The following is a 71,547-nucleotide window of genomic DNA, read 5'->3' on the forward strand; positions in this document are numbered from 1 at the left end:
GCCAATTCATCCTTGGCTTATGAAGTATCTGATATAATTTGCTTTCAGTTTCATATGGAGTAGCGCTTGTCTCATATCAACTCATTTATATTTGTTGAAACTAAAATAACTGAGCTACTTGTTGCTATATTGTGGACATAGAAATATTGTGGTGTTTCTTGATGTACCAAGTACACTACTAATATGACTGGAAAAAACGTTTAGTAATGTAACCACGGTTTGGAAGAATTTGCTCTTGTACCCGCCAGGCTGCTGGAGGATCCACGTTAAGCCTGTCATCCATTGCTCTTGTTGAACTTTGCGTATCATCTGTGTTTTTTAGGGCAATGCTGATATGTTGGTATTTGTAATATCTGATATAATTATGAATATAGGTCTTACTTTGCTTCCTGCTGACAAGACCCAAAGTTTGTCTTAGCAAAATTTCACAACATGGCTTAGATTTAGCCACTCTTTAAATTGACAGTAGGGGAACTGAGGACGTTTCCAATACCGATAGGCCAAAATTTTGGTAAGATAGCCACCTTATTTAACATGGTCCCTTATATTTAAAGCCTAATTTGGCTAAAATATAGGGGTCCGGATCTTGGATTTTTTTTAAACTAGTCATATCTAGCTACAAGAAATCCAGGATCTGAAACTGTAAATGAATTAAGAGTATTTGATTAAATTATTTGCTTTTTATTTTAAACAAAAGATAAATGTTTAAACTATTTTATTTTATTATACAAACTCCAGATCTAATATAGATCTAGGATTTAAAGTAGTGCCAAACAGACTCATAGACAACCAATTTGCATAACTCAATTTTGTCATGCCAACGTACCGTTTAGCCACAACTAAAACAGGCCCATAGCTTGCCAAATACAGGAAAAGAGAGCAACATAAAAGACTTATCTAAAGGGAACTACTTGCGTACCTTATTTGGCTGGTAGGCAGGACCTGGAATTAGATCATATTTAACTCCTAGAAGATATAACACTTCCTGGAAGCAGACCATTAAGGCCAAAGCAAAAACCACCCAAGGGAATGCATACAATGATACAAAGCATACACGACAGCAATTAAGTTCAGGAACTCCATTTCTTCCAATTCCTTTTTTTTTTTTGGTAAAGAATGGTTGTTAGATCTAAATATTTCGCCAAGAGAACAGGAAGATATTCACAAAGGGAGAAGCATATGCAGGTCAATGCCGTTCAAACACCAAGTCAGTTTTGCCACTTTGAAGAGGTTTCATATCTTGACCTCCCTCACGTCATTTTGTCCAAATGGGGTGCCACAGCCAGGACATTTTCGGTGGCGAATCTCAAGGTTCCTCTGGATACATGGCGAGCAGAATAGGTGGAAACATTTGGTAATCACAACCTGTGAATGACCAAGTGAATAAATAGGACACTCATTAGCGTAGGTAATGAAACTGGTGATGCAACACCCAAGAGATTAACAAAGAAACAGGTCATTCAAACACAAGATGTACAATAAATTATACATTACCTCTTTAGGCCGGTCAAAGCAGACACCACACTTGAGAATAGCCTTGCATTCTTTTATTTCATCTTGGAGCTTCTGTATAGTAGTCTCTTCAGTCTCAGAGGTCAGCTCCATGACTTCCTTTTTCACCTCTTCATATTGTTCCTCAAGCTTCCTCCTATCGCTTCTGGAATATCAAAAATGTAATGAGCAACTGGTGGCAGGCCAGCAGCATAGCAAGACCAACTTGGAACAGAAAGTTAAAATAGAGCCTAACCTTTCTTTCTCTAGCAACATTCTCAGCTCAGCTATCTTTTGCTGAGTTTGCTCATATTCTTTCTCGGAGGATCCAACAGAGGACCGAAGCCACTTGAGCTCCTTCTCTGAGTTGGATACCTCCAGCGCAGTCCTTTCCAGGTTAATTGTAAGATTCCTGTTTTCTGCTGATGTTTTTATAGCTTGCACCACGCAAGTCTTCATCTGTAAAAAACGTTCAAGTAAGCCAATTCAAAACTGACTAACTTCCATGTGTAAACACTAAAATAAAATACTTTATTCAAGTTATTTTTTTTTAAATGATGTTTGCCATCCCAAGATTTTCTAGGAATTTGTTGGTACATAGTTAATTTCAGTGACTGCAAATTATAAATAAATTATACTGTATAAAAATAATTACAACAAAAGGAGAAGACTACCTGCTCTTCACCACGGGCAAGTTTTAGTTTAGATGACTCCAGTGAAGTGTTAACTTGCCGGAGTTGCTTCTGTAACATAAGCTTTTCAGAGACAAGGGAACTAGAAGCTTGTTTCATCTTCACACTATCTGATACCAGCTGTTAGATGACAATCGAGTTACTGATAGGAACAAATAAGAAAACCAAAGCTGCTTAGGTTTTGGCAATGCAAAACTGCAAATGCAGTTTTATAAACTTGGTTAACATGCTACAAGTTATAACTTCCAGCAACAAGTGGCTAATAGATCATAAAACCCACAAAACTAGAAAATGATATTCTCATCTAGATCCTTTCATGCATATCTGCACTTCACACTACATTGCACATCAAAATCTGGTTGATGTGCCTATCTGGTGTGCTAAAAAAAGGTAGAGATACCAAGTTTGCCTGCAAATCTACAAGCTTTCAAAATTTTACAAAGCAGGCAGTGTCATATATGAACATTAGCATCAAATACTCCTGGCATCTATCTTCTACTTCTATGATACAGGTAAGTCAAGCCACTACAGTACATTATGGGTTTGCAGTCTTGTCATAAAAAAGATAAAAAGGGAAACTAATAAATACCTTTATGTTAAAGTCATCTCTATCAGCAAGCTGTTGAAGAAGATGCTGGTTTTGTGTTTGCATATCTTCATATGCTTGACCAATTGTCTGTAATGCAAATATCATATGGTTTCACACATACGAACAAAAACTACTGATAAAAAAAATTGAGCTAACCTCGATTTCAGAAATATAGGCATCTCCTTCAGTCTCTTTAATTCTTATTGCTTCCTTGAGTTTCAGAACATCTCTGACAAAACAGGCCATACAGGTAGTGTGGCTTAGACATATAAGATCGAATTCTCATTAAATAATCTAATATTCACTGGTTCACAAATATAACATATAATGCCTGCCACTTTACGTCACAAGTGCATTGAGCAAATATAAGCAAAATTGCTCATATAGACTATACAACACTAAACTGGATATTACATACAACTTTATAAAAGCATGACGATTTTTGAGATAAAGTGAATTATAAGAATGAACAAGCATCGATTGTTCTAGCTTGTAGACATATCAATTGTCCCCAAGAGCAGATAACCAACCTTTCAGATGCATCTACTTTGGCCCTTAACTCTTCTAGTTCTGCTTCAGCAATTGAAAGCCTTTGCTGGCATGCAGCTTCAGCTTCATTTGCTGCTTTTACTCGAAGCTCAAGGCTATGCTCCTCTAGACTATTTCTCAAATATTCAGCCTGACTACGAGCTCGGTTTTCTGATTCTTCAATCTCTGCAATTGTCCTAGATGCACAATGGTGGAGTGAGAAGGATACGATATAATGAATGAAATGAAGTATATGTGCATGTCAAAGACTACGGTACACATGCATGTAATCTTGCACTGTACATACACTTTCTCAATCATCCACTGTTCATCCCAGAAGTGGAAGTGGAAAAAATGTAGCGGAGGGAAAGGTTCAAACAGATTGTAACTAAAGATGCATGTAGCATGCCTGAACCCTTTTATTTATGAATATGTTTGCATTTCAAATCTTCTGAACTATATTTTTCTTTCTGCAGTTACCAACGACATTTAGAGGCCCTTGTCAATTAGCTCACCTGATTGCAAGCCAAATCAACAGTCACCACATTTCCTCAACAATTTGATAGATGTTTGACCAGGTCATAAATAGATAACAAACCAGATAGCTAAAATCAATAGATGCACAAATAAAATTTATTTGCGAATAAGAGTAAATATAGATCTACAGTAACTATTTATTTCAGAAAATATTACTTTGAAGAATTAAATCTAAAAACCATAAAGTAATCACATACCAACTTTTTAATATACTATTTAATCCTGACATTTGGTAGATCTAATTTTAAGGCAGATGGACATCGCCTAAATGTGAGAACAGAAGCTCCAGCAGATAATCAGAAGAAAAGATTAGAACAGAATCTTAAAAAAGAATATGATTATGAGAATAATACAGCAATGCAATTACTAACCATTCTAGAAATATCACATCTTTTAAACATCCGAAATTGATGTAAAAAAATAACAATCAAGTTATACCTTGACTCAGAACATTCTTTCGCGTACATATCTGCAATAAATTGCAACTCCTGTTTTTCCTGCTCCAACTCCTCAACCTGTTAAAATTTCATTGAGAAAATATGGATGAAAAACCTGCAACCTCTATTAGTTGCATCTCCACTTGCAACTTCAAATCACCCATAATTGGAGCTCGAAATTTGCATTACGTGAATGCAAATTACACTCTAGTTTCTTAAAATAGAAAAGGAATATAATTCAAGACCAAGCTATCCAACAGTAAATAGATGGTTGCACCCTTACTTCCTAAGCATAAACGTATTGGTATGCTATTAGTCTCTATGATCATTGCAAAATACAGAGCTCGTGTGTAATTTTACTTTGGATACAAATGAAATACTTGAATATGGGCATATGGCCATGTGGGCCATTGGGAAAGAACAATCTTAGCTAGCTAACTGCAAGCTGAACATATTTTGATGCTTCAAAGACTATATACTATGTTTTTTTTAAAACGAAGACTATGTACTATGTTAATCCATAATATATTCAGTATATTTTCAGAAACTAGAAATCAAGGCTATCACCAAAATACTATGCTAATCAATCAAGCTCTTCAGCATTATAATGTTGTCTATCCTCACTACCACAAAATTTGATATAGTTGCTAGTGGTATATCTTTGATACAAGTTTGACAACCAACCGATACAACAATGAAGTCCACTGACTTTCTCAGGGGATGCAAAATATATGTATCAACTTCTCAGGCTCTCAACACCACCTTAGAGGAAACAGAAGTTTTCAGGATAGCATACCAATGCTTTGAGGGACTTGATTTCAATGACTTGTAAGTTGTATTCATCAGATAGCTCCTTTTGTTCATCAATCTGAAAATTTCAGCATGTTTTCATCAGATGTACTAGACATTTTGCCAGCCATTCACGATTCTGCAGAAGAGGACCACAACCTAAAGGAGTCTAATTCCTATTATAAACTCTACAGAAATATTTTTTTACTGTGCATGATGGCATCAACGTATGCGTGGTCTCACGAATAATTCTGCTTTGGCAAGAACAGTATGACATTCATAATCCAGTGAACTAAATGATTTCAATCCCAGACGCGTTATTTACAAACAGCGTTTGATGCTCAGAAGATATCCTATGATAAGAATATTATGTTCATCTGCTTTAAATGTAATCAATGTGGTCTAACAAAGCATATACTGATGCCAATTCTAATCTGAAAATACAGCTTTGAACCCAGTTGATCATCTTCTGAAATCAGCCAGTTATATGGAAAATCCACAATAATGAACAAATTAAGGGATTGCTACTTGGATTTGTTATATATGTCAGATAGATGAATGAGGAAAATATATCTTAAGGGGAAACCAGGGGAAATCCAAGACCATGAACTGCAGGACGGGATACGATAATAAGAATAGAGATGTGTTTTCAGTGGTGACGTGGGTTGGGCTGGAACACCACCACCCGGGTTAGGCCACCAGTGTGGCAGGGTTGGGAACCACCCATCCCTTTAAAATTAAGGAAAAACGAATTGCATGGAAGAAATATGTATGAATATTTTTCATTAGTGCGTGCGAAGCTAACTTTCAACAGGGTAAGTTTTAAAACAACATCCACAAGTATGACAAAGAACTTAATAAAACAACTCGACATGCAGAATAAGGGTAATGCAAATGCAAGAGGAATGGTTAATCAGATCGAAGACAGACCTTCTTAGCTACCAAGGATCTTAAAGAATTGGCTTCCTCGCGTAATGCAATTGCTTCAGAAGCTGCGTCCTTTGACCTACTCAACTGATTCTCCATCATTTCCATCTCTTTGGAGAGTGCTGCAGCCATAACATGAATCTCATCCTTGAAGTCTTTTTTACCTAAACAGGGAAAACAAGAACAAGGTATATTACATTCTGCAGGTAGAGATGAACCACATATCTCCTACTAAACAAGCTACTGATGTGCCAGGTCCCCTCTACCTGAATCTTGCAAGGTTTCCTCAACCTTGATCTCAAGATCATTCTTTTCAGCGATGAATATCTGAATTTGATGTTCCAATTCTTCAATTTTGGTCTCATAAGTGGTAATGGTTTGTTTAATGTTGTCGACTGAGTCTGCTTTTGCACAAATTTCTTTCTCCTTTTGCATGAGCTGGTCCTTGTCATTCTAAATTCAGAGAAAGAAAAGGCTGATAAAAGAAACAATACAGTCCAAGGCAGTAAAACAGAGGACAAACATCATACCTGTAATACTTCAACTAAACCCCTATAACGCTCTATCTCAGCATTCAGATGCTGTAATTGATCATTAAGAATTGCATATGGTTTAGATACAAAAACATAGTTCTCATCTTTCAATTGTCCCTGCATACATAGCACGAAGAAATAAGAAAACCAGGATCTAACTTGAAATGTACAAAAACATCAGCTCCACTACAAACGAAGGTACCAACCTCAAGATCTCCTAGCTCCTTGGATAGTATTAGATTATCCTCTTGAGTCTCATGCAGTTCAAATAGACGGTTTCCTGCGAGAGTCTGCCCTCAATTGGGCAAATTAGCGGTAAAGATCAAACAGACAACTATAAGATAAAAAAAAAATGAGAAGATGGGATTTTGAAAGAGCATCCATGTCAAGAAAATTGCAGATTGGTCTGGTTACAGTTCACAGGTACCTTAGCCTCATCAACAGCATCTTTAAGGTCTTGCCAGCTCATACTTTTGTCTGGAGATTTATCAGTAGAAACACCACCATTCACAGCATTTGCAGCAGATGCATCCATTAGCGAACCATGCCTCTGCAACTGGAGCACAACCAACTTCCGCCGACTTTCCTCAAGTTCTGCTATGTTTTCCTCTAGCTCACCTGCAATCCAATGTATGCACATGTGTTATTGGTTGATCCGATTTATAGACCAGGTTAGCCAAACTTTGGTAGCTATAACTCCGCTATCCAGACTTAGTAATTTGGTGTGCATTTATTTTGTGCCAATTCATGCGCAACTGAATATTAGTACAAACCGAATGCCAGATTCCGAAATAAACATGCAAAGCGTGACATAAGGTCTATCGCAAAACAAGGATTTATTTCACACATTAGGGCAACTTTTAATTACAGACCATAAAAAATGATATGGTATGTTCCAATTTAGCCACATGCATTCACATATAGCACATGTACACAAGATGAAGAGGTCAAGAACTGTGGATGGCACATCTTAAATGCATATACAGCAAAATTGGGGAAGGATGGAAGGACAGTTTTAATACCTGACAGGTGCTTAATTTCCTGTAGCTCTCTCGAATGGTTGTTTTTAAAAGCCTCAATCTCATCCAGATACCTTTTGTGCTTTTCATTGATAATAGAAATAGCTTGACTGACGTTGTCAACCACCTCTTTCAAGTGATCATTATGGTTTTGAAGGGCAACAATAACATCTAAATAGAACAAATACAATTTAAGAAAATGGGTAATCGGTAAATAATTCAGGTGCAGAGTAAATAAAGAAGGAAAACATACAAGATTCCCATTTTTTCTTTACCTTCATTTGACTTTTGTCCATTTAAAGCTAAAGATAAAAAATCACTTCTAGCCTGCTGTGAAGCAATAGCCTCTTGCAGGGACTTCATCAGAGTAACAGTTGCTGAACGGCGAAAAGCAAGAGCTTCTTCAACAGATTCCAACAAGCTACTGTCATTATTATTTTTGAGATTGCTGGACTTCAAGAGCCTGAAGAGAAATATCTCCTCAGAAGGACAGGACTCAAAAGATTCTGAGGAATAATGAGCACACAATCAGCTAAAGAACATCTCTAGTGAAACAAAAATGGACCTTGTGAAGCAATATTAAACAAATATGCTGCAACCTTCTGATAACTCTTCATGGTCAAGCGCTTGCAAATTGTCCAAATCCCCACCAGCCCGTACCCCAAGCAGGACTAAATCATCAATCAGCTATAATTTACAGAGGCGTAATGAGAAACATGTCTGACTGGAAAAGATCCATATAACAATGCTTATATCAAATCCACAGGAAAGAACCTGATTCCACATTTTATTCAGAGAAATTAGAGTTCTGTCATAAGAACATTGCTCGTCCCTTAGCTCCTTGAACTTGCCCTCCAATGCATGCATTTCAGACTTCTGTGCCTCCAATTGTTGCACCAACTTTTGGTTTTCATATTGAAGAGCTGCAGCATCCATCTGTAAACATAATATAATAAATAAATAAATAATGAGAATGCAAAAAGTCAGGTCCTACAACAGCAACAAGGGAAACTTTAGAGGCCACCTAAAGGATCATATAAAAATCCCCCAACTAAACTTTCACATTTACATTAGTAATTTAATAAGATCAGGTACTCGGTTGTTATGGTTAGCTTGCAATTTTTTTCTAAACAAATTATAACTGAAATTCAAGTTCTACAATAGTGTAGCATTGTTTTTTAGGGTCTGTTTGCTTTTTGACGCTGGTGAACCAATTGGCAATGTCAAAACCCAGGCAATGCCAAAACATGGGCAAGAAAATGATGTTTGGATTGTTAGCTTGTTGCCATACCAATTCGTGGGCAATGGCCAAACATGGAGAATCAAATGGTGTTTGGATTGCACCCATGCCAAAGTTTGCCAAAACTGTGAGTATGACACATGGGCCCACATGTATTTTTTTACCATCAAAACATAGCCAACATGGGTCTTGATTTATTGATTTAATTGTAAGGAATACAACAGTTCAAACTTTAAACACATTGCATCATTACAAATCAGATACATGGTTTAGAAGATATAGTCATTTGAAGCTTGATAATCATAAAGTGACACACTTAAAGCAGCCAACCAGGAGGTGACATCCCAGCACTAGCCTTGCATGCAACCAAGCCAAGACATGAGCATCTCACACAGCTTGTGTACTGTAGATTGACGTTGCCAAATTTTCCCGGGTGTTGCCAAACTTTGGTTCTAAACAAGACCATAGCCCAATTTCAGGGGCATTGCCATATTTTGCTACAAAAGGCTTCCAGCTCAGATCTTACACGCACCAATCACAAACTCCTCGGTCTTCTCTACTAAAGTACTGACTACACGTAGATCAATATGTACTAAAGAATGGTTTAAAATTACCAATTACGAGTAGGAGTTCAGCATGATGCACCGATCAGATCAGGTACTTCCCAGATCATTAGTTAATTTCGATGTTTATTATTATCTTGAGCGGCATTTTATTAACTTCCAGTATCAGAAATAGTGAATACCAAAAATTGGAGGAAAGGAAGGATTCCTATAGGGATATTCAAGCCCATTCCACAGTCCAAAGGGCTACATAGGAAAAATCCGTATGAGAACCCGATCAAATTCCAACAAAAATGGTATGTTCCAACAATACCTCAAACTTCTAATCATAAAAGGTAAAAAATAAGAAAAGAAGGGAGGGGAGAAAAATTGCACTCTAGCATCCTGTACCCAATTCTGCAACTTCCAATTTCACTAATGGCAACTTTAAAACAATATAAGTAGAACTTTCTATCAAGTCCACTTTTCACATAATGTTCAGTGATCTGAGCCTTCAGATGTCCAGAAGTGTCAAGTGGTAAAATAAAATGCACACTCTCTATGTTATTTCATGAGGAGTCATAGTATTGCTGGGTACTGTGGAAGTTCAGGATTAATTATTTGGAACTCAATGGCATTAATTTTTATTCACCTCTAATGTAAAACCCCTAGTGATTTTTGAGAAAAAAAAAGGGGGTAAAGACCTTTAATCGATGGAAGTAGTTGAAACTAACTTTCCTCGTAAATAAACGGATGTCATGGTAATGAAACAAGCCAATAAATAAAGCACCCCTCATTATAAAGCATAGTCGCCTATTCAGCTACATTAATTTAGAACAACTAGCATTTTGTCCAGAGCCTATTTCCATCCCCAATCATAGCTAAGATTGTAAGTATGCTACAGCTCAGCTCCTACATGAAATTTAACCTGAGAATTTTGCACAGGGGATGTTAAATCACATATTTTAGTGTCAATATCCAGTCCAGCTTCTGTTACAGAATCTTCAAAACCACTGGATTCCATAATAAAAGAAAATCACCGTAGCCAAGACGCAACAAAGCAACCAAGCTACTTCCAAGGCTCAATTCCTGTCTCGAAAGATCAATCGATCAGTCAATCAATTGAACGAACACAACATAGGGTTTTTGGAAAATAAGCAGAACCCACAACTTGGCTTCGTATTCATTGGCTCCTAATCAGACATAACCAGAACCATGGATGGATGGATCATTGGATTGGTACTATAACATGCAGCAAAGCAATCCGCTACGAACATATGGAGAGCAGGAGATATTAGGGTTCGATTGCTCACGGCTCCAGAAAAAAAAAAAAACACAACCTGAGGAAATTACACCCAAGCAAGTTAGGGTTCCTTACCAACACAAGAATTCAATCCCAAGTCCAGATGAATCAACCAATCCACGCCAACCAAACACCAGTAGCAGGGTTACGAGGAGGAGTGAGTCGACGGTGAGGGCGACTGCGAGAGTGGAGCTCCTCCGCGGGCGCCGCGCTGCAAAGGAGGCGGCAGAGGAGGAGGGCAGTGTGCGGGGAGCTGATCGTGCCGGGTTGCCTTGTCTGGCTGTTCTATTCTATTAAATCTCCGATTGTTACAAGGTTGGGTTTATATTTCACCACGACTCCAGCAGCATTCTATATCTCTATATAGGGAATGTCTAAACAGATTCAAATCATATATCTCTCCAGTCTTTAGCAAATTTTCTAAAACTCATCTTCTATTTTTCAGAATCCTCTATTTCATTTGTATACAATATTTATAATTCAAATAGCAAAAATTCAAATGGCTATAATTCAAACAACTATTTGTCTAACGGCTACATTTCAAACGACTCCTTTTCCAACAGCTATATTTTGAACTTCTATATATTGCCTGTTCTTGGTGTCTCTTCTTCACCACACCGTAATGAGTCGTCGTAGCTTCCTCATGCAACATACTTTGGAGTCGTCGTCTGATGATGACGATGACGAACTCATTATTGCTGTCGCACGCACAACACACAATCAATATAAACTTTTGAATGCCCCACGCCATGGCGGTTCTGTGCCTGACCGTCAAGAAGTTCATCGCAATAGGGAAGCAGGGCATTCGAGACTACACAACGACTACTTTTCAGATACTCCTACCTACGGTCCAACTGTCTTTAAGCGCAGGTTTACAATTAGGTCATATGTTTTCTTCACCTTTGTTGATGATCTCTTATTTATAAATTATTCTTCTTTTCTGCACGGGTTTAGAATGTCGCGTTATTTATTTTTGCGCATAGTGAATGATGTAGAAGCCCATGATTACTATTTTGTTCAGAAACGAAATGTTGTTGGATATCTTGGACTATCTTCTATGCAGAAGATTACCACAGTATTTAGAATGATAGCTTATGGAGTACCAGCGGATGCTACTGATGATTATGTTCGTATTAGAGAAAACACTGTCATAGAGAGTCTCAGAAGGTTTGTGAAAGCTATTGTTGAAGTTTTTGGAGATGAATATTTGAGACAACCAAATAAGAATGATACTGCTAGGTTACTTGCAATTAGGGAGGCAAAAGATTTTTCAGGAATGCTAGGGTCCATAGATTGCATGCATTGGAAGTGAAAAAATTATCCTGCGGCATGGCACGGTCAGTACAGTGGCCATGTGCATGAGCCCACAATCATTCTGGAAGCTGTTGTTTCACACGATCTTTGGATTTGGCATGCCTCATTTGGTCTACCAGGGTCTCACAATGGTATAAATGTTCTTCAACGCTCCCCAGTCTTTGCCAGACTTGCTGAAGGGCAAGTTCCACAAGTAAATTATACCATCAATGATCATAATTATATAATGGGGTATTACCTTGCAGATGGTATATATTCGCTATGGACCACATTAGTGAAGACGATACAATCTCCACGAGGGAAAAAGCAAAAAATGTTCACACAGGCTCAAGAGGTGGCTAGAAAGGATGTTGAACGAGCCTTTGGAGTTCTCCGATCTCGTTTCGTCATTATTCGTGGACTAGCTAGATTTTAGGATAAGGACACACTGTAGGAAATCATGACCGCTTGTGTCATCATGCACAACATGATAATTGAAGATGAGCGAGATGATGCTGAAGACTTCTAGTACGAAGCTGTGGGAGACACTGTCAGGCCCTCCCATGCTCCTACTCCTGAACAGGAAGAGTTTATTCAAATTCATCATAGTATTGGAAACAAACAGACTCACTGTCAGCTACAAGATGATTTAGTCGAGCACTTGTGGCAATATCATGGTGGGATGTAGTCAAGATCTTGTATGCCGCATATGTAATAATGGGAACTATCCTTAATATGATTGTTTCTGTTGGTTTCAGAAAAGCTAATATATGAGTGCCACACATAATAGTTTACAAAATATAACAAACATTACAACAAGTGTTCCTTCCACTTTCACATAAGCTAGTAGATAAATGTCAAACATAATAGTTCGCAAAATATTAGATTACAACAACTACTCAACTAGAGGTACAGGCTCGTCAAGTCAAGATCTCATTATGCAGGCTCATGTAGTATTGTTTTTGTGCCTCGGTCATGCCACTAAGATCCATAAACATAATTCTCTCTTCCTCCTTAATTTTCTTGAGTTCTATCGCTTGGCTTTTTACCTCAAGCTTTTTTTTGCCTCAATTGCAACCTTCTCTTTGTCAAGTTCATAGGCTCTCCCCTCAATTGCCAACCTCTCTTGTTCTAGCGCATATGCTCATTCATAGCGCTCTTTTTTTTTTCTTCTCTTTCACGGTCTCTGCCTCTTCCTTCTTTGCCCACAAATTATCTAGAGCTTCCTTGTACAAGTTATCACCACCTCGCCGTAATTTTTCTTTCTCAGCTTTCCTGCCAGTTGGTCTTCTCATAGTCACAGTCTCATTCTCAAGATCTAGTGCATCATAATGGCCTTCACAGCTATTTGAGTTGTTACTAGGAGAAGATGTACCAGGAGATGACTTTTCAAATGCCTTTTGTTTCTTTGCATTCATCTCAGATGCCCTACTAATCCACTTTTCATTGTGCTTCAACAAATTCCAACAATGCAGCATCTGGAAGGACCTATGTTGCTTGTCTTTTCCCTTGTACAAAGCACATGCCTGCACAATCTGTATAAGTGAATAAATTTTGTTAAACATATTGCCAACATATAAATTTACCGGATATAAAAATTTACAAGCAAAATACAGAGGTATGGACTAACCTTATCTTGCAATGTCACCCCGCTTTGTCTCCTACGATCAATTTGCTCATAGCATCCAACGAACTTGTTAATGCATTCTTGAATGGAAGACCAACGATGGATGAGAGAACTTACATTACGGTCAGACTCACACTCCTTGTGCTCGTGGAAGTAAGCATGAATTCTCTTCTAATAAGTTGTACAAGATTGCTCGTTGCCATGGACTGCATCTAGACTAATATTTTGCCATGCCAACACCAACGCCTCATCTCCTTCTCACTGTAATTGGATGATCTTTTTTGACTCTTTCTGACAGGGGAAGATGCATTGTCAATCGGGAACTCTTGCTCCCCAATTGGAGTACACAGTTCAAGGTCATCAACATTGTTGCTCTCATTCATCAAGTTCACAAAATAGTTCTCCCTATTTTCCATTCTTCACAAGCTACAAATTTACTGCATTCAGCAATTGAAGAATTCTAGTGTCAAATTAGGGACGAACTGCACGGGCTCAGCATGAAACAAGGCTACTTTTACAATGAACAAAGTAAGCAAGACAAACACACAAGTGCAAGAGGATTTGACGACGCAGGAACTGCTGATATGTGGATGATAACCAAGTGCAACAGGTTTAACAACTGTGATTCATCGATGCAGAAATGCAATCAACTCGATTGCATTTCTGCCCTTCTCTTATCTAGTTCTGCATCGGACTGCTCATACAAACATAGATAGCATAAAACATCGAAGTATCGGTATCTCTAATGTAACAGGACAGGGTAATATCACAAATTCACAGCACACACAAGCAATTTAATAGGACATCGTAATTTAACATAGTGATAATCTATAACTTTTTTACTTGGGGAACAAAGGATATATGCACTTGCTTGTGCTAACCGGATTTATCATGTGTTTGGTTTTCAGTTAACAGTTTACTAATTTTCCATCAGCATCTTTATTCTACAATATCTTAGCTGACAAATTTGATATGCAAATTCCTACCATACTTGGCATCAACCAGGCAGGTTGGGACCTAGCCAAGTGAAATACTACTCGTTGCAGGGTTAGGGCATGGCGTGATGGGCATGTCAAGCAAGCAAGCTGTGAAGAACTCACCAATCAATGGACCAATCATGTATGTGTAAATGAAAAAAGCTGACCCTTCAACACCGTGAAATTGCGTTCTCTGATGCTATCTTCTAATTACGGTGTGGAGGAGAATGAGTTGGGTAGTGTGGAGCGGGAGGGGAGCAGAGGGGGGAGGAGACGTTACCACTGACGAAGAGCTTGGGGGTGGTGAGCTACGGCACATTGGCAACCTCGGTGTTGTCGCTGAATATGGAGGACGGAGGTGGCGGGGTGCGCGATGGGCTGGAGGAGGAGGAACAGAAGGTCGCGCGAAGTACGGAGAGGGAGGATGCTGGGGTGGAGCTGCCGAGTAGGCGGCGGAGCCGTGCACCGCTGATGGGGGAGGCAGGGGAGGTAGCACGATGCGCGGGAGCTCGAGGACGCGAGATAGGGAACCAGAAGGGTATGCTACCTTTGGGGAACGAGAGGAGGAGGATGGGGAAGGGGATATGATAGGGAAGGGGATGAGGAAGCTGCTGGAGATTATTTTTTTTGCTATATTTCCTACTTTTAGCTATAGGGAAAGGGGATGAGGAAACTGTTGGAGTTGCTCTAATGGACCAGGAGGTTAACTCAACGTCAGCTCACCAAACCACCAACTCAGCCTAGCTATCAACCGCAACACAAGCCAAGCCCATCAGTATGCGCCCGTTCTCCACCATCTCATGTTCCATACCTGGATTCCACACCGTTGCTTGAGTCCCTGACATTCCCTCCCCTTCGGACACCGCTCCACTGAATGAGGGCACGACGAGCCGTAGAGGACCCCCGAGAGATCACAGCGTGTTATAGAACGTCCACTGAAAACACAAGTCGAGAAGGATAAGTAGAAACTATGGAGAGATCATCAATGATCTGTGTAGATGGATGAATGTGCTTCTTCAGCTGAGAAACATGCACTGCCGGGTGAATCTGACTGGAAGTGGGAAGATCTAACTTGTAGGCCGCCAATCCAATGCGCTGAAGAATCGTGTAGGGACCATAGAACCTGAAGGACAGCTTATGATTGCTACGATATGCCACCGAGGATTGTACGTGAGGTTGTAATTTGAGAAAGACACGATCCCTAACTTGGAATTCCCGCTCACTACGATGAGCATCGGCCTGAGGTTTCATCCTTTGCAGTGCACGATGAAGCTGCTGCTAGATCAGTCGAGTAATCAAATTACGCTCTTTGAGCCATGCCTCTAGATCTGGCACAGAACAATCCTCCGGGTTGACAATGACAAAGTGTCGAGGAGGAGTGTCGAGGAGGATGCCCACATAAGACTTCAAATGGGGTGCAACCAAGTGAGGAATGGTAGGAGGTGTTATACCAAAACTTGGCGAGAGGCAACCACTTGCTCCAATGTGTCGGACAGGAATGGACAATACAGCGCAAAAACGCCTCCAAGCACTGATTAAGCCGCTCGGTCTGGCCTTTCGTTTGAGGGTGATAAGATGAACTCATAAGCAATTGTGTGTCTGAAAGCCTGAACAATTCTTTCCCTAGGGTGCTGGTAAATACTCGGTCACGGTCTGAAACAATAGCTTGAGGAAAACCGTGAAGTTTGTAGATATGGTTGAGATACAATTGGGCCACTTGAAGAGCAGTATAGGGATGAGCCATTGGAATGAAATGCCCGTATTTGGTGAATTTATCAATGACTACTAATATCACATCAAAGATGTTAGACTTCGGCAGCCCTTCAATGAAATCAAGGCTGACAATGGACCATGCTTTAGAGGGCACATGAAGAGGTTCCAACAACCCAGGCAACTTCACATGCTCCACCTTGGCCTATTGATAAATGGAACAAGATTCTACAAAGGACTTGATGGTTTCCTTGAGCTTCGGCCAAGCAAAGAGGGCCTTGATCCTATGTAGGTTGCCTGAACCCCAGAATGACCACCAATGCCACTATTATGCAGGGCCTGGATGATGTGGTTCTGAGCTAAAGAGTTGTTGCCCACCCAAATGCTACCTTTGAAATGGATAAGACCATTGAGCAGAGAAAACCCTTTGGCATTGTGAGAAGAAAGGCTCAACTCCGTCAGCAGTTGTTGACAGCTAGGATCATTAGAATAACCAGAGATAAGTTTCTCAATCCATGATGGAGTACAGTCAGAAATAGCAGAGACATTGGAGTGATCAGGGTGCCTGGACAATGCATCATCTGCATGATTGGCACACCCTTGTTTAAACTAAATTTTGTAATCCAAATCCATCAATTTCAGCATTGCTTTCTGTTGTAAACGAGTAGTAGCCTGTTGTTCAATTAAGAATAGAAGGCTACGATGATCCGTTCTGATGAGGAACTGCTTGGCCTGCAAATAAGGGTGCCACTTATCAATTGCCAACGAAATAGCCATGCATTCCTTTTCATATGTAGATACAGCACGATTCCTCTCACACAAGGATTAGCTGAGGTATGAGATGGGATGCCCATCCTGCATGAGGACAACACCAATGCCCAAGTCACTAGCATCAGTCTCAATCACAAAGGATTTGGTAAAATCTGGGACTGCCAACACAGGTGCATTGACAAGGGAATTCTTCAGGAACTGAAAGGCCTATTCAGTAAGAGGAGTCTATTGGAAAGGAGTACCCTTCTTGAGAAAATTGGTCAATGGGCGACTGATGAGGCCATAATGTTTAATGAAACGCCGATAATAACCGGTGAGACCAAGAAAACCCCTTAATTGCTTTACTGAAGAAGGAACATGCCAAGCTTCTACTACAACGATTTTTGAGGGGTCAGTAGCAACACCAAATTCATATATATGATGGCTCAAGTACTCAATTGTAGATCGAGCAAAGACACACTTAGATGATTTGACTAAGAAGTGATGGTCTTGTAAAATTACAAAAACCTGTCTGAGATGGACCACATGCTCATCCAAAGACTTGCTATACACAAGGATATCATCCATGAACACCAAAACACATTGTCGCAAGAGAGGAGCAAAGATATGATGCGTAATACCTTGAAAGATGGAAGGTGTGTTTGTCAATCCAAAGGGCATAACCAAGAATTCATAAATACCATTATGTGTACGAAAAGCAGCTTTGAATTCATCTTTTACTGCAATCCTGATCTGATGAAAACCAGCCCTAAAGTCCAACTTGGAAAAAATAGTAGCCCCAACCAATTCATCAATTAATTCATCAACAACAGGCATATGGTGTTTTTTTTTACCATGATTGCATTGAGGTGATGGTAATCCACACAAAAGCGCCAGGCTCTGTCTTTTTGACCAACATGACTAAAGAAGCAAAGAGGCTTGAACTGGGCCGGATAACTCCCTGATCCAGCATTGCTTGCAGCTGAGCTTTAGTCTTGTATTTCAAATGTGTAGCATAACGATATGGACGCATATTGACTGGTTGGGCGCTAAGAATCAATGGAATGTGATGATTAAACTGACGCTGAGGAGGCAGCACCGTGGGCTCTGTGAATAAGGCCACAAACTCCCGGAGTAAACACTATATAGTATCCGGCAAGGATGCAAAATTCTGACGGATGTCCGTAGGTGCTGATTGAACTAAAAAGACCTCAACACCAATGGATAGAGCTCCTTGCCTGAGTAACCCGTGTAGCTTTCTTGCACCAACCATAGCACAGCTAGATGTATGATCAGGCAACCCATGAAGCAGGATGCGGCGCCCACCATGAGTGAAACATGTCTGTTTGAGCTTCCAATGAACCCACATGGGGCTATGCTCCTCCAACCAATCTGCGCTAAGAATAAGATCAAAACAATTGAGAGGTAACACTTTGACATCCCAACAGAAATTATGGCCTTGAATAAACCACTGCAATTGGGGTATGATGTGTGAACAAAGTGTCACACCACCATTAGCGGCTGAAAACTTTTTAGCAGGCACAGGCTGGCACTGAATCTGCAATCGGGTAACCAAGTGTTCAGTAATAAAAGTACCAACACTTCCTGAGTCCACCAAAATCATCACTTCTTGCTTCCCAATGAAACCATGGAATCTCATCATCTTACGAGGCATCTTATGTTGCATTGGCTGCTCCCCAACAAAAAAAAAAACTCTCAGCAGGGGTTTCATCCAAGAGGTCCACATCCTCATCAGCATCTGTGCTGATATGAAAAACCTCCAAGAGCTCCTTAATAACGTGTAGAGGTACTTGATCAGGGCACTTGTGAGTTTTACTCCACTTGATTCCATAAGTAAAACACAATCCTTTGGATCGGCGAAAGGCTTTCAGGGACTCTAGTTTCTCATCCACAGATTTATTAGCCCGTTGCACCACATCCTTGGGAAGGGGTGGTTTGCTCTTATCATTAGTGAAGAAAACCCAGCTACTAGACTTAGAGAAATCTCTGCTCAACTGCTTCTTCTTCTGTGACTCCATTTCCTCCTGTAACAAAGCGAAAGCAGAAGTATTGTCCATATCTTTGGGATGGTGCAAAGCAATAGCAGAGCATAATTCTTCCCTTAAACCCCTTAGAAATCTAGTGACGAAATAGACATCATCATATGAACTATTATAAGGCAGCACATGGTGAGCTAATTGTTCAAATGTCTCATAATATTCAGACACAGTACATGTCTGCTTGAGAGTGTCCAATTGGCGCAGGTAAGTCTGATACTGATCCTTATCAAACTGATCAAACACCCGTGAGCAAAATTCATCCCAATTGGTCACCCTCCCACACAATTCCAGAGTCTGCAACCACGATGTTGCGAGCCTGATGAAATTCAAAGCCGCGAATCGCGTCTTCAGACTGTCATTGACAGAGAAAACCTCGAAACACATTTCACACCTATCTCTCCATAACCGAGGATTTTCACCATCAAAATTCGGAAATTCCAACTTAGGCATAGGACCATTGCGCGAACTAACACCCCTCCGATCCTCAGGCAACCCAACCATACGGAGATTCGCGGAGTTCAACCCACCTGTGATCGGGAGTGGCTGAGGAACTGCGAGGGTTCTACAGCCATCATCCTGGTGTCTCGATTCGACGCAGTGCCCATTGGGCCGCTCCGAAGTCGATGCAGATGGGTGCACCGCCTTCAACAGAGCCACATCAGCGGGAGTCGCAGTCGTCGATGGAGGCAGTGGCCGCGACTCTATCGTCTGGAGGCGTGCAGACGATTTCACCATTGTCTGCAGTAGCCTTGCCAGCTGCTTCTTCATATCGGCCTTCGACTGCTCTTGACTCGCTCGCAAGCCGCGAAACTCATCCATCATCTACCGAAACATCACTTCGAGAGCGTCGAGTGGCATATCCACATTCCCCATGGAGGTCGTCATCGTCTCCTCGAACTTCGACGGCCTCTTCTTCGGTGCTAGGATGAAGATGGCAACGGAGAGGCAGAGGGTGGCTTTGATACCAATATCACGATCCTAGTGGTGATTCCAAAGCACGAGGGCGTCCAGCATGGATGGATGGAGTGGAGAGGTAGAGATAGAACATGGCAAAGCCATGGAGAAGAAAAGGAGGATTCAAAATCTCTATTCTATTATGTTTCATCTCCAATACAAAGCTAAATTTATATTTCATCACGACCCAATAAACCCACAGACCAACTCAACACCAGCTCACCACACCACCAATTTAGCCCAGCTACCAACCGCAACACGAGCCAAGTCCATCTGTGTGCGCCCGTTCTCCACCAGCTCGTGTTCGATGCTTGCATTCCACGCCTCCACCTGAGTCCTTGACAGCTCGTCGAAGCAACGACGAGAGAGGAGGAAGCGGAGCGGAGCGGAGCGCGATGTGCTTCTGCTCACACTGTGTGTATAGTCGGAGACACGCGGCCGGTCCATGGGCCCAGTTACGCTTCGTACTTTCTTGTGCTCCATCGGCCGGCACAGTGGCCCACGTAGGGGTTCTCTTGTTACTTGTGTTTCTTGGCCCGGCTACGTGTTTTCTTTCCTTTTACGTACTTCTTTTCTTTATCTAAAAGCAAATGAATTACTTTACGCTATCGTCTCTCAGAAAGCAGCAAAAGGGGGAAAAGAATACAGGGAGATACGACTTTGTGAAGAGGGTAGGGCACCGTTTAAACTAACGTCACAAATTGAGTTTTCCTTTGCAAAAAACGGCTTTCAAATTATGCAAATAGCTCACAGATCACACAAAAAGGAAATATCAAATTGCTGAAAAAGAAAACCCCTACATGTTTCGACGATTCAATAAGATCTGCAGCAATAGGGTGGGTGTTGCATTAGCAGTACCAAACTCAATCGGTGGCCAAAGCCTGTCCACCTCTAGAAGCGTCGCGTCCAACCAAATTGTCGGCAATGTCATTTGCTCGGACAAAACTAGTATCCTTTTTTCGAAGACAACTGACTCTACACTTTGCCATGTAAATCCATCTTGCTGAGAGCTACCACTGGAAAATTAACTGAAGAAAAGGCGATGAACAAGTTAATTGTTTCAAAACGATTAGCATACTACAGTAGACTGGAAAGCCATTTTATTCCGTTCACAACTCACAAGTACTTTCTCAGCACGAACGCCACCCCTGCGACACGTGGGGCAGTACGCTCACTGGCACGTGCACCGCAACAACTACTAGAAACAGGACAGCGAAGAGCCAACACTGGACACGAGCCCGCCGACCGACGTCAGTTCATCCCTTGGCGCCGGCCGCCTCCTTGCGCTCGCCCTCGACCTTTGCGGCGATCATGGCGGCCTCGTGCTCGGCGGCCTCGAGCAGGAAGCTCCCGCCCTCATCGTCGACGGCGACCTGGAGCGGCTGCGAGCCCAGCCCGTCGGCGACGGCGAGCATGATGCGGCGCATCTCGTCGCGGAACTCGGCGCGGTCGACGGCGCCGCTGTGGTCGGCGTCGAACTGCTCGAAGACGGCGTCGTAGAGCGCGGAGACCTCGGCGGGGAGCGGGAGGGGCTCGGCGGACCCGAACCCGGCGCCGTCGAGGAGGCGGAAGGACTCGAGCGCGCGGCGGAGCTCGGCGCGGGACAGCACGCCGTCGCCGTTGGCGTCCAGCGCCGCGAAGCGCGCGTCCACGCTGCGCGCGAAGGCGGCCTCGTCCGCCACGAAGGAGCGCACCGTCGAGCCATCAAGGACCACCACGCTCATGGCGGCGGCGTCGTCGGTCGGGCTGAGCACCTCTCTTCCCTGTGCGCTCTTGAGCTGCCTACCAGCTGAGGAGCGGAGAGAGCGGTTTGCTTTCGCTGTGGTTTTCTATTCCTTGGTCGTCTGACTTGGGGAACGGACAGCCTTATCTACACGCGTCTCCTGTCCTTGTGAGTTAGGATATTTGTGTGATTGTGTCTATCGGTGTGGCCAGTGGTCACTGGTGAGATCATTACACGTGCACCCTTCGTTGTTTTCGGAATTATTTCTCCAAAGTGCATTTACCTGCTAACTGGTCGTTGCACTTGGTACCAATATATGTTTGGCTAGCACGGTTAAACGAACAATCTGAAGGTTTTGGTGTGCAATAAACAGGTTTTCTTTGGACATTTTTGTTAAGTTACAGGCTTGGGTGTACTGATTTGTATCGAACTGTACACGGGAGCGCGGACGCCGGACGTCAGCCCACGCGGGCGAGTGAAGTGGAACGCAGATATAAAAATATCAAAGATAGAACATATACGAACGGAATAGAAATTACTACGTATTTTTTATAGTAAAGATAGTATTGGTTAAATTGCTTTGTATCAACGCAAACGGCACACTTATCGTTTCTTTTTTATAGTAATGATAGTACCTGATCAGATTGCTTCGTATCAACGCAAACGGCACGCTTATCGCTTGTCCGGCCCCTTGGAAGATTATGTACGAGCACACGGTTTTTTGGAGCTGGACATTGACAGATGAGTCGAGTGAACACTGAACAATACGGTGGAGGCGACATTCTTGTCTCTCTCTTGACCGGAACAGCAGGGAGTCCACTACAAGATTTTCCTTGGCTTTTCTAGACAAGCATCGGCAAACAACCCACGGTTTAACATGAGAATATATCTTAACCAACTATACAAGAGATGTGATTCTTAGACATCTTCAACATATTCCTAAAGAGACACTTCTAAAAATCTTATATAGGAGCATTCTTAATAAGATTATCTTCTAATATCGTTGTATTCTTTAATAGTCTCTCAATATCTAACTTTCTATATTCCAACGGTAACTGACCTGCATCAATCACACCATATCGACAATTAGTCACATGCTTCTCAAAAACAAACTGTGGGTTAGTTGTGTGGGGTAGATCCGTGTCTAACAGACTTAGAGAGCACTGATTGTTACCGAGAAAATAACATATTAGGGGCAGATTGTTTCATAGATCTTGAGCACCAGAAATGAGATAATTAAAGGTCATATCTTTGTGTAGGAGTGTAGGCAGGTTGCTGAAGTTAAGTTGCGAATCCACAGTCGTAGGCTTTATGGACAAGAACTGAAAGTGTAATAAGCAGAAAAAAGGATCAGAATTTCGAGCTACTATCGTGTGATGCAACCAAATTTAAGTGGCATCCTCACCTCAACTTGCTGCTACAATGATAGAACGCACGAAACAAGCCGTCGCTCGCCGTCGCCTCCTCCACCTCCGCCTTCACCAGGCTCTCACCGCCACCCACTTTGCACCTCTTCCCATCTAGCCCCTTTACCTCCCCGACCTGCCAAACCAAAATTCAGAATGAGACCAACAAATTATGAACTACAAAGCTAGACCATGGCGGAACCCTCTCTGTATTGCTTGTCCCCCCCCCCCACCTTGTCCAAGCAGGCCTCATCGCCCTTCCTGCCGCTGGCTCCCCTGAGTGCCTTCCTCTTCCTAGCATTGTTGTCGTCCCTTGCGTGTGCCCACGTCAGGTTGGACACCGACGAACCCTCGGAGGACCCACACACCCCAAACAGGTCAGCACCACCGCCATTGTAGAGTGTCTCCAAGAATCTGCCATCTAGCGTGCCAAAGTCAAGCTCCAGAGTAGAGGTGGTGGCACCCATCAGTAGGCTAGTGACGTAGTCACTATCCATGGACTCCAAGGAACAGTAAGAATTGCATAGGAAGCAAATGTAAGTCATCGCCTCCTCCGAAGCTGATCTTTCTGCTACCCTTGCCCGACAAGTGCCGCAGCCGCCGGTAGCCAAACGACGCCCTCGCTGGGCTACTGGGGTCACGTGAAGCAGCCGTCCCACCGGCGAGCGCTCCACTGCAGGCAGCGCGGGAACCAGCGGTGGCGCGCGAAGGATGCGTGCAAAGCGTGGGACGAGCGCGGGATCGGATTTCACCGACTAGGAGTCCGGTTGGGGTTCGCTACATCTTGCGAGCTTGGAGGCATTTTTTGGGCGCAGCTACTTATTGAGAACGTTTTTGGGCTTCTGTTTGAGGAATTTTTTTTTTTTTTTTTTTGCTAATGTACCCAAAATTTAGCTATTGAGACTGGTTTTTGGTATCTGTTGGAGTTACCCTTATGTCCAACACCGATGATTGGAACTGAAACGTGTGGTTAGTTCAGCTCAACTCAACACGCGATGATAATAGCCCAATCTCAGCACCAATCAAAAAAAATTATATAAAAGAAAATAAAAGAATGGAATAGATAAAATCTAAACAAAGTATATACATATAAATGTATATACATAAGGTTTAATCTTTGTTTGTAATTGTTTGATTTGCTTATACACACACACCTAGGCTCACTATAGTTCACTACTAAGCACACCCCAGTTATAACTAAAAGACTGTCAGTTACAATCCGCTAGGTAGATTAGTTACAATAGCGCGTCCAGTAGTACATAATTGCAATATGAGAAGATAACGAGTTATAATTAATATATATATATATATATATATATATATATATATATATATATTAGGACTGGAGTTACGTTTTAGATTATACTATGAATTCATTAGAAGTTACGTTCATCCATAATGCAATTGTAACTCAATTTTTTTTATTTACATCTGGTTATAACTCACTATCTCACGAGTAACTCTACTATTTTTTTAGATTGTAACTGGGGGTGGCACAACAGTAACTAGAGTGAGTCTAGACACATTATATATACACACATATACATATATATAGAGATACACACGTGTGTTATTTTACACCCGACACCCTGGCCCAACACGCGTGCTGCAGCTGGCCCAACCCAGCCGCACGCCCACCCCGATGCGCCACGTGTCCCCGTGCTGCTTGCCTCGCGTGCCCGAGTCCCGCCACACCCCACGCACCACGTGTCCCGCCACAGGCCGCTCGTCCTGTGCCATCCACATAGTAGTTGTCTAGTATCTGTTATCCAATAATTTTTTTAGTAGTGTCCAGTAGTTATCATCCGGTAATTCTCTAGTAATTCTTCAGTAGTTGTTACTAGTTTTGTTATTCAGTACTTATATCAGTAGTTGGACAACTACTGAAAAATTCTTCAGTAGTGTCAGTAGTCATCAATAGTTTAGTATTCAGTGGTTCCAATTCACAGTAAAATTATTCAGTAGTGTGTTATTAGTTATCAGTGGTTACCAGTAGTATCGGTAGTTTATTCAGTAGTTTTTAGTCAGTAGTATCAGTAGTTTTTTCAGTAGTGGCAACTACTGATACTACTGAATAATAATTACTGACAAAAATTCTGATACTACTGAACAATAATTACTAACAAAATACTAACACTACTGAACAACTAGAACTATTGAACTATTGAATACAAATACTACTGGATAATTATTGAACAACCACTGAGCGACACCTACTAGATGACTACCGACACATATTGGGAACATATTGGGAACGTCGCGCATGGGCGTGGCCCACGCGAGTTGGTTTTAGGCTGTTGGGCTCGTTCAGGCACGGGTGACTAGGTTTTAGAATAGCACTGCATATATATATATATACATATATATATATACATATATATATATACATATATATATTAAAAAGTAATACATACTTCAGTTATACAACACCGCATCTGCCCGGCATTGCGAGGCCTGCCCGGGATGGAGAGCCTGGCGAATTGGTGCCCCGAAGGAGGCAATCGGCAAAAGTGGTTCAGGTATATATATATATATATATATATATATATATATATATATATATATATTAAAAAGTAATACATACTTCAGTTATACAACACCGCATCTGCCCGGCATTGCGAGGCCTGCCCGGGATGGAGAGCCTGGCGAATTGGTGCCCCGAAGGAGGCAATCGGCAAAAGTGGTTCAGGCTGGAGAGCCATCCAGCCCGGCATTCCAAGGGTGTCGATAGCATGCCTCCATTCCAGCTGGTTTGCCGACTTCCTCTGCACATGGAATGATGGTGCCCACACCACCCACTGTGCCTCAGCCCTCGGCCTAGTGTGGGCAGTGAATGATTGCCATTGAATCCATATACGCCAAAGGGGAAGACTTTAGAACTGCTGGTCTCACTGGCATCTCCTTCTACAACGATCAAACCAAAAATGTACAGTCGCCTTAGCTCACATCTCCAGAAGTTGCCTAATGTAAATGGTGTTCCGGCATCAGACATCGACTCCATGGCTAAAGCAATGCACCATGTGGAAACTAAGAACTATGGAGCAGTGGCCAAAACGAACTCTCCAATAGGTCGATCGGCATACCACCGCTTCCTATTCATGTATGCCACACTGCACATCCCATTTTAATTCATCAAAAAATAACTCTATTGGAATCTTGTTGGGCACCAATGACAAAGAGATTGATTTTTCTATTAAATTGCTAAAACACATGATTGTTGATAGGGTGAGGGTTCAACCTAAAAACTTTAAACAATCGAATAAACAAGAAAATATCGGTGACTATATTGTCTCAAGTGAAGATGAGACGTAGTCCTTGTGGGACGACCCTCTCCTAACATGCTTGGTACAAGAATTTACTGAGGATGACATGGACGAAGTGGACTTTGAAAGCTTATTATGCGACCTTAAGTCTACCCCTCAAAAATCCAAGTTGACTTCTGCAAAGAAAAAAAGGCCGCACAAATCGGCCTGCAATTAAAACCCAAAAATCCAAAAAAACCAACCATATTAAAACAAAATGGATTTTCTGGAAGAGCAGAGATCTCAGTGACTTGGCTAAATTCCGGTACATCAATGAAAGTGCTAATGACCATTGTTTGGACTTCATCGCTCGGCTAGAAATGGGAAAAAAAAAAGAGGTAGAAGCCAGGCTCATGAATCGCTTATTTGGGGGTTTGGACCTATATTAGCATTTCCTTCCTCCTTGTGGCAGATATGGTGGGATCCACCTTGGGATAATAAAGCTTCTTTTGAAATCGTTGAAGCCTCGGATGGGGAATTTCCGGTGAAATGCCATCTTCGAAACAAGTCAGATGCGTTCGTTTGGATGCTTATAGATGTATATGGCCTAGCTCAAGCGGAACATAAATCATGTTTCTTATATGAACTGATTAATTTATGCCATGACAATCCATACCCGGTATTGATTGGTGGGGATTTCAACATCTTAATGTTCAATCAGGAGAAAAACAATGATAGGTTCATGAACCAGTGGCCTTTCTTGTTCAATGCAATCATATACAGCTTGTATCTAAGAGAGATCGAGCTTTCGGGGAGAACCTAGTCAAACAACCTTGACAATCCTACCTTTGGAAAACTTGATCAAATCCTAACAGCTATAGAGTGGGAATTAAAATACCCAATGGTAGCCGTCCAGGACCTCAAGCAGAGTATACTTTCTGACCACACCCTTATCATGGTAGATACTAGAGACTCAACTCCAATTGGAGGTCAAAGACCTTTCAAGTTCGAGCTAGGTTGGCTTGCTCGTGAGGGGTTTGCAGAACAGGTTAAGGAGTTATGGAATCAGCCGCCAGGGGCATGAAATTCCGCACAAAGGTGGTCAAACAAACTTAGCTCACTAAGGCGGCACCTTAAAGGATAGGCTTCTCACACTAGTGGGTCATATAAACGACCAAAGAAAGAACTCCTGGCGATAATTGACGAACTCGACAAAAAGTCTGAGCTTCAATGTCTAACAGATAGGGAGCTTACTATAAAGAACCAATCGAATGAAAAATTGGTCAAACTATTCCGAGTAGAGGAGATTAAATGGTACCAGCATGCCAAGGTCAATGATACCCTCCAAATAGGCAATAATACTCACTATTTTCAAATGATGGAAAAATTGAGGGTCAATCCAACATAAAATCTTACATAACTAAATACTATAAGGAGTTATTTGGACCACATGTGAATACTCATTTTTCCATGACGGAGTCACAGATAGATGACATTACTTAGGTGATAGATGCAGAAAACGATATTCTTAGAACCCCTTTCTCTGAATAGGAAGTAAGGGATGTCATTTTCCAAATGGAACAAAATAAAGCTCCAGCCCAGATGGCTTCCCGATTAAGTTTTACCAAATATTCTAGGATATCATGAAGATTGATCTGATGGAAATGTTCCAGGAAATGCATTATGGGAATCTGTCGATGTATAGCCTGAATTTTGGAATAATTGCGCTCTTACCAAAAACTAAAGAAGTATGTAACATCCAGCAGTTTAGACGTATTTGCATGCTAAATGTCAGCTTAATTTTTTTCACTAAGGTGCTCACCAACCGCTTAAATAATGTTATGGATGACATAATTCGCCCCACACAAACATCATTCATGAGTGGAAGAAATATTCTCGAAGGGGTGGTTGTTTTACATGAGACATCACATGAACTTCATCGAAAAATATGAGTAGTGTAATCCTCAAAATTGAATTTGAGAAGGCCTACGGCAAAGTTAAATGGCCATTCCTGTTATAGACCCTTCGAATGATAGGCTTCTCACCTAAATGGTGCGATTGGATAGAAAGCATCATTTCAGGGGCTAGCATAACAGTAAAAGTCAATAAAGAGACTAGCCACTACTTCCAAACAAAGAAAGGTCTACGTCAAGGCGGCCTGCTCTCTCTGATGCTATTTAACATTGTCGCAAACATGTTAGCAGTACTGATTGAGAGAGCCAAAAATAAAGGTCAAGTTGAAGGAGTTGTACCTCACTTGGTAGAAAGTGGACTATCAATCCTTTAGTATGCTGATGATATGATCTTATTTATGGAGGATGACTTGGAAGAGGCCAAGAACATGAAGATTTTGCTTTGTGCATTCGAGTAGCTTTCAGGGTTAAAAATAAACTTCCACAAAAGTGAAATGTTTTGCTTTGGGGCCACTCAAGACAAGGTCGGTCAATATGCTGATGTTTTGGATGTGCGATGGGTGAGTTAGTTTGACTTGGGGAGATTTGATCTTTAGCTCACAGGACAACATTACTTCGCCCCCATAGACTAGAAATAAAGGTGTTTCACCAGTTGCCGTACTAGATGTCATTCGGAGTGCCCATAGTAAATTAGGCAACTCGAAAGCCCAGGCTTTGGCATTGGCAGATTAGCTATTAAAAACGTGGATCTTGTTTCCTTGAAGTACCAGATTGTTTGCCTGCTCAACCTGTCCATTACTTTGTGGATGAGACATGGGCGCAAAGCAGATTGCATTGCCTAGTCCTTCACAGTAATCGATAAATGCCATGCTAAAAAACAGAGTGCCATTGTCAGTGATGATCCTACCCAGGATGCCGAACCTTGTCATGACGCTCTTCATGTTATATTTCTTGGCGATTGCCGAAATAATTTTACCACCCGCCTTAGCTTCATTCCACTTGGTGAATGTGTCAATTACAATGAATAGAAACTTAAAACCCCTAGGTGGTACCGGGAAGGGCCCCAGAATATCCAACCCCCAAGTCGTAAATGGCCACGATAAGGGGATTGTCTGTAAGGCTTGAGCGGGTTGATGTACTCGTCTGCTGTGGATTGACAGCTTGTACATTTTTTTTACCAACTCACTCGCATCATGGAGAGCCATAGGCCAATACAATCCTTGTCTAAATGCCTTCCCGGCCAGGGTTGGAAAAGACGCATGAGCTCTGCACACCACTCCATGGATTTCTTTGAGTAGTTCTCTACCCTACTTGTGAGAGATATATTTTATGAGAACTCTATGGGCACCTTTTCTGTAGAGGGTGCCGTCAACCAGGGTATACATCCTGGATCGTGGGAATTTTGTTCAGTTAGTGCACCGTCTTTAGGAATAACTCGATCTTTAAGTTACTTGCATATTTGGTGCATCCATGAAACTTCGCTTTTGAGTTGATACACGAGTTCCCATGCGACTCCTTTTGGGGCATCGATCCTTGGCGTGTCCCCGAGTTAGTTATAGGTCTCGTAGACCATTACTCATTCGGTTGTGGCATCTGATGATTTCACAAATGGATTCGAGAGTTTATATATGAAAATCCTGGATCGTCCTGGAGATCATGAGGATGCTATGCATGCTAGATTATCGGAGAGGCATTTATCCTTACTTGGGATATATTTGACATTGAGTCCGATGAATTTCTTTTCCAACTTCCTCACCTCCACGAGGTAGTCCGTCATGGTCTTATCCGAGGTTTGATACTCCTTGCTGACTTGATTCACCACCAACTGTGAATCCCCTTTCACGAGTAAGAGACATATACCAAGAGAAGAAGCTACTTGGAGTCATGCGAGTAGACCCTCATATTCGGCTATGTTATTCATGGCCTGTAAATCAATCAGCAAAGCGTATTGTAGGCTTTCTCCCGTGGGAGAGCAGTATAATCTTAGCCCCTGAGCCTTGAAGCGTGGCTATGTCTAGACTTCGTTTGTCGTAGCGTAGGCAAGCTTTTGCGCAACCCTGGACAATAATGACTCCCTTGGGTTCTAGGGTCTTTACGCACTGGTAAGCATAATTCATGGCAACCATGAACTTGGCGAGAGTACGTCTTCCCAAGATGGCATTGTATGCCATCTCGAAGTTGACCATGTGAACCATAATTTTTTCCATCCAGAAGCTGTCGTGCTTCCCAAAGGTAATAGGGAGCGATATCTAGCTGATGAGAGTGGATGAAGATCTACGTACTATACCATGGAAAGCTTGAGTAAATAGTTTGATGGTAGATCAGGAGATCTACATCACTTCGAGTGCACCTGCAAAGAGGATGTTCAGAGAACTCCCTCCAATGATGAGTACTCGGGTGATCCTGCAATTATTGATTGTAAGCTCGACCACTATTAGAAAGTAGTATGACTGTACGAAGTTCTCAGGGTAGTCATCTTGGCTAAAGGAGATGTCAACGTTTGACCATTTAACAGCCTAACAACCCTTAGGAATGGCAGCTAAGACTTCTCGAGTCACCATCTTGTACTCATAGGAGGTGGAACCATCGAATATATGGTCGACCATCCTCTTATCCGGCTGAAAGGACATCGTGTCCGAGTCATCCTTGCTGCTGCTGGAGCTAGAATCTCTACTCTGGGCCGCCACATGGGTTTTCTTTCCTTTGGCTGTTTTGTCGACCTCTGCCTTGACCATCTTCTTCCAGAGTTGGCACTTATGGAGGTTATAGTTGTCGGTCTGGTTGAGGTCACACCAAGGCTTACCCTCTCACTCACCGGAGCCTGGTGTGAAGCTCTTTCCCCAAGAAGAACAGGAGTGCTTGTCGGAATGGGTGTCGGGTAGATTTGTAAAAACTTCATCAGGATTAGCTTTCTTGCCATTACCTCCATTGGTGTTCTTCTTGCACTTGCTCTTGACCTTGTCGTCGTCGAGCCCCAGTTAGGGATGTTTGATGCCCTGGGTCTTCTCCTTGACGTAGAGGAGGGCATCCTCGACCCTGGCAGACTTATCGATGATCTGCATGAGCTCTTTGACCGTCTCAAGCTCCTTTCTAGAGATGCCTTCAACATACCGCATGCTCTTAACCCCTTGAGTGAACGCCTGGATGACGTTATAGTCACTGATCTTGGGGATGGTGTTTCGGGTATTACTAAAGCGATGCAAGAACTCACGCAAGGTTTCACTCTCCATCTACTCGCAACAGTGGAGATCATTTTTCATGTGGGGTGCTCATATGTACCTTGTAAGTTAGCTCAGAACACGTCGCAAATATGCTCCCACGAGTATATTGTCCATGGCGATGGATTGGTCAACCATATTATAGCTGCTCCTTCAAGGGCTGTGGGGAGGTAATTTGCGATTACCTTCTCATCCCCACTAGCAGCTTGGATGGTCGTGGTATAGATCTAGAGGAACTCAACGGGTTTAGTTCTCCCATTGTACTTCTTGATTGACCTGGGGCAGAACCTCGCCGGCCACTTTACACTTCGTAGATCCAGAGAGAAGGCTAGGCACATGTTGATGGCACCCTGCTTGGTTCTGGTATCCTTAGGAGTTTTTTCCACGGGGGTCTAGGATCGGCCTTGACTTGTACGATGTCGAGATGTCCTCCGATCAAATTATCAAGGGGTGGACGATGCCCCCTCAGGGGTCATCGGACATCAACGCTAGCTATTGATGACCTTACGTAAGTCATTGGTTAGGTGATTTTTTACTTGCGAAGCTCGGCGACCGATATTCTCCTGGTTACCATCCTGTGAAGTTTTGTTGCGGGGGTTACACCTCTCTGAGCCCGATACGTCTAGCGATAGGGGATTACGTTATCTATCCCAATTAGCTTTGTTTTCGACAAGGACCTGATGGGAATTTTCATCCTGGATAAGGATCTCTTTCATCAAGTTGATGCCGAGTTCATCCAGTCCATGCCGAATAGGGTCATCAGATTTGTAGTCAGGGGATACATGAGGGCCTCTTGTAGGAGGATCATCTTGGTAGTCGCAGATTTGAAGTGCACAACCCCCTGTTGATAGTTGGGAGACTATAAAATCGGTGCTCCATTAGGGTTCAGGTTCTAGGGTGGCGTGTTCAACTGACCAACTCTTGTGCCCAAAGCAGGAGGGCCCTGCATGTTTGCTGGTTCATCGTCATGATTATCCAGACCGTCACTCCGTCTCTGATGCCGAAGATTTCTCAGAGGTAACCTCCACTAGAGGAAGTGTCCAAGTCCATCATGGATTTTTTGTTAGATTGCTACGGATAGGTGTTTTAACAATCCATGTTATCAAAGTTCATGGGGGAGGGTCCCAGCTTGTGGTGAATAGAGCATTCACCATTGTCTTGGAAACCGAGTGGTTCAAACTTGATGTCATAATTCTTGGTGCACTAATCCGTAACTTGACTTACCTCATCATTGGAGTCATCACCGGAGAGTTCCTCGTCGAAGTTCACTTGATCAATCACTAGTTCATTGGTAGGATAGCCTCATCGAAGTTCACCTGATCGATCACTAGTTCATCAGTAGGAGAGGTAAAGTTGTCATAGAACCCCTCGTCCGAAAAACTAGTCCTTGGTGCCGGTGTAGTCGATGACATTTTATGTGTAGAATCTTCAATGCCTATTGTCATGATCCCCACGATCGGTGCCAGTTGTCGATGATTGGTGAACCACTAATCTTACGAGCTTGTAGAATAGATGGGGGATGCTTCGGGTAGATGAGCACATAGAGGGGTTTTTATACAGATTCGGGTCTCACTTAGGATAATAACCCTACTTCATGTATGTCTTCTATTGAATAGAGTCTATTACCAGGGGGTGTGGCTATCATAGATGGATCTAAACCTAGTCGGTAACTTCCTTACTTGGCTTGCTCTGCCTCTAATGGCTTGTGTCTTATCTTTTCCACAGGGGCCCTAGGCTCCGCATATATAGGGGGCATCGTACGTCCTCATTTTTCTTCCTATTCTTAAAGATAAACTTATTTGTTTACAAGATACCCTGGGCTCCTATGGGCAACTTCCTTTCATCCAGATATCCCCTTCACAGAGATAAAGATATATCCTTAGAATTATAGGAAACCTTGGGATACTCGGATATGGTAATTATCCAGTAGTCATCATCAATAATGGTCCTATGCACTAATCATAAAAGATGATGATCTAATTTTTGTAGCAATATGGAATTAGGATTTGAACAAGTAGTTTGGATGAGACCAGTACATGTTGTACTGTTGGTTTTGTGGTAGTATTGCTAAAATATAAGGACTGGTTCGTGGAGCAATCATTCCAAGTTAACAATATAACCATAAGCCTCGTATCAGACGAGCCTAGCCGAATAATTTCTTTACTCTCAACATGGTGTAGACCATTCGATTGTACGGAATGAAAGGGTGTACTTTCAAGGTTTTTGTAAGGTGCAAGAGGGGGCTTCCGTTGTTGAAGTATATTTATGTGGCGGTGAAAACTTAGTGGGTATGTACATCCTGAGAGGGGCTTTGTAAAAGCTTTGCAATGGATTCCTAACATACACCTCAGAAATGTGTAAGAGTTCTCCGTCAACCAATGGTTGTTCAATAAATATGGATAACATGACTTTTGGGTAAAGTGTGCAATCTATGCAAAGTGTTAAAAACTAAATATTTAGCCATGCTCATGGTAACGGGTGGTGAGGAAAACCTCATATGATTAGAACTTGATGGTTTGGTCAATGACGGTGGTGGGAACTGTGGTTGTGGAGTGGGTAACAGTCAACCTTGGTGGTGAGAACCATGGTTGAGGTGTTGAAAGGTCGGTTAAGTCAAGATGGTTGTAACATTGATGTGGTTATTTATTTATTGTTGAACACTTAATCATTTACTTATTTTTATCTTTTTAAAAGTAAATGCTATTTTATGTAAAAGAGCAATAATGTATATTGTTCAAGCCTTCATATGCATATTATTTTTTTACAACTTGTTAAGTACGACAAGTGCTCAACCTTGATATCACCAAACGAACTCAATTGGAGAGTTCACGAAAGATGGATCATTCTAAGGTGATCTTTACGTCGGTTTGCCGTTGGAGTCATCATGAAGGATAAATTCTACATAGTTCCGCTATATCTTTGACCGTCGATGGTTACTTTTGTAAGACTTTTAAGTTGGATATTGTAATGTTCATCGATAAAGTCACTTTGTATTGGGATTGATTCTTGGGCTCAGCACATAGATGAAAATGGTCAGTTTTTTGAATCAGTCTCGATAGTGACACCACATTAGAGACCCAAAGATGCCATGCTATCGTGCTATCCATTCGATTTTATTCATTGCTAATATGAAAGCGCATAGGAGAGGTATTGACAGGCACATGGCTGGATTTTTCTCTTAACTAGCTCAGGGGGACGAAATAAAAAGCTCATTTCTTTTTTAGAGTAAATTTCACAAACCGACCAATATTTGGTCTAATAGTCATAAACCCACCATTTCACGTGCCCATTTCACAAACCCACCAATACTTGAGGCTTGATTCCCACAAAACTACAACTTCTTGCCTCCCACCATTTTCTGTTTAGCCGGTCCCACATGTTAGTGAAATAATAGAAACAGAATCCCCTTCTGCTTGCCACCTCAACTAGGTCCATGCCATGCTAGTGGAGCTGACATGGATGCCTAGGCCTACTCTGAACGGCCTGACATGTCCTTCATCATCCTCTCTCTCTTGAACCTGTAGCGAGCGATCATAGTCACACCAAGGTCCTAGACAGAGATAGCTAAAGTTGGACATGGAAAGGGAAGGGAGTAAAGGAATTGCAAACATGGAGGAGGATACCATCAGCAACAAGATCGGCACATATGTAAGTCTTCTTGCCTCTCCCGTAGGATAAAGGATGTGATTAGAGTTTCAATTGGTGAAATCTATGAAATTTAGTGGGTTTACTTGGTGAGTGAAATAGACTGAGATAACTGTTTGTGTGGGCATGGACCCAGTTGAGGTGGCAAGCCAAAACGAGTATCCTTTTCTATGTATGCCAGTGACATGTGGGACCGACTGAATAGTTTACTGTGGGAGACAAAATGAGATGGAAATTAAATTTCTCATCTAATATTTATCAATAATTATAGTTAAATTCAAATGGATCTTTTTCATCCATCAAGAATTATACCTAAATTACTAGCTACCTTGGCATATATATTGACCAAAAAAATTCCCCATTCATGAAGCTTCTTAGATCCCATCTACATCTAATGCTAGAGATCACTTACCTTAATCCTTCTCCACATTCTCCTCCAAAATTTGCTCCTATGGTACCCTCTTGTAGTAGAATGAGGGAGCACCCCAAGCAGCCACAGTATAGACCATAGCTACTCTGTCTGAACAATTGTTGCTTGGGGAAGAAGCTGTACTATATAGGACTAGGTAAATTGGACAAAACCAAGGATAGATTTGAGTGATCCCACTCGGTTTGTAAGTGCAACCAACTGAGGAAAAGGTATTGTCCCAGTCGATTTGCTTAAACAACCAACTTTGATAATGCCAGTTATTATCCTAGTCGGTTTGTAAGTGCAACCAACTAGGCAAATTGTATTATCCTAGTCAGTTGAGGGCAATAACCGATTGAGATAATGCACCATTATTGAATATATAACTATAGGGTATATACGCATAAGGAGTACACCATATTTGAAAAGGGTACACTGTACACATATTCTACTACTCCGAATATTGTGGAACCGAATTTACGGATCCTGATACACCCGAACATCTATAAGGCATATACTAAGAAGGCCTCGAACAGTTACCCGAGTCGAGTACGACTAGCATCCAAGTCGGATTCATCTGTTTTGCCTTGGCCGATGAGTTGAAGTACTCCCTATTGACTACGACTGGAACCAAGGCAGCATCTCGGCCCCATATAAGGTAGGGACTCAAATCCCCGGAGGGAGAAAACTTAATCCAGCGCATCTCGAGGCAAGCGACACCAAGACCCTAGTAATTGAGAGACTTGGTGACTCCAATCCTAGATTAGTCTAGATCCTATTTACTTGATTATAATAGGTTTAGTCACATTGCCTGTACTTGAGATACCAATATACAACAGCATCAACACAGCACATACTAACCAGGAGCATGAACCTATCTACATCGTGTGTCTAGTTTTGTGCTTGATCATTGATTTTGAAGGTCTCCCTTATTCAATTTACGGACATATTGTCTGGAACAAATCTTCGACAGTTGGCATACCAGGTAGGGGTATTCATCTTCTTTTCAGAATCAATCATGTCTCGAGTACACACTCGAGTTGGATCCTCTGACAACGGCTTCTACGACTACTTTGAGTCGACGCTGGCCATCTTCTCATCGCCTCCCTCTAGGTTCAAGATTATATTCGGAACCATGGCTTACCGTTGGGATGCTTAAGGTGGACTGGCCCACACCGGTATCATCGAATCCAGTCCATTAGACGTATACCGTGAGGTGGGACACCTCCACTGGGATCCCCAGGAGCCCAATGTTCTCCAGTTCATGGAAACTGACAACGATGACAAGAGTCACAGAAGTGGTGACGGCAACTCCATCGACAGTCAGAGCAGCTGAACAAATCAATTCTTGTTTATGGTTGGAGGAGTCGAAGATGCACCCGCTGACGCGAACGTGGTAGATCCAAACGCCGTGGTGGACAATGGTGGGGTGATCCCCGAGGATCTCGCAGGAGCTGTCACAGCCAGTTTTAACGGTTAAAACCAGATGTGGCTTATGTTTGCCCAGGATGTTTAACACACATATGGACGTCACAGGTGAAGTAACAAAAGCAATATATTAAAGAAATAAATGTCGAACTCTTACAACAATTGACATATATTGTCTTCTATGTAGATATTGTAGCGGAACAGAAGCATTGGTGCCCAACAACACCGCAGGCAACCGATCGAGAGACACGCGCCTAGAATGTCACAACCTTGTCCTGATAGTCTTCAACATCTTCATCGATAACTCCATAGGCAATCGACGGAGAATATCTCACTAGAATACATCTTTCACGAGGTCTTCGAATTCTTTTCTAACTGAGTATTTGGTTATAGCAAGTGTGAGCACATGTAGTACTCAGCAAGGTTTGAAGGAAATATTATGCATATGAATGCTTTGACAAGGTAAGGCTAGTTTGGCTCTTTTGCATAAAACAAAATTTAAGTAAAAATATTTGAAAAGCAGTAGTAATTAACTATATGACTGTAAACAACCAACCACGTGAAGATTCCATCCATCTTGACTTAACCAACTGACTGCCTCAACCAAGGTTATAACCACCAAGGTTGAACACCCAACACCTCAACCATGGCTCCCACCGCCAAAGTTGAACTGCTAACCACCTCAACCACGATTTCCACCATCATAACTGACCCACACCTCAACTATGGTCCCCACCACCACAGTTGACCATACTGATCAAACCATCAAGTTATAATCATGGTAGGTTTTCTATGACGCTTGTGACTATGAGCACGGTTGGATATTCAGTTTTAACTCTACAGAGGTTGTACATACCAACAAGTCATGATTTCATCACCTGCAAGCAGGTGACTAAGTCTCCATTTTGCCCGTGTTAGCTAGAGACTTGCACACATCCAAGGTGATCACTACAAAGCCTTTACAATGCTCGTCTTAGCACATGTCTACCCACTAAGGTTTCACCGCCGCGTGATTCTACCTAAACAACGGAAGCCCCCATTTGTGCCTTTCGGATCTGAAGACATCGTCCATTCACCGCTCTTCTGCCTGGTCTACACTATGTTGAGAGTAAGCAAATTACTTGGCTAGGCCTGACCCATATTAGGCATGTGCTTGTACTGCAAACACAGAAAGGTCATCTCACGAACCGGTCCTTAGATTTGAGCAAGACTACCACTTAACCATCACACACTAGCCTCATCATACCACTTGCTGAAATCACTATACCATGTTGCTACAAAAATTATTCTATCATATTTTTATCATTGTTACATAGGACTATTATCAATTTTGTAGAGCATAAATCACGATTACCATCCCAAAGTAAGGCTAAGCATCATCTACCCTTTTATAACCCAAAATCATACTAAAGCGATAAGGATGATAAGGGAAAATCAGGGTAAAGCCTAACTCTTAGGATTTCCAACAAATTATTAGTATGCATGTTTATAAAACAAAATATTTCAAAATTGGGATAAGTATGTTGAAGAACACAACTTTCCTTCACTCGACTCAGTTGGGTCTTCAGAAAAGTCTTGGTCTTGAAGTCCTTCTAGCTCCTCTGGAACATTAACTACGCAAAAACTATCGACAAACAACACAAAGAAAAACACTAAAAATAGCACACCAAACATAATAAAAACACTTTTAAAATACTATGGTTGGATGGGTATGATTTTAGAGAAGAAATTTAGATTCAAGATCGCCTAAGTCGGAGTTTGGATGAAAGATAACGGCTTTCGGAAGATGGATTAGGCTGAAAAGGAAAGGCTAGTTTACCAGAGTTATCTTCCTATAGGAAAAGGTTTATTGTGTAATCATTGTGTTAGAGTTGACAACATTATTGTGCAAGGTTCAAGAGGTATAAGGTACTAGACTTCACTAACTAGGCTAAAGAGGATGATGTGGTGCTGACTTGGCATGCCATGCAAGCATCATCTTGGATTAAAGAAGAGGTGAGCTCAGGTTGAGTCTAAACCATCCATGATGGATCAGATGGCGGAGGTTGCACTTCTGGGTTAAGGATACTGCCGGTGACTCTACATAGCGGCGACAGCTTGGGTTTCGTCAAAGACAGCGATTGGACACGTGGCCACTAACATCGATGCTGGGCTTCAATGGTGTTTTAACGAAATGAGGGAAGCATAGCATAGAACGCGAAAACTAACTCAAAGGTATGGTCGGTTTTGGAAGGGATCATCCGAGGTAGTGGCAAAACAGCAATGACTGATGCTAGGTTTGGTGGTGACTGCGAACAGATGCAACAATGAAGATGCATGCGTTCCCAGATATTGGCTATGAAATTTGAGAAACCGTTTGAATAGAGATGCTCGGGAACACAATGCTATAGCATGGGTTTAGGTAGATTATCCCCTGAGAGGAAGATCGATCAACGGAGATGAGATGGGTGACGGCTGCAGCATGCTACAGTTTGCAGCCGCGTTCTGGTCGTGTCGCTGCACAAAAAGTGAAGGGAACATAGGGACATGTAGAAGACTCCGTGGGACATGCCGAGACGCAGATGGCACATCCATACGGTTTCTAGATTGATGGGGAACGTGACAACAAACTTGGTGCGCGCATATAATGTGTCAAGAAACTGGATAGCGGGCATGTGGACCTTGATCCCGGTGGTTTGGCTGCTCTATTGGATGACCCAATTGGTGAGGGTGTGGGAAACATCATGTTTCATGCACTGGTGAAAGGGCATGGCAATTTTACTTCTGGTCAGCAGGGAGCGTCAATGCCAATGGGTGATGGTGCGGTTGTCCACGATGGCGATGACCGTGGAGGCACAGATCGGGCTTTGGCCGAGGTTAGGGCTTAGATAGGGACTTAGTATGATGGTAAAAAAAGGGTAAGGAAGGAGAAGGAGGGGTACTCATCTTGCTTTGATGACTGGGGAAGGAGGATTCGCGGAGACGACGACGTAGCACATCACGGGCGGCGATGGCGGTGACACAGGTGAACAACGGTGCATGAGCAGGGCTGCTGTGGCGGCTAGGGCATGAAGGGATGTAAAGGGGGTAGAGGAGGGCGTGCAACTCCTATTTATAGGGCTAGAACGGCTGGTTGAGGTGGAGTCTAAGCCGGACACGAATCGGGTTCGAGTTCGAGTCGGTTAGGATTTCCTTTTTCCATCTCTTTATTTCGAGGACGATATCTCCACCGTTCGAACTCCAAATTATACGTTTCTAGACTCTAAATTATATTAATCGAAAAGTTCTACAACTTTGGTATTCTTTGGAACTTCTGGAAACTCAATTTTGATTTCTAAAAATATGTTACAAGATAAACTATTTGAACTGAGACTTATCCATACAGTACTAATTTCAGGGGTTATAACTCATAGCTCTATTATCCAAAAAGGAACTTCCATAGGTTCAACTCAAAGCTCTCGACGAGACTACAACTTTGTTATTGTCAAGATTTGTATTTGATTCCATCTTGAACTTTGAAATTTGATTGGAAGATGAGGCAGTCTAGGACTCCACGAATATCCACAAATTTTATGGATCCTTTGTATTGGGCTTTCTAGATGACGTGTGTGCCGGTCAAGAGCTTAGGTGGGTAGGATGGGGTATAATGGCACCTAGGTATATTGAGGATTTTAGAAAGAAACTTTTTCCTCGTCACGTCAAGAGCCGTCACCACTCCGATCTTATTACTTCCCATGCTGGTGGCCTTGATCAACAGGTAAACAACATCACCATCAGTGCTCATGGTGGGGTGGCCATGTGGAGGCATCCCAAGGACAAGGTTGCCTCTTAGGCCTCCTCCTTGTGACTGCTGCTCAGCTTCAGCGGCAACTCAGAATCTCTTGGGTTGATGTCAACACGGAGGTGGGCCGATTCAGCAGTGCAGTCAATCTTCCAGCCGTCCCATGAAGCGACCGGGATCGGCATGCTATATGTGGTGGCCTTTCTTGGCGGAACGATTTCCATCTCGACGTACTTGATAGAGTCCTTGTGTTGGCTGACGGTGATGTCCCGGAAATAATAGTCTGCGCAGCCATTGAGGAAGCGTTTCCATTTGCCCTTGGCCGGCAATGGCAGCGGCATGTCGCGGAGCTTGGGACTCTCCTCGAGCACGTCGCAGAGGAGGATACCACGCCAGAGATCGACCCAGCCAACCGTGCCGTTGGCGCCTGCGAGCGTGATCACCTTTGTCGTTAGGTACGTGCACTATAAAAAAAACTAATTTTCGAGACATATAAAATACTTTTTTATAGATGATTCATTTGAAAAATCGTCTGAACAGTGGATGAGGACCTCCTGCGGTTATAAACCATCACAGACGATTTCTCATCTGAACCGCTTCTAGAAATAACCATCTATTAAAAAATTTATAACTTTTTCATATCAAGTCGGATGAGGAAGAACTCTGTATAAAAATTGTAACCCTCGACGAGATCTACAACATTGTAGTTGACTTTTTTTTTATTTAAAGTCATTTAAAGGTCCAAATAATCATTTTAATTTTTAAACGATTATTTAGACATCTAATGATTTCAAATGGAAAAAAATTTCTACTACAAAGTTGTAAATCTCATCGAGGGCTACAATTTTCATACAAATTTTGTTCTCATCCTATTTTGTATGAAAAAGTTATGAATTTTTTAAGATAAGTTGTCACCCATTTCTACAGACGGTTCCTTACATGAACCGCCTGTAATAATTGATGTTTATTTTTACAGGCGGTTAATTAGGTGAACCGTCTGTAGAAATAGGTGATAGCTTATCTTAAAAAAATCATAAACTTTTCATATGAAGTCAGATGAGGACAAATTTTATATGAAAATTGTAGCCCTCGATGAGACCTACAACTTTGTAGTTAAAAAGTTTTTCATTTGAAGTCATTTAGATGCACAAATAATTATTTAAAATTTCAGATAGAAGATATCAAAAGAATTACATATGCTAATATAGTCAGTAGTAGTTATATGGTGAGATAGTGAGGAGGGATCGTGCGAGCTAAGAGGTTTTGAGTTTGAGTGCCAAAAATCGCGTAGTACGCGTATTTCACGCGAAAAAACGCGTGACTTGTGACTTGTGACGACCGCGGGAGGTGCCTAGTCGGTCAAAAAAAAATTGCTTTTTTTCGGGTCAAAAAATATCGATTCGGGGACCAATTATCACATGCAGTTTTTTAAGTGAACCACCTGTGGTAATAGATTTACACATACGGTCTCTTTTGCGCATGTGAAAATCGTTCATTTCTACAGGCCTTCGATCATATGCGAATGCGTTAAACGCCTGTGAAAACGAGTTACCACCCATCTCTAGAAATAGTTTTTAAGTAGTGGTGGTACATGAGCCTCGGCGCTTGTCTGGGATCGGACACATCCTGTCCCTCAGTGGCTTCTCCACAGACACCAGATGGGAGGTCCAACTCCCTTGCTCGCCGTCCGGTTTGGAGTAGTGTTACCTGGACACGGATACGAGTATGGGAATCTGACTCGGACTCGGATGTCCGATTCAGCAAAGAAAATTTGGACGCGTGAAATACAACTCGAAATCTGACACGGATGTCGGAATCCGATTTAGATTCGAAGTGTTGGACTTGGCAAATAAATTTGAATATGGGTGTTCAGGTAACACTGGTTTGGACGGTACAGATGCAATGTGAAGATGGTCTTACTGACAGGCAAAACTGATCTTGAGGGCGGCCACAACGTACTGCTTGTCGTCAGTATGGCGATCTCGTTGTCTCCCAACTCGTGCCACGAGTTCGGGAGATATCCAGTTTCGGGTGCTGAGGGTGCGCCCTGTAGACGAAGTAGCTAGTCGTCGTTGTGACAAAAAGATAACGCGCCTATTGGGTCGACGGGGACGCAGAAGAGCATGAGATCGGCATCCGCGGCGATGCCTTTGGGTGCCATGGAGGAATCGGCGGGTTCTTGCAGTTGCAGGCCAGGGCAGTGGACGGAGAAGTGGGAGAGGACCGGCGGGCACGCGGTGTAGAAGGTCTCATTGATGGGATGGCCAGTGTTCGTTCGGGATGTGGCGGTGATGATGTCGTGGCGGGCGACACTGTAGGCACGGAGGTCGAGCAGGATGCAGCTGGGGGCATTCTCGTGGCCTTCGCACTCGGGGCTCGCAGAGGATGACCAAGGGACCATGGCGTCCAATCGATCGGCGATCCAGTCGGAGGAGGACACAATCGGGTCTATTAGGGCTAGCCGGCTAGGGTATGTAGGGCACGGCGGCATGAGCCGAATTTGGGGGTAGGAGCGGTTTAGTTTCGGTACTAATCATATTACATGGAAACATATTGCCATTTGCCAATAATCTACAATAGTAACATTTGGTTAACCGTTAACATATGCTGCTAGAAATAAGTAGATGGAAGAATGTAAACTGCGCGATGAACTTTGTGCCAATAACAGTTCCAGGGATTTTAGGTTTTTGAAACAATTCATATGGTCGAGCCTATGTCAAACACAAGTTTTTTCATGAGAAAAATGAATAAATATGATTAGCCAATGTTAAGGGTGATTTTAAGGACTCTCTAAGTGGTGGCGCCTGTGATGACAGGGAGCGGGAGGATGCGATTGGGCGGAGGAGGCGGACGACGCAAAGGCTGAAGGGGATTTGTTCCCTTTTGTGTAGAGGTCTAAGTCTCCATCCGATCCACCGGGTCTTCATCCGCCCCGTTCTGGTTGGGGTAAGATGGGGGCGGAGCACCGGTTAGGACGAGGCAAGACAGGGCGGGTCAAGATCTGTCCCGCCTCATCTTGCTTCGAAGTATATGTTATATGCACATTTAATGAGTTTATTAAAAATTTATTATCCTTTTGTAATGAAATTTTTAGTAAACTAATACATATATGTAACTATTGTTATGTTATGTTAGATCTTGTGAATCTTAGATACGGCTTTTTATTAATATGTATGTTGTGGTAGCTATTACCTCATAATTAAACTTGATCTAGAGCTTTTAACAATTTTAATCGGGGCGGGCGGGTCGGATCAAAGTCGGGGCTCCACAGGATGGGGTGGGGCAAAAAAAAAAAAAATTCACCCGGTTTTGAATCGAGTAGGAGCGGAACAGGGCGGGATGGGAGATATCCGGGTGGAGGCGGGTGGGGACAAAACCTGCCTCCGTCCTTTTCCATCTAGATCTCTACCTTTGTGCACGGGTCACGCGAGAAGGCTGAATGCGTAATCACGTGGAGCAGTCATGGGTGGCCGAATGCTTGGGGGACGATGAGTTTCTTGATGGCCAGATCAGCCCTAGACGTGAGATCAGACTGCCCTAAGCACGGTTGGCAGTGAGTAGCACTAGCGGGTGACACGTGTCAGGCACAAAGCTGCGGAGAGAGCCATGCATTTGTAGGCTGGATTTAAATAGAGATATGTGTTTGGATATTCCATTGAAGTAACTTGGAATCAAAATTGAAAGAGGAGAGACAAAGACACATGTTGCATTGTACTTCTCAAAGGAAATAAAAAAACATGAGGTTTGTTGATGTTTAAAATCATCCAAAATGCAAGGATGACGAATGATATGTGTAGGAGCTTTAAGCCCCATATATACATTTCAAAGAGCTCCAAAATGTAAGGGAAACAAATATGAAAATTGTTTGTTGCAAAAAAAAAAAAAGGCTTAAGAAGCTGTGGCCAGACCAAACTAGACTCGAGAGCCCAGTGTGGAAGAGAATATTAGGAAACCTGGAGTTTCACAACCGAATGTGGGCCCGTCTCGATCTCTTAAAAGATTTGATTCTATCTCTCAGGGGTTTTGGCATTATATATACAGGGCAGCACCCCTCATTGTAAACATATATGAATAAAGAATAGACAGCTTTTTTACTACGCTTGTGTCTCCATTTGCAATTATTCTAGAGAGATCACTGAACTACACCCGGTAGCAGCGATTTCTCAATACGTTATCAGCAAGAAGCTCTGCCAGAGATCAAGCTAGCAGAACGAATTTGCATGCGACCGATCTGCACTGCATCGACATTGTCGTCAAGCGGGCAGGTCATGGCCTAGCCTATATGCCCTACGCGGTGCGAATTGTTCGCAAGGATTGAAAGATACGATCTGATCGGTACGTATACTCGTGGCTACTGTTTCTTTGCGTCTAAATAGATATGAATTGCATCAACAGTAGCAAGGTCGCATGAATAGTAGCGAGTATAGTATGAATACACATGAACAGCAGTGTAGCTAGATCAATCTGCGAGGTGATAACATCACAGCATGAAGTCGACGGCCTCGCCACACAACTACGGACGGCATGCAGCCGGCAAAAGTACATGGTGGCTCGATGGCCACCACCACAAAAAAGAAAAAAACAAGGGCAAACTGCCGCCATGAAGCAGACGACTTTCTCCGCCGTCCCCCGTCACCCGCTCCGGCTGCCTCCACCACAACGCCGCTGCGCTACTGCCTCACTAGCCTCTGTAGCTCATGCATGAGCACTGCCGCCATGTGCCGCCGCTCACCGTACGAGCCGCTCGAAGCACGAGCACAGCTTGGCCACCGGGCGACTCAAGGTGTGCGTAGCCGCCATGTGTCGTGCCCCGAGCCGCCCGCATGCGGCTGGGCCGCCGCCGTCGCGTCGCCGCCACTCCCGCACGAGGGCTGCCCGAAGTAGCCTCACTCGCCGCCGCCGCCGCCCCTCAACTGCCGATTGCTTGAAGTCAGCCGACCGCCCACTAACCTTCGGCCGCCTATAGCGCGCTGCCTCCTCCCACGCGCCTGCACTCGCCCGGTCGGAAGCCGCCGACGCCTCACACCTAGCGCCGCCCGTATGTAGATGGGCTTCTGGCCTACCGGCCGACCCGCACGGCGGCGCCTTCTCCGACAGGGTGCCAAAAGAAATGGCGGCTAGGGTTGAAAACCCTAGCCACCCCTCTATTTAGAGGATGCGCGTGAGCCAGATGGACCGGGCCGGCCCAGATGTAAGACGGCCGGCCCATGGGTGAAAAACCGGGGAAATAAAAGGAAAAAGAAAATAAAGGAAAATAAAAAAATCCAAAACTTGCACTTAGCCCCCCGGATTTTCCAACATTTAAGCGCAATCCCTGAATTTTGTGTTTAGGCCCCTGGTTGTTCTGAAAATTATCCAGAGGCTCTAATTTTGCAAATTACAAGAAGTATTCTGAATTGATTGATGTGTTGCAACTCTATGAAGTTCATGACGAAGTCATAAACAAGAACATTTTATCCCAGCCGCAAGAGAAGAGCAGTGGTCTAGAAGTCAATCACAACTCTTTCAAAGCACGCAAGAACCGCAATATGAAATGGGTGAAGGGAGGAAAGAAAGTGGTGACAGGCAAAGTCAAGCCTGGTGATGATAATGGTAAGACAAAGAAAAAAGTCAAGCCATATGGTGAGCAGAATCAAACATGCTATAAGTGTGGTATTTAGGACCATTGGTCATGAATCTGCAAAGCACCAAAGCATGTTGTGAAAACATTCTGGAAGAAGAAGAAAGAGCAACCAGAAACACACCTCACCATTGCAGTGGGTATGGAAGAGGATAAAACAGTCGAAGTTGAAAGGGATGCATCTCACATAGAAGTTGATGATACTCCCGCAATGACATAGCACTTGAAGTGTTCACTACCTTAAAGACTGTGTTTTCTAGTGCAGAATTATTCTCCTTGTGGCATGATAGGTTAGGTCACCCTGGTCTTAGAATGATGAGAAATATAATTACTAATTCACAAGGTAATAACATAAATGTGAAGAATTTTCCGAACCATGAAGATTTTGTATGTCCTGCATATGCTAGTGGAAAATTAATAATAAGATCGTCTACCTTGAAGTTACAAGATGAAATCCCTGCATTCTTGGACCGAATCCAGAGGATATTTGTGGTCCTATTCAGCTGCTTTCTGGCCTGTTTCGGTACTTTACAGTATTAATAGACGCATCCTCGAAGTGGTCGCATGTATGTCTATTATATACCCGCAACCATGCCTTTGCAAGTTTGATCTCGCATATCATACAAATCAGGAATAATTTTTCAGATCATCACGTGAAATCCATCAGAATGAACAACGCTGGTGAGTCTATTTCTAAAGCGTTCGATGATTATTGCACTGGTATGGGAATTAAAGTTGAACATTCTGTACCATATGTCCACTCAGAATGTACTAGCTGAAGCGCTGATAAAGAGAATATAGTTCATTGCTAGACCTTTATTGTAGTACTATAATTTGCCTGCTCCATGTTGGGGATACGCAGTCTTACATACGGCAGCTCTCACTAATTATAGATCATCCTCCTACAACATCCAGTCACCTATGCAACTAATGCAAGGGGCAATTCCGAAGATTTCCCATTTACGCAAATTTCGATGTATCATTTATGTGCCAATACTGCCGCCACAGCAAACCACTATGGGACCTTTGCGGAAAGTTGGAATATATGTCGGTTATGAGACTGCATCCATAATCCGATATTTAGAACCAAAAACTAGAAATTTGCATACGGCCCACTTCGCTGGCTGCATTTTTTATGAAAATAATTTTTCGTCATTAGGGGGAGGAAATATACCCTTGGATGAAAAATGTCAGGAAATTATATGGCAGGCTGAAGGAATTGCGGCACATGATCCTCGCACTAGTGAAGCAAATGGTGAAGTACAGAAAATTATCGATTTGCAGAAATTAGCAAACAATCTGCCTGATCATTTTTGTGATTTGAAGAGCGTGACTAAGTCGCATGTGCCTACACGTAATGCACCGGAGAGGGTGGAAGTACCAAAAGAAGGTACCCCTCATCTAGTCCTAGGAGCTCTGAAAAATAATAAAATGACAAGAAATTTAGTTTTTTAAGTCCCAAATAGCCGGAGACGTCCGACGAAGGTGGGAAATGAGAGCTTACCACAGCCAATCGCAAAAGTACCCCAAAGGAAAAAGAAAGGGAGCCAGTTGAGATCTGGCGATGGTATTGAATCTCAGGAAGTAGGTATACCAGATTTGAATCTTGCCACACAAGAAGGAACCAGCGAAAATATGCCTGCTAAAATCGATGCTGGTAAACTAAAGGACCTTGCTCTAATAGTAAGAAATTATGAAGAGCAAGATAAAGAAGCACCTAAAAGTGCAACCCATTATGAAATAGCAATAAACTATGTGAATTCAAGGGAATCCTGGAATAGAGCAACCATAATAGTCGACACATACTTCGTAAATAAAATTGCCACAGTCATAGATCATGACCCTGAGCCTACATTGCTCCCTGAATGTAGAATGAGATCAGATTGGGAAGACTACCAGAAGGCAATAACAGCTGAACTGTTATCCCTGAACAAAAGAGAGGTTTTCGGACCAGTATGCCGCATACCTCCCCATATTAAACCAGTCACATATAAGTGGTTTTTTAAGAGGAACGAAAGGTATGAAATTGTGAGGTACAAAGCACGACTAGTGGCACAAGATTTCACTCAATGATCAGGTGTCGATTATGAAGAAACCTATTCTCCGGTGATGGATGGCATTACATTTAGATATTTAATCTCAATAGCAGTCAACATGGAGTTGAAAATAAAATTGATGGATGTTGTGACCGCATACCTTTATGGGAGCCTAGATTCGATCATTTATATGAAGGTATCTGAAGGAATACCATTGCCAAATCAGGATAGAGGAAATAGACACCTTTATAGCGTACAATTGAAGAAGTCATTGCATGGGTTAAAACAGTCAGGTAGAATGTGGTACAATTGTTTGAGTAAATTTCTTGGAAAACAAGGCTACACAAATAGCACGGATTATCCCTATGTATTCATAAGAAGGTCCTAGAATGGATTTTGCGTAATATCAGTATATGTAGATGATCTGAATATCATCGGTATAAAAGAAGATATAGAAGAAGCAAGTTCCTACTTAAAATCTGAATTTGAAATGAAAGATTTGGGTAGAATCAATTTTTTCTTAGCCTGCAGCTAGAGCATGTGGCAGATAGAATCTTTGTACATCAATCAAACTACACTCAGAAGGTGTAAGAGCGATTTGGTTTTGAAACATCATTTCCCGCTAAAACCCCCATGGTCGGAAGGTCATTGCAAGCAGATCAAGATCCCTATAGACCTAGGGAAGAGGGAGATGACGTATTGGGACTAGAATTCCTATACTTAAGTGCAATATGTGTGCTGATGTATCTGGCTAATTGCACTAGGCCAGACATAGCGTTTGCAGTAAATCTACTTGAATGATATAGTGCAAAGCCCACTAAAAGAAATTGGAAGGGCTTGAAGGATATTCTGCGCTACTTATAAGGTAGCAAAGATCTAGGCCTGTTCTACAGAAAGAACATACTGGTTGGGTATGTAGATGATGGGTACCTATCAGACTCGCATATAGCGAAATCACAGACTGGTTATGTTTTCTTATATGGTGAAACTACAATATCCTGAAAATCATCGAAGCAAAGTCTTATATCTACTTCGACAAACCACTCGGAAATAATAGTTCTATATGAAGTCGCACGGGAATGCGTATAGCTTAGAAAAATGATCAATCATATCCAACAGTCATCTGGTTTGAATACTACTAACACCACTACCATTATCTATGAAGATAATGTTGCATGTGTTGTACAAGTGCAATCAAGATATGTGAAAAGCAACTTAACGAAGCATATCAACCCTAAGTTCTTTTATGCTCATGAATTGCATAAAATAAATGAAGTAAAGGTAATGCATATCAAGTCATGTGTAAATCTTGTAGATTTATTTACTAAATCTCTCACTGCATCTAGTTTTGAAAGATCTGTTCATAGTATTGAGATGATGAGGTTTACAGAGTTGCACATTTCGGGGGGAGATTTTTCACATAATACTGATATTAAGAATTAAATCTTAGTTGAGAAAATTAAGTACTCAAAGTTAATCATGAAGATTATATAAAGCATTTTGGTGGATTGTACTCCTTTTCCCTTAGATGAGTTTTCTTGAAGTTTCTCATGTTAAGGTTTTTAACGAGACGATTCGTGGAACCATGTCGCGCGGTATGTACTTTTTTTCCCAATTTTTTCCATTGAGTTTTTAGTGAGTTTTGATGAGATATATGTATTTCGCGAGAAGTACCTAAGGGGGAGTGTTAGGAAACCTGGAGTTTCATAACCGAATGTGGGTCCGTCTCGATCTATTGAAAAATTTGATTATATCTCTTAATAGTTTTTGGCACTATATATACGGTGCAACACCGCTCATTATAAACACAAATAAATAAAAAATAAATAGTTTTTCAATACATTTATATCTCTCTTTACAATTATTACAGAAAAATCGAGAGTCCAACCAACCTCATCTCCTCCCTCCTCTTCACTCGTCTCTCTCCTCGGCTCCTCACCTCGCTCCTACCTCCGCCCGCCGCCAATGGCCACCATCACCCCACTCGCCGTCCGCGCCGCCCCCTCCGGCCTCCTCTCGCACCGGTGAGCACAGCCTCTTCCACCCCCAGCTCTCAGCTTCTCCACTTCCTCCGCCGCCCAATCTCACCCTCATATCCTTTCTGGTTCCTTGTGTAGGCGGAACGGAGCCAAAGCACACCCGGGTCTCGGTGGTGAGCTCTTGTACACTGTTTAGCATGATAGTTGTATAGTTTATTTCATTCTTCTTTTCAGTAAACGAATTCGGATAGAGGCGCCCAATGAAGACGGAGTGTTGCAGAGGCGAGGACTGCTTGGATCGTTTGATTTTATTCAGTAGAACGTCGTAGATTAGGGCATCTCGTGATTCTTGTAGTTACCGCGGTTTAGTGTGGGGCTGCGGCTAGTGTTGCTGATGACACCCTTGTGTTGTTCTAGGACGTTTAATTCTTTTCTTGACACAGCAAAATTTATGTATTTCTTATGTGTCTATCCTTGGATGGGGTCGCCATTTACAGGCCTCTCATAGAGTGTAGAGCAGATAATGGGATTGTAGGGGAATATATGTTGCATGAGTAGATTGCACACATTTTGCCACTGGCGTAAGCTTTAGTTGAACTGGTTGGTTTTATGAAACTTGATTTATTATCAGAGCCAAAAGCCTTGAGTATTAGACCTTGTTAATGCAATTTTAAGAAAATACCAGTTGTGGCCCATATAAAATGTAAGCCCAGGTTGTAGCGTAATGGTGCCTAGACATGAGGGGGAGTGTTGAATGTATGATTGCACACTTTTCCTCAACAACTTAAGATTTTTGGTGAATTTGTTGGTGCTTGAAACTTAACTGTATAGAGGGCCGGAGTGATGGGATTATTTGAACAGTAACATTTTGCAGTCATTTGTTCAGTCAGCAAAGGTTTAAAATCTAGAATCCACACATGAACAACGGTAGAAAGTATGTTAACACTTGCAATTGTGTGTCTTATACAACGTGTAGAAAAGGATGCCATTCAAAGCAGTGGTGCATATTAGTTCAGTTTGGCATGATCTTGAAGTTGGCTTAGGGTCTTTGTTGCAGTTCATGCTGCTAATTACAATAAAATAATATGAGCATAGTGTTGAATGAGACTTCCATATTGTATTTGCATGAATTATGTTAGGCACCATTATGTATTTGAAATATTCCACATTGTTGCCTTAACATGCAAAGTTTAGCCTTTTAGCATGAAAATAAACACAGATAATACTAACACTACATTGGACATGTTTTCGAATATTTTTCTTTTTAACTTCATATGCTTTTTCAGTAGTTTTTGTTGCAATGTGTTGAATTGCTATCTCACTCAAATTATACACACAGGACTGGAATTAGCAACACATGGCATTTCTTCACGGCTGGGTGAGAGGATGCATTGCCATTCTTCTCTCAGGTAATATAGTTGTAACTACCATTGTGCATTGGGCTGCCTAACTTGTCTGATTTTTCTTTAGGCTGTGTATTTGAAGTCGGCTATTTTGTCCTGATGATATTATATATACTGAGATACCTCCACAACATTTCGAATGATGTTTGGTAGGAAAAACACAATTGTAGCATCAGAGAATGATAATCCACCTTTAATGCCGGCTATCATGACTCCCGGTGGCCCTCTTGATTTGGCAACTGTACTATTGGGAAATCGTGTAATCTTCATTGGTCAATATATTAACTCCCAAGTGGCACAGCGTGTGATATCGCAGCTTGTTACACTTGCTGCTGTTGATGAAGAGGCTGATATTCTGGTTAGTATGCATTCTTTTGTTGTTCAAATTCCATTAGTGTTATACAGTAGCAGGCCCTCATTTTTTGTTCTGTATTATCTTCCACCACCTTTTGCATAACTACTTCCTGTTTTGTCAGATCTACCTGAACTGTCCTGGTGGAAGTCTTTATTCCATCTTAGCTATCTACGATTGCATGTCATGGGTAAGTCATCTATGTTCTGTGTCTTTTGGGACTGTATTCTTAGAAGTAATACATTTGGAGCTTCAAGATTGAAATTTTTTGGCACCTGAATCTATTACAGATACATGAAAAAACATTATGCTTCTTCCATTTTACTCATCCTCCTTAGCTTGCATGTAAACTGTTTTAGTATTATTGGGAAAGCTTAATGTAATGCAGATGCTAGTCTTATGTTGGTAGCAGTACATAATATGCTTGCTAGATTTTTTTGTCCTGGTGGCACATGGGGCTTTACGATTCTTTATATGTTCATTCTAGTACTATCATTGCATGTTGTGAAACAATAAGCTGTGCTATGTTTCAAAACAGGGAAAACAAACTGTATATTCCAAACAGGGCCTCCACTAATCGCTATTAGCCATTCGGACACCGCACTCAAGTGTTACAACCTGCTCTCCCCTCCCTAATTACAAAACTTTATCTTGCCAGAAAAGTCTCCTATTTGGCTTGTGTGCCCCCATGATATTGCGGAGCACGCTTATACTGTCTTAGGACTTACGAGAAATAATTGTTTCTGCTTTATGTAATTATTCAGCAAGTGGTTCAAACTTTAAATGCTGATATAAATTTCTGAAGCAACAGCTTCTTCTTCTTCTTTTATCATTCACATATATTTTATTTCCTTCACTTTTTAATTGTGTCCAATGAATTCAAGTGACGTGTTTGTATTAGATTTGATCCTTTAGTTTCCTCTTTTGCCATTTTTTTTATTTACCATACAGCAAAGACTTGCACCTGCAATGACATGTACTCATTAGTATACCCTGAGAGCTGGCCTCATTCTGATGCCCTGTGCTGATGCATGAAACATCATTTCTGTTGTCACAAGCAGATAAAACCCAAAGTTGGGACAGTGGCCTTTGGTGTTGTTGCTAGTCAAGCAGCAATCATTCTTGCTGGTGGTGAGAAGGGAATGCGCTACGCAATGCCAAATACTAGAGTAATGATTCATCAACCTCAAGGTGGATCAGAGGTAAAACTGTTGCCTTTTTTATTTGGTTCAAGTAGCCTGACAAATTTCTAGTTCGATAATTACCATCTTTTTGTTGGACCACCTCTAGTTTGCATATGCTTGTGTGCATGTGTGTTAAGTGTCAATTGAATTACGCGCAGGGTAATGTGGAAGAGGTGAGGCGACAAGTTGGGGAAACCATTTATGCTCGTGATGTAAGTGTTTTGCAATTGTGAATGAGTGATATGTTTTTGTCATTACATTTTTCTGTCAGATGGTCGATGATGATACGAAACAAACTAACTAGGCTAAGTTTTGGTCTGAAGATCTAATTTAACTTCTTGGACATTCTGCTTGCAGAAAGTTGACAAAATGTTTGCTGCTTTCACCGGGCAACCATTGGACATGGTGCAACAGTGGACAGAGAGGGATCGCTTCATGTCTTCTTCTGAGGTAACTCTTCTCTCGTGTATATATAGTAGAAGAAAGCAAAGCAGTGAATTTCTCTCGTCGAACCATTACTTATGTTGAACCTTTTGTAGGCCATGGATTTTGGACTAGTTGACGCCCTTCTGGAAACAAGATACTAGCAAAGGAACACGTACCCACATTCTATTAGCTGGGACTAGCGCAAAGACTGAAGAATTGGAGCTGAATTTAGATGTTTGCCGCCCATCTTGTTCAGCGCCTCAGAATGACAGGAAGTCCGGACTGGATAGCAAGAATGAACGCCTTCGAACACATGCTGAGCAATATTTTGGTCGATCACTGTGTTAATTACGACTTTTCCTCCTCTGCTTTTTGTAGTTGGTCGTGACACTCGCCAGCCTATTATGGTAGCTCATAGGATGGCGTGGTAATGTTAAAGCGATGAACAATGTTTAGGGTAGGCCTAGATGGTCCTTGCTGTTGCTGATGGGAGAAAAATGTCAGTTTGATTTAGCAAACCAATAGGAACATCTGCAAAGTTGTAACAGGATGACAGTGCTGTGAATTTTGCAGTTGCAACGGAAGACATGTTTTGTTCATACTTGTTTGGATTGATAAACCATCTGATCCTAGGGTGGATCGAATCGCCCACCGTAGGATTATCCCGGGACTTTTGCGCGGTAACTATCTCTATTATTTTTCATATAAAATACATTCCTCAAGCAGAGTTAAAATCAGATGCTTCGTTCACTGGTTCCTCAAATCAAAGAGGGGGAGAACGAAAGTAAAGTTCAAAAAATCAAAGGGAAAAAAAATGGGTTGGATGCATTTTACAACTTACGATAAATAATAAATAGTTATCATATCCGGATATCCTAAGGATTTTTTAATTCTCAAGATATATTTTTTATCTTTGGGAATGAGATCTTAAAAAAAACTAATCGTAGGTACCTAGGATGTTCTGTAACCGAGAAGATTTATCTCCAAAAATAAAAAGAAGTCCAGAGGATGTACGGCATCCCTATATATAGACGGAGCCAAGGGGCCTGCTAAGGACTAGCCAAGAGAGGACCATAAGTGATACAAGTTATTAGAACCCAACATAAGCCAAGGAAGAGGTCGTCAACTAGGTTTAGATCCATCTAGACTAACTAGACCCTCTTATAACAGATTTAGATCAATACAAGATAAACAAGACGTGAGGTTATTATCCATAAGGAGGCCTGGACCTATCTAAAAACCTCTGTGTGTTCTCCTTGTGATTCATCTACTTAAAGTATCCCCTAATTCTTCAACAAATTTGTTAGATGACGGTTCACAAATCGTTGACAATTGGCGCCATCCGTAAGGATCATGAGAAAAAGGCGTTGACGAATCTACACGCGAGATCCCATCGACATCGCCCAACGCTTCATCGAAAACCAATTTTTTGGATGAAGGGTTCTACGGCAACTTTACCTCTCTTCCCAACGAACTGATGATCGATCGGATGGATTTCAATGATAAACTCTTTAGTGATGATTCATGCAACGAGGTAAGTCAATTAATGGATCAATACGCCAAAGATTATGTCATCGAGTTCGAACCACTCAGCTACTAAGACAACTGTGAATGTTTGATTCACAACAAGTTGAGATTAATCCTCACAGTTTCTGACAACATAGATTGTCAAGATACCAACCCAGAGCAATCTGATGAAGCGTCCATGATGGATATGGACACCTCCTCTAGCGGAGATTACCCCCAAGAGGTTTTCGCTATCGGAGACGGGGGTGATGATTTGGGTCATCATGACAAAGACCCTGCAAACGGCCAAGGTAATTCGGTCCTGGCAGCAGGTAATAGTTAGCCATAGGTAGGCACACCACCTTTAGTCCTTAATGGGGCCCCGATCTTATCGTCTCCCGAACATCAGCAGGGGACTAACCGCTTTAAGTCCACAACCGTAAGATGATCCTCCTTCTACAAGAGGCCGTCATGCGCCCTCCGACCATAGATCTCTACCCCAGCCAGTAAGGATTGGATGAACTCAATGATCGACTTAACATGAGATCATCATCCAAGCCGAGAACTCTCATCAGGCCCTAACCGAAAATAGTACTGTCGGTGTATCAGGAACCAGGGGTCCCTGAGTCCCGAGACCGGGCCGGCCATCCACCACGTGTCACCATCCCGCGAGGTCCACCCTGCAGGATGAGAAGAAACTAAGTTCCGGGAAGAAAGTGCTCGGAAGGGTTCTCACTTACCCCCGAGTACTGTAGTCCCCCGATGATCCAAACAGCCAAGTGCTCGGGAGAGAGTGCTCGGGGCTGCACGTGGCAGCCCCCGAGGACTCGGTTCCCCGAAGGTCTCACCGAAGTGCTCGGGAGAGAGTGCTCGGGGCTGCACGTGGCAGCCCCCGAGGACTCGGTTCCCCGAAGGTCTCACCGAAGTGCTCGGGAGAGAGTGCTCGGGGCTGCACGTGGCAGTCCCCGATGACTCGGTGCCCCGAAGGTCTCACCGAAGTGCTCGGGAGAGAGTGCTCGGGGCTGCACGTGGCCGCCCCCGAGCGCCTGGTTCCCCGAAGGTTCGCACAAGATCGCCCGACGACCCAAAGGGTCCCACCGGCGGGGTGTCAGCCAGTCAAAGGTCCAATGCCGCATTTAATAGGCACGCACGGCCTGACACCCTGACATCCTGACATTCTCAACTGCCCATGCCCTAGTGTCAGACCCTGCCAAGCTTTGGCAGGGGGGCATGGGTCCATTAAATATACGGGTCCCGTCCCGTTTTATCCGGGTGCCTCGGGATAACGTTGCCAGGATCGAAACGCTCCGCCTGCCACCCTACCCTGGCAGAAGAACAAGACAGGGTGGGCGCACCGGGCGCCTCTATGGCTGCCCGGTGGGCCCTCTTAATGGCGCCGAAGGACATCCACAGTGGCGGGTGGTCGGATGCACGCCGCATTTTTTCACCGCCCCTGTCACTTCGCCAAGATGGGATGATGGCGCCTTTCTCTGTGGCACCTTGGCACTCGCGCCCTCTCTTTCCCATTCAGGATAAGTCGAGGTCGGCGCGCCTATAAAAGGAAAGGATGGAGAACACATGAAGACGAGTCCAAATCAGACGAGACAGCACAAACAGGAGACCTAGAAGAAGCGCGACGAACACGATAGAACAAGAACATCTCAAACAAGCTCGAACAGAGCTAGAACACGGGAGCCTCAAGCTCTCTGTAGGTGACACGCCCTTGTAACCAGAAACATCCTTGAAGAATTCCCTTCAAGGAAAAATATAGCGCTCACACAGGAGTAGGGTGTTACGCCCCCGTGCGGCCCGAACCTGTCTAAATCCCGGTGCATCTATCTCTTTTTTTGCACTAGATCGATCATCCCCCACCACCAGCCGTTGCATTTATTTCTGTTTCCATTTATTTCCCGGACAAGCTCGTTCAGGATCATCCCCCCGGCCGAATCTTTAAAAAGGGGTCTCTCGGGATCCCTACGACAGGAGTTCATCCTCCGACAACTAGCGCGCTAGGTAGGGGGGACTATCCCTGGATTTGTTTGTTTGTTTTTTTTCCACAGGAAAAGATGGCTAGTGGGCACCGTCTCCAGCGTTCCGGCTCCACTTCCAGTGACGGAGTGCTGCCCGACGCCCGGGAGAGCCCGGTCGCTGCTGCGTTCCAGCAGCAGCCGCTATCCACGTGCGCGGTTTTTCCCGCTCAAGGGGATCAAGGCGCTGGGCCCAGCAGGGCCGCTGCCGCGCGAAGGAATGAATAAGCTGTCCCCTGTGTGGGAAGGTCCTTTCACCATGATCGCGGTCCTGCGGGCAGGTTCTTTCAGGTTGGCGACAGAGGAAGGACAGCCACTCCCGAACCCGTGGAACATCGAGCATCTCCGAAGATTCTACCCGTAGATGGTTGTGCTCGCGGCTCAGGTCAACCAGGCCGGGGGCTTCCCCCTGCCCAAGCAGTCCGAGGGCTCCGCCCCTTGGGTAAGTCGCCGTCGCCCAACCTTGTAAACTTTGCACATTCAGTATTTCAATAGACAATCGCTATGTCGAAATATTTTTCTGGATTCCGTATGTTTAATCTGTCTGGTGAGGTGCTCGGTTGTGCGAGAAAAAGTTCGCTCTCTCATTTTTCCCGCTGATAAAAGAATCCCAATCGGTATGCATGCGAGCAGTCGCCGCTGACTTACGTCCGGCATGGTAGGCTGTGGTGTTCGGTGTCGTGGCAGGCTCCCGGGCACTACCGAGTTTCGGGGTGCTCTGGGTAATCCCATCGCTCGAGCTGCTCGAGTAGTCCGGAGCTCAAGCCCCCGGAGCGGGCTGTCGGTGCTCGGTCTGGTCTGTCATACCCGGGCGCCACCGAACCATAGGACCTCTGGGTTATGCCTCTGTCCGCTCTTGTCCACCGGTTTGGGTATTCAAGAGGTCCCGGGTCGAAAATGAGAGCAGTCTAAAACAAGTACCGCACTAACAGAGCGCACCAGACAAAGAAATTCTATATTCTATCTTAAGTCACAGGCTGGCAATCACGAGCAGTTCGACTGCGAGGGCTTCAATGCCCCGGTTTCTGGTCGGCCCCAAGGGTCCTCGGGCGGTCCTACCACTTAGGCATGAGTGGTCGAGATCACCCGACCCCGGGAGCCTCGTATGCCTCTGGGCGCTCGGGCGCTCCGCTGAAAGAACCAAGTCCCCGGGCAACCCGAGCTCGGAAGCACACCCCTCCTGGATCGGTTGGCCGGAAGGCCGACAGCTGTCCGATGAGTGGTTATATTCAGACAAGTCCGCTTTCAGTAAATTTATGTTCCCGAGTCATTCTCGGGGGCTCTCGCGCTTTAATCTGTTCGGCGAGGTGATCTCCTCACGCGCAAAACCCTGCCGCGTGTCTACTTTTTCCTGGAACGACGGAGCAGTTTGTAGAAAGGAGTACCGCGCGTACGGTAATGTCTGACCGAAGCCCTTCATGGTGGTCGTGGTGTTCGGTCCGCTTTTAAGGACCCCGAGCACTACCGAGTCCTCGGGTGCCTTGGGTAATCCTATCGCTCGAGCTGCTCGAGTAGTCCGGAGCTCAGGCCTCGGGGGCGGGCTATCAGTGCTCGGTCCGGTCCGTTTTAAGCCCGGGCACCACCGGACCACGAGGACTCTTGGTCACATTCTCGCCCGCACGCGTCTCCCGTCTACTAACTGAGTGGTCGCAGAGTGAAAAAGTGTTCACCGGGCACGGCGTGTTCCGTGCTGGATCGATCTATCTCCCGGGCAAGGAAGTTTGTGTCTTTGTTTCTTAACTTAGACAATGCTGACTTGCGAGAGCTCGAGGGCTGACTGCGCCAACAACAGCGATCGGGACAACTTCATTCTCAGGGATGGGAAGGTCGGGAACGGCCCGACTGAGTACTCCCTGGGACTTCAAGGCAAAACATCAGAAGAAACATCAAACACTCAGAGAAATTGGAGTTGTGAGCCCAAAGAAAAGCTACCATTATATTCACAAGGCATATACAAAGCGTTTCTAAGGGATCACTCCTATATTTACATTCATCAAGACAACAAAAGAAAGAAACAGCTACAAAAGATCTAGTCGGCGGCGGAGGCATCAGCTGAGTCCTCTGAGTCGTCCCCGGGGGCTGGCGGCGGCGGCGCCTCCCGCCTGAAACCGGCCGCCACCACGGCGGGGGTACTCCGGACAGCTTCCCGGGCGGCCTCTCCCTCAGCTTCGACCACTCCCTCCCGCGCCGGCTCCAGCGGGAAGTTCGGGTCCCTGCTTCGGTAGCAGGCCAGGACGTGCTCGGCCACTGCTTGCGCCAAGCCACGTCCCTCCCGGGAGGCAAGTTCTTGGACCGCCCAAGGCAGGGCCTCAAGGCGTTCGCAGACCTGCTGGAGCCCCAGCACTTGTCGTGCAGGGCTGTCGCTCTTCTGGTCTTCAACGAGCCGCTCAAGACCGCCCTTCTCTACGACCCGCTGCATCCGCCGGAGTATATCTTCCAGCATATACTGCAGGTTGACCCGCGAGACAAAAGCTGTCTCGAGCTTCTCCTTGGCGGCCCGCAGCTGCGCCTCAAGTCCCCGGTCCCCGGCCTGCTTCGTCTTGGCCACCATCTCGGATAAGGCGCGTTCGAGGGCGGTCAGTTTCGCCTCGTGCTTCGCATTCTCCTCCGCCCTGGTAGCAGCGGTGGCTGCCGCCGCAGCAGCCTCGCCTTCTCGGCGACTCAGCTCGCCCTCCCGCCGGGCCAGCACATCCTCCTACTGGGCCACCGAATCCTCCCGAGCGCTGAGGTCCGCCGCCGACAGCTCATTATCCACCTCCCGAAGGGAGACGTCCCCTTCCCAGCGGTAGATGTCCTCTCTGATTTTTCGGAGGTCGTCTTCCCAATGCTGGAGGTCGGCGCGCGTCTTCTCGGCCGCGCCCTCCCGGCGGGTCAGCTCGGCTTGCCGCTCCTCCGCCGCCTGCTCCCGAGCTGCGACTGCCGCCTCCCTCTCCTGCGCCTGCTCCATCCTGGCAAGGGCCTCGGCAGCTTGCTGCCTCGACGCCTTAGCCAGGCGGGCGGCGTCTTCTCGTTCCCGCGCGGCTTCTGCCCACGCGGCCTTCAAAATTTCTTGTTCCCGCGCGACTTCCGCGCGGGTGTCTTCTAGGAGCTTCTGCTCCCGCGCGGCCGCCGCGCGGGCCTCCTCCTGGGCGCCCGCCAGCTGCGCCTTCTCCGATGCCAGGCGGGTGCGCTCGGCCTCGAGCTCCCCCTCCTTGGCGTTCACCGTCGTGCCCAGCCGCCCAACCACCGCCTGGACGCCTTCGATGGCGGCCAAGAAGGGGTTGGCGGGCTGGTCGGGCACCGGTGGGGCCTAGGCCTCCCCGCAGATTGCCTCCGGGGGGGCCAAGCTCTCTGCAGGGCCCTGCACCACCATCGCTCCGGGCTCTGCCTGCCTGGGGTAGGCTCCACCGGCACCGAAGACTCGGACGACGGCCGTGTTCCTGCATCGGCCGCCACGTCCGCCGGCCCCGGCAAAACTTCCACCTCCACCGTCGTCCGCCCCGGGCTCTCCGCGCCCGGGGTAGGTTCCGCCGGCGCCAAGGATTAGGACGGTTGCTCCGTCCTCCTCTCGGCCGCCGCCTCCGCCTCTCTCCCAGTGGCCGCCACGACAATTGGCGCCTCCGCCGTTCCTGTGCCCACCTCCGTCGACGCGGCCAGCGGGCTCGGCTCTGGACTTGGCGCCCGCACCTTTTCTGTCGCAGTAGCGCCAGCAGCCGGCCTACGGGAGATAGATGAAGAATGTCAAAGCTCAGTTCAGGCAAGAAACGCCCAGGAAAGAGCAAGAAAGGAGACCCACCGGTACTGCCACTTGGCCCCTGGGAGCCTGAAGTCCGGGTCCGGCGGCGCCGGCCCGGATTCCTCCCGCCGCCTCTTCCGTTGGGGGCTCGGCGAGGCCACCGCGCGGGTCTCAGGCGCCGGCGCAGGCCCCATCCGCACCAGCCGCGGCTCCAGCACCGGGAATGCCGCCGCTGCCGTCGGCGACGGCGGAGAATCCGGCACTAGAATCAGGGCTCGGGGACGCTTTCCCCGGTCCCCCGGTGCCACCTCCACGACGGTTTCGGAGGCGCCCTCCTCTCTGGCACGGCGGCTGCTGGCTGCGGTGGCCCCGTCGCCAGCCCGCGCCGAGCTGACAGTGGCCTCCTCGCCAAGTAGCTCCTCTAACCCGGGGAGTTCGGAGGCCTCGGGACTCCGGCTTCTCGGCCGGTCCACAGGTCCCTGGGCGTCGAACTCCGGCAGCCGCGCCATGATTGCCACCCGGTCGAGGTTGGCGCAGAGTGCCATCTCCGGCCACAGGAGTTCCGCCCGGCCCATGTCCTCCGTTCTGGTAATCACCCTCGTCATTCCTCTCAACTCCCCCGGGCCCAGATCCCAGCTTGCACCGATCTGGGTCCGGGTGATGTCCTCCGGCCCGGTGTAGAAACAACTCGACCGGGCCCGCTCTCTTAGAGGTGCCAGCCGACGGCGCAGAAAATCCACCACCACCATGATGGAAGTCAGCCCGGACTCGCGCAGATCCTGGATGCGCTCCAGCACTGGCTTCAGCCTCGCGTCTTCTGGCGGCGGTGCCTCCCACGTCGACCTCCGAGGTTCCGCCGCCGTCTCTGGCAGTTCGAGGTGCTCGTGGGGGTCGACGTTGACGAAGAACCAGTTCCGTCGCCACTCCTCCCACTTGCTGCGCAGTACCTGGGGAATGTAATGATCCCCCAGGCCGTCCCGAAGCCGAAGGTTGCAGCACCCCGCGACGTCCGCCGTGAAGTGCCCCCTCTTCTTCCCCACCGGCCGAAGGACGAAGAAATGGCGAAGCAGCGTCGCCGACGGTGCCACCCCCACGAACATCTCGCAGAGGTGTGCGAAGATCGCCAACACCACCACGGAGTTGGGGTTTAGATGCACCAATTGAATGCCGTAGGTCTCCAGCACTTGCAAGAAGAAGGTGGAGAACGGCGGCACCAACCCTGCCGCCACGAAAGATGTGAAGAGGATGATCCACCCGGGGACGGTCATCGCTGGCGTCAGGCTCACCGGCGTCACCATCACAGCTCCCTCTTGCCCCTCGGGCACCAGCAACTTCCTTATCTTGTCCGCCGCCTCCTCGTTCCTCAGACGAGACTCCGGCAAGATGCTGTCCAAAGCCTTGTCCCGGCGACCTCCTCCGACCCTCGTCATCTCGGCAAGAATGGAAGGTGTTTTGGTGGTAGAGGAAGAGAAGGAAGAGTGCTCCGGTCGCCCGAGAATTTCCTAAGGGCTTCGGAGCACGAAGAAAGCAAGAGCAGAAGTGCAAGAAGGCGTAAAGAGGGGGACGGACCGATCCTTTCCCCCTTTTTATATCTCAAAGTTCAAAAATTGCCGCCCAAACGGTTCGCTCGGCGAAGCGTTGCCTCGATCGACGCAACCGCCAGGTGAATCTCCCGCCGATCGTGCGGTGTCAGCGGCTGCCAAGCGTATTTTCCTCGATCTGCGCGGCGGCCGCATGTGCCGCCTATACGGTCGTCATACCCTTCGAAAGTTGTGTGGGCACGCGTCCACTCGCTTTCCCGTTGGGGCGTACTGGAGGTCTGGGTCCGCAAGGGCCACCTCTCGAAAGCTTGCCACATGGCGTCTACACCAGCCTCGGCCTCGGTCGCGACGAAGGGCCCATCCGCAGTCTCCGTCCCGTCGCCTACCAATGGGCCCGGGGGCTACTGTCGGTGTATCAGGAACCAGGGGTCCCTGAGTCCCGAGACCGGGTCAGCCATCCGCCACGTGTCACCATCCCGCGAGGTCCACCCTGCAGGATGAGAAGAAACTAAGTTCCGGGAAGAAAGTGCTCGGAAGGGTTCTCACTTACCCCCGAGTACTGTAGTCCCCCGATGATCCAAACAGCCAAGTGCTCGGGAGAGAGTGCTCGGGGCTGCACGTGGCAGCCCCCGAGGACTCGGTTCCCCGAAGGTCTCACCGAAGTGCTCGGGAGAGAGTGCTCGGGGCTGCACGTGGCAGCCCCCGAGGACTCGGTTCCCCGAAGGTCTCACCGAAGTGCTCGGGAGAGAGTGCTCGAGGCTGCACGTGGCCGCCCCCGAGCGCCTGGTTCCCCGAAGGTTCGCACAAGATCGCCCGACGACCCAAAGGGTCCCACCGGCGGGGTGTCAGCCAGTCAAAGGTCCAATGCCGCATTTAATAGGCACGCACGGCCTGACACCCTGACATCCTGACATTCTCAGCTGCCCACGCCCTAGTGTCAGACCCTGCCAAGCTTTGGCGGGGGGGCGTGGGTCCATTAAATGCACGGGTCCCGTCCCGTTTTATCCGGGTGCCTCGGGATAACGTTGCCAGGATCGAAACGCTCCGCCTGCCACCCTACCCTGGCAGAAGAACAAGACAGGGTGGGTGCACCGGGCACCTCTATGGCTGCCCGGTGGGCCCTCTTAATGGCGCCGAAGGACATCCACAGTGGCAGGTGGTCGGATGCACGCCGCATTTTTCCACCGCCCCTGTCACTTCGCCAAGACGGAATAATGGCGCCTTTCTCCGTGGTACCTTGGCACTCGCGCCCCCTCTTTCCCATTCAGGATAAGACGAGACAGCACAAACAAGAGACCTAGAAGAAGCGCGACGAACACGATAGAACAAGAACATCTCAAACAAGCTCGAACAGAGCTAGAACACGGGAACCTCAAGCTCTCTGTAGGCGACACGCCCTTGTAACCAGAAACATCCTTGAAGAATTCCCTTCAAGGAAAAATATAGCGCTCACACAGGAGTAGGGTGTTACGCCCCCGTGCGGCCCGAACCTGTCTAAACCCCGGTGCATCTATCTCTTTTTTTGCACTAGATCGATTATCCCCCACCACCAGCCGTTGCATTTATTTCCGTTTCCATTTATTTCCCGGACAAGCTCGTTCAGGATCATCCCCCCGGCCGAATCTTTAAAAAGGGGTCTCTCGGGATCCCTGCGACAGGAGTTCATCCTCCGACAAGTACTAATCGGGGTAGACCAGGCAATCTCTTGTTGCAAGGTGCATCGGACCCAGAGTGGTGTAACTCCAGGAACAAGGCTTCCCAGGATAACAATCGGGCAAACAACCGTCGCTGGACCTCGTCGGTCAAAGGTCATCCGATCAATGACTTACGTCAGGTCATCGACGATCGGCGAAGACGCCCGAGGGTTTATGAAGAGGCTTCATCTACTCCTCATCGATCTAATCTCATTGAGTTTCTCCAGATTTATACCACGACCTTCCAGGTGGCTGGTGGGGATGAGAAGGTAATGGCAAATTAACTCCCTACAACCCTTGAAGGGGTAGCTAGGACATGGATGACCAATCTGTCTCCAGGGATAATCTACTCATGGGAGCAGCTTTGTGATGTGTTCTAAGCTAACTTCCAAGGTATGAAACCTTATGCGAGTTCGTATGCCGCTTTAGCAACACCCAGAATACCATCTACGAGATGAGCGACTACAATGTCATCCAGGCATTCACTTAAGGGGTTAAAAGCCGATGTTGCATTGAAAATATCGCTAGAAAGGAGCCCGAAACTGTTAAGGAGCTTATGAAGATTGTCGATAAGTCTGCAAGGACCGAGGATGCGCTCCTCTATGTTAAGGAAAAGATTCATGGCGTCAAGCGTCCTCAACCCAGGTTCAACGGCGATAAGGTCTAGAGCAAGCGTAAGAAGAACGTCAAGGGAGGTAAGGGCAAGAAAGCTAAATCTGACGAAGTTTTTACAGATCTACTCGACGTCCATCCCGACCAGTGCTCCGGTTCTTCCAGAGGTAGAAGCTTTACACCATGCTTCGATGAACAAGACGGAAAGCCTTGGTGTGACTTCCACCAAACCATTAACCACAACATCTATTATTGTTGCCTCGGGAAAAAGTTGATCAAGGAGAAAATCGAAAAAGCGGCCAAGGGAAAGAAGATCTAGTACGACCCAAAGTAGAGACTCGGACTCGGATGACAGTGAGGACAACACGGACTCGATATCTTTCTAGCTGGACAAAAGGACGATCGACTATATGTTCGGTGGTTCCACGTCCTACGAGTCCAAATGACAATACAAGACGGTGGCAAAAAAGTCCTATCCGCTATCCCTACGGGTCATCAGGCCCTGTAGTGGTTAGACACCAAAATCTCCTTCGGCCAAGAAGACTGCTCTGATAACTTCGTACAGCTAAACCGCTTCCCAATAGTGGTTGAGTCTACGATAAACAACTACAGTGTTACTCGAGTTCTTGTTGATAGAGGGGGTTTCTTGAATATCCTCTTCGCTAACACACTTGAAGGAATGCAAATCTCTCAGTTTGCTATCAAGCCGGTTACTCAAGCCTTCCATGGTATAATACATGGGTCTTCGACCACTCTCATCAGTCAGATATCCCTACATGTTACCTTCAAAAAGTATGACGATTTTTGGATAAAAAAATTCTGTTCGACGTGATCGACTTCGAGACAACATACAATGCCCATCTTAGGAAGATCTACTCACCAAATTCATAGTCGCTATGCATTATGCTTATCAGTGCATGAATATCCCCGAACTTGAGGAGATCATCACCGTCCGAGGTTATCCCAAGGCAGGTCTCCACTGCGACAAGCAAAGTCTCGATATGATAGTTTAACACCAACCAAGCGAGGAATCCAAAAACTTAAGAATTAAGGTGGATAAGATACTTTAGTCATGACCACGATCTCAGCACCTCAAGACGCAAACTCAAAAACCCAGGAGCTTAGTCCCACGACTAGTTCGAAGCCCATCAAACAGCGCCTACGCTACCCCAAAATAACAAGGGTCACTATTTATTAACTTCATCTGGTAATTCATCTACTCAAAACATCCTAACCTGTTTAAAAATCTCTGTATGTTCTCTTTATGATTTGTCAAAAAAAATATCTAATTTTTTAATAAATTTATTAAATAAATAGTTAATAATAATAACATTCAGCGGCACAGGAAATTATCTCGTGAGATTGTGACGTTCCGGTGCACTGTGGGTGGATTTGCTATGCTTCGTTGCTCTTGCAAGAGGGTGCAGTGGAGTTGAACCTGAAACCTTTGGCCAGTGTACTTCCACTGACGGACGAGTGATGCTGCTGTACCAATGGTAATGGGGTGGTATGGCACCGGAACTGGGTCCCACGCGGCCAACCCCCACACACTCGCTAATTACAAAACCAACACAGCACGGGCCCTCTCTGACCGCTCTCCTCCCTGCCGCTCCACCACCACCGCCGGAATGAAGGCCGACGACGACAGCGCCCCCCCGTCGGTGCCGGCTACCAAGATCGCTATCCCCGCCTCCGCTGTGAGCGCGGGGGATGCGGCGGGCCTCGGGAAGGGCCGGCGGTACAAGGTTTGGGCCTTCGCGGCCATCGCGCTCCTCGCGCTCTGGTCCATGTCCGCCGCCTCCGTCTCCCTCCGCTGGTCCTCCTCCGGCGACCTCGCCGCCACCGCAAGGGACTTCGATGTGTCGCTCGGCGACGGCCTCGATTCCCTCGTACGTACGCTTCCTTTTACTTGACCCGCACCCGCCTGGGGTGATTCTTGCCTCATGATTTGTGCCTGCCCTGTACTCATGATTTGACCCGCACCCATCTGTACGCTTCTTTTATGGATTTTTTTTAGATGCCCGTCTTATGGATTGGTAGGATACGTGTGTCTGTAGGTGCTTCCAGGTTCAGCTTTTCTTGTTGATGTCAGTGAGGTGTGTCTAGGGAATTATACAATTGTTTGTCCTTGCTTATGTTTGCTTCTTGGACTATCTGTGAGAAAATGCAGGAAAAGTAGTGTGCAGCAAATGGATACTACTATTAGTCCTTGCTAGTTTAGTAGGTCCTACTGGCCACCACAAATGTTACAATCGCCATTTATCTTAAGAAGAACAGGATACGTTGAAACTAGAGTTTCAAATCCCGACGGTAACCAGCGATTTTAGCCAGTGGGTACTGAAAGCACAAATCCTAGACTGGAACAATGCTGAATCAGCCAAATTCAGATTTCATATTTAAATTCAGCAAATCGAGTAAAATTACTCGTTATGGGTGGCAGTTGCGTGCCCAGGGATCTTAGCAAATCGGAATCAGAACCCTTGGTTGAACTAGTTTCCTAGTCAACCTGGGTGCACCATGAACTTTCGGGTTCATCCTATGTAGCTACAGATACTTACCATGTTTGGATCCTGGGTGTGGCAATCTCTTTATCGATAAGGAATGCGGATTATCCTTCATTTACGTTTTATTTGTATCTTAGAAAGCGAAATTCTATTACTTTATATGGATGTCTGGTAACAAGTATAGTATGACATTTTAGTTGTCAAATATGCGTTTAGAAAGCATAAAAATAATACTTCAATGATGCATTTTGGTGTACGAATAAGCAACACAAGTTTGTCTTATGAACTGAGCAGGAGATGGAGGAAAGGGGGAAATTAGTGGGCCGAATGTGGGACATGTACACGCGGACCAGTGATGAGGTACGGCTTCCACGGTTCTGGCAGGAGGCGTTTGAGGCTGCATACGAGGAACTTGCAGGTGATGATTTGCAGATCCGTGATGCAGCCATCTCAGAGATTTCCAGAATGTCAGCCCACAAACTTGAGCTTGAGCAGCCAGTGAATGAGAATGAGGTATGCCCAAAACAAACTCGACCTCACCCTACCTAATAACAAAATGTTTTTCCTTATGTTTAAAGTAAGCTATGTATTCTTGTTTGCCTTATTTTTTTAGCAGTCAGCTGTCAACTCCATGTGCTGATGCGAAAACCAGCACAGTGTGAGGAGGTCTTCTAAATAGTGATACTCATAAATTCAAATGCCATCAAACATGGTAAAGATCTACCTAGGAGAGGTAAAATCTTTAAAAACAATCAAATAATGCGATAAGAAGTGAAGTTCCTAATCCTGCAAGACTTCCACAAAAAGAGGCCTCCAAGTGTAATTGGAAGAAACTAGCTACTATTTTGAAAATAATTCTATTCCTTGTCAGTTGGTGACAATTCTTATTCCGTCTGATTTTCATTTTTGTACCACGCCAATTCATCCCACATTGAACCATTAGTATTTTGTGAAACCATTTTATTCCTTTTTGGATTAATGGTTTGAGTTTCATATAAGGTTCGACAACAGAACATGCAGGTTGCACCACTAGAGGAGAAACCATATTTTCATCACAGTTGCTTTTTTAGTTACAATGAGGACAGTCAAGGGTCGGTACAAATTATGATCCTGAACGTTGCTGCCTTTAAATGTAAATCTGCATTTGTCCAAAACAGCACATTCTTAGAGTGTTTTGGTACAAATTATGATGCTTTGGCAGTATTGCATTGCAGTTTCCTTAGCTGCAATTTGCTTCCTCTTTTTTGACATAAATTCATTCAGTACAGAACCATCAAAACTTTGATGAAATTGAGATCAAACGCTGTTCAATTTGCATACATCGTCTTTTACACTTTTTTTTTTCTTGCAAGAGTTTCAAAAACCATGTGCTTATCCCTGACCAGCCTACCTGATCAAGTTGACTTAATATAAAATAAAAATATAAATGAAACAGTTTGCAATGACCCTAGGTCCCTCACTGATCTAGTAGCACTGTTCTTTCAACTGAACGATTATGTATCTATATTGCTTAGAAACATCAAAACAGGTTTCCCAAAATATTATGCGTTTGTAGTTTCTAAGGTACCAACAAAGTCTGTGGCTAAGCTTCAACGAATACTATACTGCTGCTTGTGGGTATTTTGCCAGTTGAACTGTTATGGGAGTATTAATATGATTTTCTTGTTCTCTGTCATCTTGTGCAGGAAGGTAATGCAGCGAGCAGCAGAGGTGGTAGGACACAGGCAAGGTAGTTTCATAAACTTGGGCAGCCTGAGAACCTGAAGATCTATCGCTGAGTACAATCATCAGCGGCTGGGCTGGATTTTGGAGTTTCGATGTGTTTGATTGGTTACTCACTGGATTTGTACCAGCTAGGGCAGAAAGATGCATTTGTGGCACTGTGTAACGTTCCGTACTCGTTTAGCTTCTGTATCAGAGGGTAAGCAAAAGCTTGCCATTGCTGTAACGTAAGGTGATCTTCCCAGCGAAGATATTCTGTATTCTGGGGCTCCGTTCAAGACTGCCATGCTAAGTAAAAGCATACTGTGGTATCTAGCAATGCTTTACTGTTGTGGGGTTGCGAATGAGCTCTTTTTGCTTCCATCAAAACTGTTGTACCCTGAAAACGGCCTACACCCTCCGTACGGACAACACTTTATATCGCTTGCGTTTGCGTTGATTGATCATTTGATTGCTTTTGAAACAAACAAAAGAGCTATTATGGAGGCAAATGAAAATGCAGGAAGCGAGGTATATATACACACTACTGAACAATGAAAATGCAAATTATTTATTTATATATATATTCTTAACGCTGCCCTAAAAATAGCTATTTAACACCTCAACAACCCAACCCTGCCAACCGGTCCTGCACTCATAAAAAATATTCCACAACCGTAATTTTCAATTTATTGAGACCATAAAATACGTATGATCGTAAAAACCATTCCGCAATCGTAAATTCCAATTTATTGAGACCATAAAATGAGTATATTTAACACCCCACCAACCCCGTCAACCAGTCCCGCACCCATAAAAAACATCCCGCAACCGTAAATTCCAATTTATCGAGACCGTAAAATGCGTATGACTGTAAAAACGACTCTTGACAATAAAAACTACACAATTTTTATTTTCAAGAGTCATTTTTGCGATTATAGAAGCCAATTTTTAATGGTTGTGGAATGGTTTTTACAGTCATACGCATTTTACGGTCTCGATAAATTGGAATTTATGGTTGTGGAATGGTATTTATGGTTATACGCATTTTACGGTCTCGATAAATAGGAATTTACGGTTGCGGAATGGTTTTTACGGTCATACGCATTTTACGGTATCGATAAATTGGAATTTACGGTTGCAGGATGTTTTTTATGGGTGCATGATAGGTTGACGGTGTTGGGGTGTTTAATAGCTATTTTTAGCGCAGGAAGTAGAATAGAGTGTGTGTGTGTATATATATAATATCGGTTGAGTTGATTGATCAGTTGTTTAATAGTTTTGTTAGTAATTATTGTTCAACAATATCAATAGTTGTTTAGTAGTTCCATGTCATAACAATTTTAATTCAGTATTGTCAACCGAGGCTACTGACAAACTGCTAAATAAAAGTATTGACCCTAGTGAATAAACTACTAATACTAACAACAATTACTGATAACTACTATTAGGGGTCGTTGTTAAGGACTCCCGACAGCCCCTTGGCTTAGCTAGCCCATTCCCATGAGCCCACGCCTCCCGAAGGCCATTTTCTGACTTCCAGGCTTCAGAGTAATCATCTCCCGGAGCCATACCTCCCGAAGCATACATCTCCCGGAGCCATGCCTCTCGAAGCCTCTATCTCCTCCCGAAGCCTCCATCTCCTGGAGCCATCCCTCTCGAAGCCTCCATCTCTCGAAGCCATGCCTCCCCACGGAGCCCCCATCTCCGGGGCTCGGTCAGGCTTTCCAAAGGCTACGGGGTAAGCCATCAGGCCTTAAGAAAGATCTACCAGAAGAGAAATGCCGTTCATCTTTTGCCTGCAAGGAAGTGACCAACATTAAGTACATAGGCTAATGGGTGCCGTCCTGACACCCCAATACAATGGAGGTTATCCTGACATCTCTGACAGCACGGCGCCAGGCCGCAATTGGCGACCGGCTTACCCCTCTGGGTACAGGCACCACAATAGTTACCATGGTAGATATTTATCTTCTATGTAGGCTAAAAAGTAGTTATCCAGGATAAAACCATATAACTCGGCCAGATCCTGGATATTTTGCACATAGTAGTAACTTGTACGCTAAGCTACACTCAATCCTATAAATAAGGGGCTATGGTCATCTAAGAAAAAGAGCACGCTCAACACAGCACGGAGGAGCACAATCACAAAGTCTTCCTATGATACTCCCCTAGCCTGGTCCATATTTTTACTATTAATACATTTATGGTGTTCCTTCCTCTCAAATTTCGTCTCCAAGCTTGAGTCTCCTCCTTAGAAGAAACTCTCACCGTACTTGCTGGGGCAAGACGATCTCTTGCTCTAACAGCGTGCCGTCCGTGGGGATTCGAACACATAAGTGCTAAGAGAGGTAGGATGCCACCCAAGAAGAAGACCACCGAGGCCGCAGTGACGGCAACTGACCCCCCAATCACGCTTGTGCGACAGTCTAGGTGACCAGGTGCAGGCCGTGCTGATGACGACCCCCCAACCGGGGGAACGAGGGCCTTATGACCACCACTGAC

The 71,547-nt window shown here is 44.7% G+C and overlaps 4 protein-coding genes across 6 annotated transcripts; 2 read left to right on the plus strand and 2 right to left on the minus strand.

The window, feature by feature from the left end:
* Nucleotides 1-1,064: 1,064 nt before the first annotated feature.
* LOC133912679 (E3 ubiquitin-protein ligase BRE1-like 2) lies at nt 1,065-10,928 on the minus strand. 3 transcript variants are annotated; one of them, XM_062355535.1, is made up of 19 exons: nt 10,703-10,928; nt 8,317-8,478; nt 8,142-8,229; nt 7,818-8,048; nt 7,546-7,713; nt 6,951-7,141; nt 6,730-6,813; nt 6,521-6,640; nt 6,257-6,443; nt 5,994-6,154; nt 5,071-5,142; nt 4,276-4,352; nt 3,303-3,497; nt 2,929-3,001; nt 2,773-2,859; nt 2,166-2,303; nt 1,748-1,950; nt 1,495-1,657; nt 1,065-1,365 (listed from the first exon to the last, which is right to left on the minus strand). In XM_062355535.1, exons 2-19 carry the CDS (start codon nt 8,476-8,478, stop codon nt 1,234-1,236), a joined length of 2,532 nt encoding a protein of 843 aa, XP_062211519.1. In that variant the 5' UTR covers nt 10,703-10,928; the 3' UTR covers nt 1,065-1,233. The 3 variants fall into 3 exon arrangements, with proteins under 3 accessions (XP_062211519.1, XP_062211516.1, XP_062211518.1); XM_062355532.1 differs by lacking the exon at nt 10,703-10,928 and adding an exon at nt 10,253-10,413; XM_062355534.1 differs by lacking the exon at nt 10,703-10,928 and adding an exon at nt 9,528-9,590.
* A 10,125-nt stretch (nt 10,929-21,053) lies between these two features.
* LOC133912680 (uncharacterized) lies at nt 21,054-21,856 on the minus strand. The gene has a single exon (XM_062355536.1). It carries the CDS (start codon nt 21,720-21,722, stop codon nt 21,255-21,257), a length of 468 nt encoding a protein of 155 aa, XP_062211520.1. The 5' UTR covers nt 21,723-21,856; the 3' UTR covers nt 21,054-21,254.
* Nucleotides 21,857-50,271: 28,415 nt separating this feature from the next.
* On the plus strand, nt 50,272-54,341 carry LOC133912681 (ATP-dependent Clp protease proteolytic subunit 6, chloroplastic-like). The gene is made up of 9 exons (XM_062355537.1): nt 50,272-50,422; nt 50,516-50,550; nt 51,717-51,786; nt 51,934-52,138; nt 52,257-52,322; nt 53,194-53,334; nt 53,475-53,528; nt 53,674-53,766; nt 53,856-54,341. Exons 1-9 carry the CDS (start codon nt 50,364-50,366, stop codon nt 53,901-53,903), a joined length of 771 nt encoding a protein of 256 aa, XP_062211521.1. The 5' UTR covers nt 50,272-50,363; the 3' UTR covers nt 53,904-54,341.
* Nucleotides 54,342-66,268: 11,927 nt separating this feature from the next.
* Nucleotides 66,269-69,483, plus strand: LOC133912683 (uncharacterized). Its single transcript, XM_062355538.1, has 3 exons — nt 66,269-66,726; nt 67,636-67,854; nt 69,027-69,483. Exons 1-3 carry the CDS (start codon nt 66,331-66,333, stop codon nt 69,072-69,074), a joined length of 663 nt encoding a protein of 220 aa, XP_062211522.1. The 5' UTR covers nt 66,269-66,330; the 3' UTR covers nt 69,075-69,483.
* Nucleotides 69,484-71,547: the final 2,064 nt, after the last annotated feature.

Source organism: Phragmites australis, chromosome 3, assembly GCF_958298935.1.
Source record: "Phragmites australis chromosome 3, lpPhrAust1.1, whole genome shotgun sequence".
In the NCBI taxonomy this organism is placed as follows: domain Eukaryota; kingdom Viridiplantae; phylum Streptophyta; class Magnoliopsida; order Poales; family Poaceae; genus Phragmites; species Phragmites australis.

Bases quoted from the DNA above. Each gene is read 5' to 3' on its own strand.
- LOC133912680 (XM_062355536.1), bottom strand. From the start codon at position 21,722: ATGAGCGTGGTGGTCCTTGATGGCTCGACGGTGCGCTCCTTCGTGGCG.
- LOC133912681 (XM_062355537.1), top strand. From the start codon at position 50,364: ATGGCCACCATCACCCCACTCGCCGTCCGCGCCGCCCCCTCCGGCCTC. The intron at 51,787-51,933 runs GTAATATAGTTG...GATGTTTGGTAG, and splicing joins CATTGCCATTCTTCTCTCAG to GAAAAACACAATTGTAGCAT. The intron at 53,767-53,855 runs GTAACTCTTCTC...AACCTTTTGTAG, and splicing joins GCTTCATGTCTTCTTCTGAG to GCCATGGATTTTGGACTAGT.
- LOC133912683 (XM_062355538.1), top strand. From the start codon at position 66,331: ATGGTAATGGGGTGGTATGGCACCGGAACTGGGTCCCACGCGGCCAAC. The intron at 66,727-67,635 runs GTACGTACGCTT...TGAACTGAGCAG, and splicing joins GCGACGGCCTCGATTCCCTC to GAGATGGAGGAAAGGGGGAA. The intron at 67,855-69,026 runs GTATGCCCAAAA...CATCTTGTGCAG, and splicing joins AGCCAGTGAATGAGAATGAG to GAAGGTAATGCAGCGAGCAG.
- LOC133912679 (XM_062355532.1), bottom strand. From the start codon at position 10,348: ATGGAATCCAGTGGTTTTGAAGATTCTGTAACAGAAGCTGGACTGGAT. The intron at 4,353-5,070 runs GTATGCTATCCT...AAATTTTAACAG, and splicing joins TCAAGTCCCTCAAAGCATTG to GTTGAGGAGTTGGAGCAGGA. The intron at 2,860-2,928 runs GTTAGCTCAATT...TTTGCATTACAG, and splicing joins CCTATATTTCTGAAATCGAG to ACAATTGGTCAAGCATATGA.